Source organism: Perognathus longimembris, chromosome 17, assembly GCF_023159225.1.
Source record: "Perognathus longimembris pacificus isolate PPM17 chromosome 17, ASM2315922v1, whole genome shotgun sequence".
Classification (NCBI taxonomy): Eukaryota; Metazoa; Chordata; class Mammalia; order Rodentia; family Heteromyidae; genus Perognathus; species Perognathus longimembris.
The window spans coordinates 8,607,339-8,679,427 of record NC_063177.1 but is presented as its reverse complement, the minus strand read 5'-3'; the positions used below and the strand labels follow the sequence as shown (position 1 = coordinate 8,679,427).

General features: G+C 44.3%; 1 protein-coding gene across 1 annotated transcript; it reads left to right on the top strand.

The window, feature by feature from the left end:
* The first annotated feature begins 21,285 nt into the window (after window positions 1-21,285).
* Window positions 21,286-58,939, top strand: Nlrp1 (NLR family pyrin domain containing 1). Its single transcript, XM_048365816.1, has 14 exons — window positions 21,286-21,428; window positions 22,014-22,178; window positions 26,289-27,897; window positions 30,880-31,050; window positions 39,914-40,084; window positions 41,200-41,289; window positions 43,520-43,611; window positions 44,152-44,305; window positions 45,069-45,292; window positions 52,707-52,969; window positions 53,603-53,728; window positions 56,108-56,249; window positions 58,019-58,063; window positions 58,387-58,939. The coding sequence occupies exons 2-14, from the start codon at window positions 22,022-22,024 to the stop codon at window positions 58,656-58,658; spliced, it is 3,516 nt and encodes a 1,171-aa protein (XP_048221773.1). The 5' UTR covers window positions 21,286-21,428; window positions 22,014-22,021; the 3' UTR covers window positions 58,659-58,939.
* The last annotated feature ends 13,150 nt before the right edge of the window (window positions 58,940-72,089 follow it).

The window sequence follows — 72,089 nt, the reverse complement described above, 5'->3', positions numbered from 1 at the left end:
TTCCTTTTTAGCGCTGCCCTCCCACTCAGTTCCCGTGACCCACAAATCGGTAAGGTTTCATTTTCAGTTTTCCAGGACAGAGACAAGAGATATAATCTGCGCATAATTGGAATAGAATAAGGAGCTGAATACCAGAGCAGAGGGCTACAACATATTTTCAATACAGTTATTGCAGAAAACTTCCCCAATCTCATAAGGGACCTCACCCAAGTAACCGAAGCCTATAGGACGCCTGGCAGACCAGACCCTAGAAAATCCTCACCCAGGCACATAATAATCAAGACTTCAGATCTCAAGAATAAAGACCAAATTTTGAATGCAGCCAAAGTGAAGAAAGAGCTATACTACAATGGGAAAAGGATCTGAATCACAGCAGACCTCTCCACACAAACCTACCATGCACGAAGAGCATGGAAGAACACAATCCAAGTCCTACAGGCCAATAATTGCAAACCCAGAATTAGATATCCAGCAAAACTAGAATTCAACTTTGAGGGAGAAACCAGATATTTCCATAGCAAAGAGGATCTAAAGGAGTATGTGAATAAAAAACCAGCGAATTCTAAGAGTGGAACCCCACCCAACAGAAATCGTACAGGACACACAGAAACAGAAAGAAACTACAATAGTCAGAGCCCAACAAAAAGAGCAGCTCATTAAAGACAAGAAAAACAAAAAAGGAGAGGAAAAACAGCCTAACAGGAAAATGGAAGGGGAAAAAACACTCTTATCCTTGATCTCTTTGAATATAAACGGTATAAACTCTGAGATAAAGAGGAGCAGACTGACAGAGTGGATCCGTAAACAAAAAGTTGCCATCTGTTGTCTTCAAGAGACCCATCTTACAGTAAGGGATAAAAACAGGTTCCGAATGAAAGGATGGAGCAAGATCTTCCGAGCAAATGCACCTACCAAAACATCAGGAGTAGCCATCCTGATCTCAGACAAGCTGGGCTGCTCATTAAAATCAACTCAAAAAGACAAAGAAGGACACTACATCTTAATACGAGGAAAAATCCAGAATCAAGTGATAAATTTATACTCACCGAACAAAAGAGGCCCTACATATGTCAAGCAAATTCTCACAGAACTACAGAACAAGATAGACCCAAACACAATCATAGTGGGAGACTTTAATACTCCACTCTCTCCAAAAGACAGATCCAACACCCAGAGGATTAGCAAGGGAGCTGAGGACCTAAGTAACATCATATCCCAAATGGATCTGATAGATGTGTACAGAGACTTTCACCCTACAGAGACACAATACACCTTCTTTTCAGCAGCCCATGGAACATACTCCAAAATAGACCATGTCATAGCCCACACAAAGAACCTCAGCAAATACAAAACTATTGACGTCATCCCATGTATTATATCTGACCACAGTGGAATAAAATTAACCCTCAATAACAAAGGATACCACAGAGGCTATACATATACTTGGAGACTAAACCCCTCACTGTTATCTAATACTTGGGCCACAGACCAAATTAAGGATGAAATTAACAAATTCATAAGCCACAAAGACAACGAAAATACATCACAAAGAAACCTATGGGATACAGCTAAGGCAGTACTGAGGGGAAAGATCATTGCCCTCAGCACTCACGTTAAAAGAATGGAAGCAGAGCAGGTGAAGAACCTCACGATGAAACTAAAACATCTGGAGAAACAAGAAGTGATCGAGGAGACCCCACGGACACAAGGCAGGGTGCGGACCAAGACACACACCGGCAGCGACGAGAAGTTCAGGTCCACACCGGGTTTGGACAAGGGAACCCAGCGCGGCAGAAATCGGGAACCAGGGAAGCCACCACGACACTTAGCCAACCCCTGGAGGGCCAACGGCTGCGAGGGACACACACACAAAGCAGCAAAAGTGAGTGCCCTCCCTCCCCCCTCCCCCACCCCTGAGGAAACAAAGAACCCACAAATCAGGCGGGGAAGCTCCCATCAGGCGCTGGGAAGTCAGTTTAGCAGGGGAAGGGCTCAGCAGCACCAACACCCCACAGGTTCCTGAACTGGCAGAACCGGCCCCGCCCCCTTCCCAACAGGGGCCGGGAGACAGCCGGTTGTGCAAACCCCACCTGAGGCGCCTGGACCTCGCAGACTCTTACAACTAAAACCACAGGCGCTGGTGGGCAATACCAGCCCAGCAGGGTCACTTGAGCCTGATCACGTCCCCCCTCCTCACAGCGGAGGTGAGGTCTGAAGGTGCCAAGCCACACCCGGACAGTCGATCCCACTGGGCCCCACACGTACCCCCCCCAACGGACTCGTGGGAGGGCGCAAGCACAACCCAACAACCCAGGACTTGCTCTGGGAGGCATATCCCGCCGAAGTGCCTGTTGCACTGAACGCACAGCGCACAGGAGGGCGGGGCCCCCGGCGACAGCGCCCGCTCTGGTAGGCGTACCCTGCATTGGTGGGCGGGGACACAGCGACAGCACCTGCTGCCGTAGACACGTCTACACAGGAGGGAGGGAGGAGCTACAAACCAAACCTGAGAAGCCATCCAGATCTCCAGATGCGCAAATCACAACGAAACATAACTCAGTTCATCAAAGGGCAAGCCAACTCGCCAGCTCCAAAAAGCAGCACGACTGAAGAGGAGATGGAGAATAAAAAAGCGAATGAGGCCATGTTAACAGGAATGATCGAAAGCGTCAGAAATGAAATCAGAAAACAATTCCAGGAATTTAGAGCGGAAATCTGGAAGGACACCCAGGAAGCCAAGAAAGAAATGGAAGCAAAACTGGATACAATGCAAACCTGCTTTAAAGAAATGGAAGCAAAAATGGATACAATGCAAGCTGCCTTTAAAGAAAATCTCCATATCCTAAGAATTGAAATGCATGAAAAAATAGATTTAAAATACAACTCTTTAAAGGAAGAAATATCCACGATCAGAGCTGATATGACAACCATAAATAGCTCTCTGACATCCATAAACTCCGCAATTGAAACCATGACACAAAGAGTAGACCATATAGAATCCAGAATCTCTCGCCTGGACGATGAAGCAGCTGACAACAACCAGAAAATGACCACACTCCAAGAAAAGGTGAAGCTTCAGGGAAGACTAATCCAGGAACTAATGGACAAAGACAAGAGATATAATCTGCGCATAATTGGAATAGAAGAAGGAGCCGAATACCAGACCAGAGGGCTTAATCATGTTCTCAATAAAGTTATTGCAGAAAACTTCCCCAATCTCACAGGGGACCCCATCCAGGTAACCGAAGCCTATAGGACACCTGGCAGGCCAGACCCCAGGAAAGCCACCCCAAGGCACATAATATTCAAGACTACAGACCTCAAGATTAAAGAGCAAATTCTGAATTCAGCCAAAGCGAGGAAGGAAACTTTTTTCAATGGGAAGAGGATTCGAATAACATCCGACTTATCCACACAAACTTACCAAGCTCGAAGCGAGTGGAAGAACACCATCCAAGTACTCCAGAATAACAATTTACAACCTCGGATCAAATATCCAGCAAAATTGGAGTTCACATTCGAAGGGAGAACCAGATCTTTCCACACCAAAGAGGAGCTAAAGGAGTATGTGAATAAAAAACCAGCCCTACAGCGAATATTAAGAGGGGAACCCCACCCAACAGAGATCGTAAAAGACACACAGACAGAATCAGAAAGAAACTTCAATAGCCAAAGTCCAGCAGAAACACAAGCTCACTAAAGACAAGAAGAAAAAAAAAAAAAAAAGAAGAAGAAAAAACAGCCCACCAAGAAAATGGAAGGAGGAAAAACACCCTTATCCTTGATCTCTTTAAATATAAATGGTTTAAACTCCCCGATAAAGAGGAGCAGACTGGCAGAATGGATTCGCAAACAAAAAGTTGACATCTGCTGTCTACAAGAGACCCACCTTACAGCAAGGGACAAAAACAGGCTTCGAGTGAAAGGATGGAGCAAGATCTACCAAGCAAATGCATCCACCAAAACGGCAGGTGTAGCCATCCTGATATCAGACAAGCTTGACTTCTCTTTAAAGTCCACTCAAAAAGATAAAGAAGGACACTACATATTAATACAAGGAAAAATACAGAATCAAGAAATCACGGTGATAAATGTATACTCACCAAACAAAAGAGGCCCGACATATGTCAAGCAAATTCTCAAAGAATTACAGAGCAAGATAGACGCAAACACAATCATAGTGGGTGACTTTAATACTCCTCTCTCTCCAAGAGACAGATCCAACACCCAGAGGATTACTAAGGGAGCTGAGGACCTAAATAACACCATTTCCCAAATGGATCTAACAGACCTATATAGAACCTTTCACCCCACAGAGACCCAATACACCTTCTTTTCAGCAGCCCATGGATCATATTCCAAAATAGACCACGTCATAGCCCACACAAAGAACCTCAGCAAATACAAAAGTATTGACGTCATCCCATGTATTATATCTGATCACAGTGGATTAAAGGTAACCCTCAACAACAAAGGATACCACAGAGCCTATACACACTCTTGGAGGCTAAACCCCACGCTGCTATCCAACACTTGGGCTACAGATCAAATTAAAGATGAAATCAACGAATTCATAAGCCACAATGACAAAGAAAACACATCACAAAGAAACCTATGGGACACAGCTAAGGCAGTACTGAGGGGCAAGATCATTGCACTCAGCACCCACATTAAAAGAATGGAAGCAGAGCAGGTGAATACCCTCACGATGAAACTAAAACAACTGGAGAAACAAGAAATGACAGAATCTAAAACGACTAGGAGGGGAGAGATCACAAAGATTAAAGAAGAGATAAATCTGATTGAAAATAGAAAGACCATTCAACAAATAAATAAGACTAAAAGCTGGTTCTTTGAGAAAATAAACAAAATTGACAGGCCCCTTGCAAGACTTACAAAAAAAAGAAGAGAAGAGACTCATATTCGTAAAATCAGGGACTCCACAGGAAAAATTACAACAAGTACACACGATATTCAAACAATCATAAGGAGCTATTTCCAAAACCTCTACTCAGCAAAAAACAATAATTCTACAGAAATGGATCAATTCTTACAGAAGTACAAACTGCCCAAACTGAACCAAGAAGAAATAAATCAGCTAAATAAACCAAAACTTACGGTGAGATACAGGAGGTAATCAAGAACCTCCCTGCTAAGAAAAGCCCAGGCCCAGATGGATTCACCAACGAATTCTACAAAACCTTTAGTGAGGAGCTAATTCCAATACTCCTCAAACTCTTCCGCGAAATAGAAATGGAGGGAGAAATCCCAAAATCTTTCTACGAAGCTAATATCATACTAATTCCCAAACCAGGCAAAGACCCAACAAAAAAAGAGAACTACAGACCAATATCACTAATGAACACAGATGCAAAGCTCCTCAATAAAATATTAGCTAATAGGATCCAGAAAGTGATCAAGAATATCATACATCATGACCAAGTAGGCTTCATCCCTCAGTCACAAGGATGGTTCAACATCCGTAAATCAATCAACGTAATTCACCACATAAACAGAACTAAAATCAAGAATCACATTGTTATCTCAGTCGATGCCCAAAAAGCCTTTGACAAAATATAACATCCATACCTATTAAAAGCTTTGGAGAGAACAGGAATAGATGGAACATTCCTCAAAACAATAAAAGCCATATACAACAGACCAACTGCTAATATCATATTAAATGGAGAGAAACTTAAGTCATTCCCCCTAAAATCAGGAACAAGACAAGGATGCCCACTCTCCCCACTTCTGTTCAACATAGTGCTGGAATCCCTAGCCATAGCAATAAGGCAAGAGGAGGACATCAAAGGGATCCACATCGGCAAGGAAGAAATCAAGTTATCCCTATTCGCAGACGACATGATCTTGTATCTGAAGGACCCAAAAACCTCAGTACCCAAACTCCTACACCTAATAAACCAATTTGGCAAAGTAGCAGGATACAAAATCAACCCACAAAAGTCAGCAGCTTTTCTGTACACCAGCAATAGACAAACAGAAAAGGAAATTATGGAAACAATTCCATTTACAGTAGCCAAAAAAAGAATAAAGTACCTAGGGATCAACTTAACCAAGGACGTGACGGACCTATTCAATGAAAACTACAAAAATCTAATAAGGGAAATCAAAGAAGACACAAGGAGATGGAAAGACCTCCCATGCTCATGGGTAGGCAGAATCAATATAGTGAAAATGGCCATATTGCCCAAATTGTTATACAAATTCAATGCAATACCTATCAAAATCCCAGCCACATTCTTCACTGAAATAGAGAAACCAATCCATAAATTCATATGGAACAGCAAAAAACCTAGAATAGCCAAAGCAATTCTAGGCAAAAAAAGCAATGCAGGAGGTATCACAATACCTGACTTCAAGATCTACTACAAGGCCATCATAACAAAAACAGCATGGTATTGGTATATAAACAGATCGGAAGACCAATGGATTAGAACTGAAGACCCAGAAATAAAACCGCACTCTTACAGCCAACTGATATTCGACAAAGGAGCTAAAGATATACAATGGAATAAACATAGCCTCTTCAACTACTGGTGCTGGGAGAACTGGGCAGCCATATGCAGAAAACTCAAAGTAGACCCAAGCCTATCACCATGCACCAAGATCAACTCAAAATGGATCAAGGACCTCAACATCAGACCTGAATCCTTGAAACTACTGAAGGACAGAGTAGGAAAGACACTAGAACTTATAGGCACAGGAAGGAACTTCCTGAATAGAGTCCCAGGGGCACAACAAATAGGAGAAAGACTCGACAAATGGGACTACTACAAATTAAAAAGTTTCTGCACAGCTAAGGACATAGCCACCAAAATAGAAAGACAGCCAACGATATGGGAAAGGATATTTACCAGCACAGCAACAGACAAAGGCCTGATATCGGTCATCTACAGAGAACTCAAAAAACTAAGCCCCTCCAAGCCCAATAAACCTATTAGGAAATGGGCAAAAGAGCTAAAGAGAGACTTCACAAGAGAAGATATAAAAATGGCAAAGAAACATATGAGGAAATGCTCAACATCCCTGCTAGTAAAGGAAATGCAAATAAAAACAACCCTGAGATACCACCTCACCCCAGTTAGAATGGCCTATACTCTGAACTCAGGAAACAACAAATGCTGGAGGGGCTGTGGGGAAAGAGGAACCCTTCTCCATTGTTGGTGGGAGTGCAAATTAGTACAACCACTTTGGAGAACAGTATGGAGGTTCCTCAAAAAGCTCAATATAGACCTACCCTATGACCCAGCCATACCACTCCTAGGCATCTATCCTAAACAGCAAAATCCAAGATATCAAAAAGGCATTTGTACTACCATGTTTATCGCGGCACAATTCACAATAGCTAAAATATGGAAACAACCCAGATGCCCCTCCACAGACGAATGTATCCAAAAAATATGGTACTTATACACAATGGAATACTACATAGCGATTAGGAATGGTGAAATATTGTTATTTGCAGGGAAATGGTCGGAACTCGAACAAATAATGTTGAGTGAGACAAGCCTAGAACACAGAAAACAAAGGGGCATGATCTCCCTGATATATGACTGTTAACAAAGGGAGACGGAGAGACAGTAGAGACCAAGTCTGTGAATACTGTATATGTTCTTGATACATTGTATATTGCATATATGTCAACCTGACCTAGACAAGGGATAGAAAAACAGGTTGTAAGATATCATAAGAAATGTACACACTGCCCTACTATGTAACTGCACCCTCTTTGCACAACACCTTGTAAAAAAATTTATGTCCAATTAATAAAAAAAAAAAAGAAGAAGTGATCGAACCTAAAATGACTAAAAGGAGAGAGATCACGAAGATTAAAGAAGAGATAAATCTGATTGAAAATAGAAAGACCATTCAACAAATAAACAAGACTAAAAGCTGGTTCTTTGAGAAAATAAAATTGACAGACCCCTCACAAGACTTACAAAAAAAAAAAAAAAGAAGAGACTCATATCCGTAAAATCAGGGACTCCACTGGAAAAATTATAACAAATACACACAATATTCAAACAATCATAAGCAACTATTTCCAGAACCTCTACTCACTAAAAAACAATAATTTTACAGAAGTGGATCAATTCTTAGAGAAGTATAAACTCCCCAAACTGAATCAAGAATAAATAAATCAACTAAATAAACCAATAACCTACAGTGAGATACGGGCTAATCAAGAGCCTCCCAACAAAGAAAAGCCCAGGCCCAGATGTATTCACCAATGAATTCTATAAAACCTTTAGTGAGTAACTAATACCAATACTCCTCAAACTCTCCCACGAAATAGAAACAGAGGGAGAAAACCCAAACTCATTCTATGAAGCTAATATTATACTCATCCCCAAACCAGGCAAAGACCCAACAAAAAAAGAGAACTACAGACCAATATCACTAATGAACACAGATGCAAAGATCCTCAATAAAATATTAGCTAACAGGATCCAGAAACTGATCAAGAAAATTATACATCACGACCAAGTAGGCTTCATCCCACAGACACAAGGATGGTTCAACATCCATAAATCAATGTAATTCACCACATCAACAGAACTAAAATCAAGAATCACATTGTTATCTCAGTCGATGCCCAAAAAGCCTTTGACAAAATACAACATCCATATTTATTAAAAGCTCTGGAGAGAACAGGAATAGATGGAACATTCCTTAAAACAATAAAAGCCATATACAACAGACCAACTGCTAATATCATATTAAATGGGAAGAAACTAAAATCATTCCCCCTAAACTCAGGAAGAAGGCAAGGATGCCCACTCTCCCCACTTCTTTTCAACATAGTGCTGTAATCCCTAGCCATAGTAATAAGGCAAGAGGAGGACATCAAAGGGATCCTCACCGGCAAAGAAGAAATGAAGCTATCCCTATTTGCAGATGACATGATCTTATATCTGAAGGACCCAAAAAACTCAGTCCCCAAACTCCTACACCTAATAAACCATTTTGGCAAAGTAGCAAGATACAAAATCAATCCACAAAAGTCAGCAGCTTTTCTGTACACCAGCAATGTACAACAGAAAAGGAAATTATGGAAAAATACCATTTATAGTAGCTAAAAAAAAGAATAAATTGCCTAGGGATCAACCTAAATAAAGATGTGAAGGACCTATTTAATGAGAACTATAAAAACCTAAAAAGGGAAATCAAAGAAGACACAAGGAGATGGAAAGACCTCCCATGCTCATGGGTAGGCAGAATCAATATAGTGAAAATGGCCATATTGCCCAAATTGTTATACAAATTCAATGCAATCCCCATCAAGATCCCAGCTACATTCTTCACTGAAATAGAGAAAGCAACCCATAAATTCATATGGAACAGCAAAAGACCTCAAATAGCCAAAGCAATTCTAGGCAAAAAAAAAAGCAGTGCAGGAGGTATCACAATACCAGACTTCAAGCTCTACTATAGAGCCATCATAACAAAAACAGCCTGGTATTGGTATAAAAACAGACCTGAAGACCAGTGGAATAGAATTGAAGACCCAGAAATAAAACCGCACTCTTACAGTCAGCTGATATTCGACAAAGGAGCTAAAGACATACAATGGAAAAAACAGAGCCTCTTCAACTACTGGTGCTGGGAAAACTGGGCAGCCATATGCAGAAAACTCAAAGTAGACCCAAGCCTATCACCATGCACCAAGATCAACTCAAAATGGATCAAGGACCTCAACATCAGACCTGAATCCTTGAAACTACTGAAGGACAGAGTAGGAAAGATGCTAGAACTTATAGGCACAGGAAGGAACTTCCTTGAATAGGGTCTCAGGGGCACAACAGATAGGGGAGCGACTCGAAAAATGGGATTACTACAAAATAAAAAGTTTCTGCACAGCTAAGGACATAGCCACCAAACTAGAAAGACAGCCAACCATATGGGAAAGGATCTTCACTGGCACAGCAACAGACAAAGACCTAATATCTGTCATCTACAGAGAACTCAAAAAACTAAGCCCCTCCAAGCCCAGTAAACCAATTAGGAAATGGGCGAAGGAGCTAAAGAGAGACTTCACAGGAGAAGAGATAAAAATGGCAAAGAAATATATGAGGAAATGTTCAACATCCCTGGTAGTAAAGGAAATGCAAATAAAAACAACCCTGAGATACCACCTCACTCCAGTTAGAATGGCCTATACTCTGAACTAAGGCAACAACAAATGCTGGAGGGGGTGTGGGGAAAGAGCAACCCTTCTCCATTGTTGGTGGGAGTGCAAATTAGTATAACCACTTTGGAGAACAGTATGGAGGTTCCTCAAAAAGCTCAACATAGACCTACCCTATGACCCAGCCATACCACTCCTAGGCATCTTTCCTGAACAACAGGTCCCAAGATATCAAAAAGACATCTGCATTTCCATGTTTATCGCTGCACAATTCACAATAGCCAAAATATGGAAACAACCCAGATGCCCCTCCACAGATGAATGGATCAAAAAAAAATATGGTACCTATACACAATGGAATACTACATAGCGATTAGAAATGGTGAAATATTGGTATTCGCAGGGAAATGGTCAGAACTTGAACAAATAATGTTGAGGGAGACAAGCCTAGAACACAGAAAACAAAGGGACATGAGCTCTCTGATATATGACTGTTAAGGTGGGGGGAGGGGGAGACAATAGAGACCAGGTCTGCGAAACCAAAAACTTCTTGTCAAATGGTGTTTTCCACAGGTTTGGGTCAGCGACCCTACATAATGTAACTAAAACCAAACAACTACTCAACATATAAAAGCCAAAAATAGATCTCTCAGTGGATCACAAGAGCTCAAAAGCTACATATGTACATTCATATAAGACAAGGATAAGCAAACTCTATTGTCAACATTACATTTAAAGCCCTAGGTGAATTTCCTTTGGCGTAGGCCACGTGGCTACTGTATATGTTTTTGGTACACTGTGTATTGTATATATGTCTGCCTGACCTTGGGAAGGGAAAGAAAAACAGGGTGTAAGATATCGCAAAAAATGTATACACTGCCCTATTATGTAACTGTACCCCTTTTGCACAACACCTTGTCAAAAAAATAGTTTAATTAATAAATAAATTATTAAAAAAACATTTTCAGTTTTCCATTTCCTTTCTGTTCATAAGGTCTGATGGGTCTGCCTGGTAACATGCTTCCCCCTACCCCAGTTCACTCTCCTAGGAGGAGCTGGTGGAGGTATGGCCTCCTCTCCCACCCACCCTTCATCTGAAGGAGCCTGAGATTGTCTCTGGGGAAGTAATGGAAGGTAGAAGACATCAATAAAATCAGAAGAGAAAAAAAAAACTAAAGAAGGGGCATGGAAGCAGTGGGAGCAGCTGTGAGAGTTCAGTCCTCTCCATACCCCGTGACCCAAATAGTAGAGTACAGGACTAGTAAGCACCAGGCTCTGAGTTCAAAACCTCAGCACAAGTGGAAAACATGGAGAAGGCAGGATGATGGCACTTGCTTGGTGGCCACAGGAAGGGTGTAAACTATGGGATATCAGGGCCTTTCCATCTCAATCACCAGGGAACAGACTTGCACTGAAACACACTGGGTTTGTTCCTCATTGCAGCCAGGGCACACATGCTGTGAGAACCTTGGGGCTTTCCTGTGTAAGGGTGCTAGAAGCTCCCACAGCATTAGGTCATGATTGGGGAACTGGGGAAAGTATAAGTAAAGAGCTGTACTCTAGACTGAGTGCTGTCCGGAAGTAGGGACAATTCTAAGACTAGAAATCTCCATAAGCTTCACAGCTAGGGTGGGCACAGTAAATCAAATGTAGACCTGCAACTCAAAAGCAGAGGTTCATTTGATATGTGCTGGGCATTTCATAGGCTGCCTGCTAAGCATGTATGGAGTTGATGTCCTGTGTATATCCAGCAGCCTCAGGAGAGTTTTACTGACCCTGAGGCATAGCTGTGAGCCTCTTATTAGTTCCTTGACATAGAGAGTGTTTGGCTCTTTTTCAGTATGTCCCCCATGCTCCCTTTTCCCAAAGGCAGGTGAGATTGCACTCCTGGACTTTAAATATATGACATGCAAATTTTCCTTCTTGTCCAAGTTTGCTGCCTAGGATCAGAGAAACCTCACTGAATGCAGTCTGTAGAGGAAACAGGGGTAGATGGGTGTGGGGAGTCTGGGGCAGCGACATAACAGTGGTTGCACATCTGAGACTCAGCCCAGAACCAGCACACATCTACACCACGGGCAATGGCCAAAGCAAAAGGCCTCTTAGTCCATATCACATCTCAAAACCAAGGGCCATATTGTGAAACAAAGACAATAACTATATGTTCAGAATCCCTCTAAGCCTTGGAAGAAAGCTGGGTGATCTAATAATTCCTCTCCTTCCAAGTCACTAATATAACAAGTATAACTACACAGAATTGTGTGCTATAGTGAAAAATACTCCCATACCTATCCATTTGTTTTTTTGGTTTTTGTTTTATTTTTGGTCAGTCATGGGGCCTGAATTCAGGGCCTGGGCGCTATCCCTGACCACTTTTGCTCAAGCCTAGTGCTCTGCCATGTTGAGCCACAGCACCACTTCCAGGGTTTTCTTTTGTTGTTATTGTTGTTGTTGTTGTTTTAACGGTTAATTGAAGATAAGTCTCCTAGGGACTTTTCTGCCAAAGCTAGCTTCGAACTACAGTCCTCAGATTTCGGCCTCCTGAGTAACTAATATTGCAGGTGTGAGCCACTCATGCCTGGCCCATTTAGTTTTTATCTAAAAATGGTGTGGAAGATGTGAGATTCAACAATTGATTAACATCAGAGAAGTATCTGCACTCTGGTGGAAATGTACAAGAGGTTTTTGTGTGTTGTTGTTGTTAACTGGTAAAAGAAATACTATACACAGGTAATCTGAGATAACAGGATGAACATAAGAGAGATGAGACTGGTGTTTTAGAGGATTAAAAAGTGGAATAATATACAATAGATAGTAGTAGAGATTTGATAAATGAGCCTGTTTTATGACTTTCAGGAAATAATCACTCTTGAGAAGAAAGAGCTGCAGTAGAATAGAAAGAGAGTTGAATGATCAGGGAGTCTTGATCTAGCATCTCACACTGAAGTTCTTTGATAGCGAAGGCTGGGGCCTCTGAGGGGCTCTTGATGGTCCTGTTCTAATATCTCCAGGTAGACAGTAGGAGCCTTGGTTAGCAGCAGGTGGTGCTTGTACTTTCAGGTGGGTAACCAGAGGTGCATATCTGTGAGTTGTTCTGTAGTGTCGGTTTTTGAAATTGGATGAGAGAATATCTGCTTCCATTACTCGACAGACACAAACACAGGGCCAGGCATGAGCTTTGGTGTGGAGAGAGTGGCATTCCTCAAGAAGCTGGCCTCACCAAGGGGACCTGCAAATAATCCAGCAAACACTAAACAAGTATGCCATGCACTGGGAAGCAAATATAGTATCATGGTCACTTGGGCTGACTGGTCCAAGAAAGTGTCTCTGAGAAGGGAATGCTTGAGACCTTGGTTGCAGGAAGAGCTGGAACATATGGGGACTTTTGTACAGTGTTACAGAGAAATGCAGCAGTAGACACAAATGATGAGGTGCGTTCAAAGGCACAGACAGGGAGCAAGCTTGGGAACTCCTTCAAAAGGAGGCCAGTGTGGCAGACTCCGTGCATGTAGAAAAGACGGGGTGGGATCTAAGACAGAGTCCTCCAGGGCTCATTGTTACCATTCCAGATGGCCCTCATTTTGTTCTAAATGCCTGGAGTGCCCGTGGTGTTTATAATAGGAATATAGAACCCAATATGCTTTTATAACATTGTCCTTGTCTGTTGGAAATGGATGACAACCAAGCAGAAGTAGCAAACTCTCAGGCCTTATTCCCATGAGCGGCTGTGACCACCTCCTTCCTTCCCAAAGCAATTATGTACGTTCTTTCACTTGGAACTCTTTATTGTTATTGTTATTATTGTATTCCTGATACAAAAATTTCCCTCTTTATTCTAACATGGTAAGATTATTTCATTTCAACTCTGATAATCAAATCTAGAATACACATGTTTAATATGTGAGTGTAAAAGACCAAACAAGAAAGTAGATTTCTGATCAGAAAAAATGTCTAATAGTGTAGAATATCTGGCAAGAGATATAGTTAGTTTATTACTGGGAAGTCAGCTCAGGCTTAGTCAGATAAAGCTGAAGCTGAGACGGCATGGGAAATTTTCCTTTTTTTTAATGCTTTTTTACTGTTATTGTAAAGGTGATGTACAGAGGGGTTACAGTTAGGTAATGAGTACTTTTTTTAGGGTTTATTTGTTGTTGTTGTTGTTGTTTGTCATTTGTGGGGCTTGAACTCAGGGCCTGTCCACTGTCCCTGAGCCTCTTTGTGCTCAAGGCTTGTGCTCTACCTCTTTGAGCCGCAGTGCTGCTTCTGTTTGTTGAGTGGTTAACTAAGAGTTGAGTCTCACAGGGACTTTTCTGCCCAGGCTGGCTTCAAACTGTGATCCTCCATTCTCAGCCTCTTAAGTAGCTAGGATTATAGCCACTGACACCAGCTCTTTTTTGAACAGTGTTACCCCCTTTTTTTTGTTCTCTCACAGTTTTTCCCTACCATCCCCAAGTTGTATAGTTCATTTTCAACATAGTGTCTAGTGAATATCACTGCTGCCATTTGTTCAGCTTTGTTCCTCTCTTTCTGTGTTTCCCTTTACCCTCCCCCAAACAGATAAACTTACATACAAGACAAAGAGTACAGAAAACAAACACAACAACAAAGGAGAAAAAACAAAATAACAAAAAAAACGTTCTTTTCCATTTCTTGGAATTCATTTAGATAAATATCATTTTATATGGTTGTATGCACATAGCTATTGAATCTTCGTGGTCCTCTCCTAAGAATATCCTCATTTGGTCTCTGTGTGAATGTCTAGACATGTGTATATTTTATCATGTCCAAGTGTATTTTTTTTGTCTTTTACCAGCCAGTGTGTTTACTTGTAGATTTATAGGCACAGGCACATTTTAGTTACAACAAATGACAGAAACTATGCAATATATATTTCTATAGGTCTGACTTACCTTGCTTAATATAATTTTTTCCAAGTCTTTCCGGTACAGTATCATTCTTTCTGGTGGAACTGTAGAGTTCCATTGCATAAATATGCTATGTTTTCTTCATCCATTTGTCCACTGAGGGGCATCTGGGCTGATTCCATATTTTTGCTATGGTAAACAATGCTACAACGAACATGATTGTGCTAGTAGCTTTAGTGTAGTCTTGTTTTTGGTCTATTGGATACATGCCCAAGAGTGGAATTGCTGGACCATAGGGAAGTTCTGTGTTTAGTCTTATGAGGAAACTCCATACTGCTTTCCAGAGTGGTTGAACAAGTTTACATTTTTCTTTGCCCATTAGAGGTATCCTTTTTTTTCATTAGTCTACACACAGAGTTTGGATGCCTGAGCTTTCACATGCAGATAAAGAAGTAAGTCCCTTATGTCATGTCTCAGGTCTCTTGAAGTGATTACTACAGATTCTATCAGAATTTGTCTATAGCCTGTTCTCAAAATCTGAGAATAGGGGAAGAGTTTCAAACTGTGTGGTGTGTTCATAATTAGCATAGTTACAGATGCTTCCTCATCCATTTTTCCCTCCAAGAGACCTCGATACTGCAACTACTTCCAGTGTTTCAGCCCCCAATGGTCATAAGAGCAATCACAGCCACAGGAACTGGTGAAGGTCTTCAAGTGATCTGGGTGGTCCTGGATGGGAGAGAAGAGAGAAGAGAGAGAGAGTATCCTCTCATGAAAACCTCACCAGAAATGTGTGAGGCAGAAGAGGAGTGAGCCTGAGGACAGAGTCCCTCATCATTCTACTTGTTTCTCATGAAGGTCCTAGTACTCCCCAGAAGCAACATCAGTGGCTCATCCTGAACTCTACTTCCTACTCAGTCAAAACACCAGGCTAGATTCCATCTTAAACCAGGATACTAGTGTTGTTCAGTGGTCAAATGCTTCCAGAGGGAGAAGGAAGCCAGGGGTGCAGATTAAGTGAATGCCAAGTGCTGGAAGTGAGGATTACAGGCAGAGGATGCAGTGCCAGCCTTTACTGCTCAGTGCCAGCCCCACCTTTACCCCCACATCTGCCATCATCACTGCACTTTGTTGACAGGCATTGGGAACAGCTGTGACCCAAGTGACATCATTGGACCCTGTCTTGGACCAGCTGTATGAACAAATGCTAAGGGAAGAGCAGTATGAGAGGTGGGGGCTCAGGACATAGGCCAGGCCAGATGCCAAAGTTGTTCAGCTTCTACCAGTCCTGAGACAGGACCTGCTAAGATAAACTCTATCAAGCCATGAAGGAGACCCATCCTCACCTGATAATGGAACTCTTGGATAAGTGGTGTGGAGACTCAGTGAGGTCCTAAAAGCACAGCAGCCAAAGTCTGAGCATTCACCTTTGAGTGCTGGCTCCACCTGACCTTGGGAGCCTCCTCTACAAATAAAGTGTACTTTGAGTTGTGTTATACCTCTAGAATTAGGTTTGAAGCCTCTGCTTGGCATTGCACACCCGTGGCCAGCTGTGCCACTTGGACACTTGCATCTCAGGGAGGTCAGCATGGAGCTGGCAATTAGCATGCAAACCATGTAAATCCAGGGCTATGGCCATGGCAGCCAAGGTGGAACCCTCCCTGTTTCATCCAGATAAAAACAGGAGTGGGAATAGGGTGCAAATCCACACCATGGAAGTAGGCACGTGTCCTTGTGGGATGTGAATTGTTTATGGGCAGGAAACAATAGTCGTATTCTTCAGCTTTTCTTCCATCAGACCTACAGCTGGAGTTGCCCCAGAAATGAAGACTGGGGAATTCACAACAACTAGATGGGGCTGGTTTGGATGCCAAAGGAAGGATCACTAAACCTTAGTCCAATCCACCCAGAGCATCCAATAGGAGAATGTCCTTGTAGAGAGGACCAGTGTGAACCACACAACAATTAGAAAGGAGATATTCTACCCAGGTTTGTCCACACAGAGGGTTGTCTGAGTTAATGTGTAGGTTGTTGGGTTTTGCTCAGGTGCCAGGACAGTTTCTACATGTTTAGTACCTAGTGTTTCACCTAAATAAGTTTGTCAGTGCCTAGGGATGAAAAAGCCACCACTAGGGTTCCACTGATGGAAGAAGTATGCAACTGCCAGTCACAGAGCAATCAAGGCTGTCCATGTTTCCTAGTGAGATTAAGAAAAAAAGTGGAATTGTGGATTCCTGAAGTTGCACAGTTGGTTCAGTTGTGTGCTTTTCTATTTTTTTAGTCTGAAAAGATTCCAGGAGGCAGGAAAAAGGAGGAGAAGGAAGCTGTGGAGGAATGGATTCTAGGTCTCCTCTGATAGAAACAGGTTCCACATCCTTCCAACAGGCTGAGGATCCAGGGTTCTATGCTATGTGTCACCCTGTGTCCCTCTTGATCCATCACAGTATTCAATATATCAGCCTCCTCCTTACTGCTTCACCACTCATTTGCCCACACTAAATGATGGCTTTGTAAGGGAAGGAGCCATGGTTGATCTTCTATCACTTTCCTCCCTCTTCCTCCCACAGTACATGTCACTTGGTGGGTATTAACTGAAGTTCCATTGACAGGTGAATGGGAAGGTCCTGTCTTCATGCCTTTGCCTTAATTCTTTCCCTGAACACAACATTGTCTATGTGACACTAAAGTCTGTCCTACTAATAACCCCCAAGTTTTCAGGCCACAATGAAGGCAGGGTATGTTAGGGATACAGGCCCTGGGAGTCAAGAGCCAGAACCCAAGAATTAAAAGGGTACTAATGTGTGTTTGAAAATGAAACATAGTACATTGTATGTGGGGAGGGAATATCACTACAAACCCTTTTGTACAATTCATGTACACTTATAATTATTTTCAAACACACAATAGTGACTGGGAGCAGTAAGGTATTTCTTTTGGTCTCAAAGCTATGTGAGTATAGCAAACCCTCAGCACTTGCCTTCCTATTTACAGTGCCCTAAGAGAAAATCTTACAGAAAATCACTTTATTGTGAGAAAAATGTTTGATAAAGTGACTCCAATCACAGAAATGCTTGTAAAGGAATAATCAGACGTGTATGCCCATGGAACCATATTTAATAAGACTGACCAAGATTTAACATCTCAGAGCCAGATTGGTAACATCAAGTCATTGTAACACCAACAATTATCAAGTGTAGCAGATTCTCAGAACAAGAGAGCATTTGTCTAAGGGAATCTAAGGTTAACCCTCTACCCAATTTTAATATTTATCTCTCTGATATTGTATGTCATTTTCTTCTTGTCAGTGCCAGCACCACACCTATGAAATGTGTCCTGCTTTCTCCTGTGTTTGCTGAATACAACTTTTCTTTGGCTTTCCTGAAATTCTTTTCTATGACAAGGACATGCAATGAAGAACTCTCATTCTTAGGAATCTCCTCATAGTCCCTGACACAGCTCTGAGCCCAGTGAGTCATTATCTTAGAATTGAGGTTGGAATTGAATCGTATGAAACTCAATCAGATGTTGGTTTGAACTTGTGAGACCAAAGCCTAACAGGCACTAACCTCACCCAGGCCTCAAAAGCCCAAGTTGACCTTCTCTCTCTTCCCACTCAGCCTCTGTAGGGAATCCCTATCTCTTTCTCTTCCCTCCACTGCACAACAGGGTGGGGTTCTTTTGGTCTCCTGACTCTCAGGGTTGTTTCAAGCCTACCACAAAGTACATGGGTTTCTGGTGAATCAACAAATCATATGGAGATCAGAAGGAGGGATCTTCCAGCTTGAGTATGAAAGACTCGTGTGCTGTGGCTTAGTTCCCAGATTGTGGCACTGCTTTGGGGGTGCGAGGCAATTTCTGAGGTGGTGCTAGGTGAAAGACATAGTCACGGGCTGGGTGTGTTCTCGACTGTTATACTTTGGCTCCTTCCTATCTTTGTCTCCACTTTCTGGACACAGCGAGCCAGCAACCCCAGTTTCATATTCCCAGAAGTGATGTTTCACTTCAACACACACCCAGAAACATGGAGCCAGCCGATTTTGTACTCACACTTCTGCAAACATGAGCCAAAATAAATCCATCATCCCTTAAGGGGCACATGTCAGATGTTTTTGTCACAGTAAGGCAAAATTTGAGTAAGACAGAAAAATAGTAGGACAGAAAAGTGAAGTCACTGTGGTGACTAAACCTGACCGGGCAGCTTTTAAGACTTGAGGACTGACGTATGGGAATGATTTATAAACATTTAGATAACCGGACCAAGAAATCCTATAATGAATTAAGCAGAGCTTCATGAGTTATTCTTACTAGAGCTCAAACCAGAATACTGATAAGTGGTGGGTGGAGAAGATCATGTACAAGAAGCTTGAGCACAAAAACTCAGGGACAGGCCCAGGCCCTGAGTGCAAGCTCTTGGATGGATAAAGAAGAAAAAAGAGGAAGAGGAGGAGGAGGAAGAGGGGGAGGGAGGTGGGGGAGGTGGAGGGGAGGGAGAGGGAGGGGGAAGGGAGGGGCAGGAAGAGGGGGAGGAGGAAAGACAACTCTTCTTGAGACCACTCAGGAATGGGCCACACTCCACCCACAGTAGTCTCAAGGGCATAAAAGTACAAACACATGTGAAAACTTGAGAACAGAGCATTGCTGGGGCTCCTTCTCCATATCTGGCTTTCTGTATTCATTTGTCCAAGCTCTCAGTAGCCACAGCAGCTGTGATCCGAGTGGGCATGACTCTTGCTAACAGCAGGCATAGCCAGTGTTGGTCATGGGATGCTGGTTTTGAAGGCATGCCGAATTCAAGTTACAGCATCATAAAGGCTCCATCCAGATATCAAGGGAAACCTAGGCAATAATATGTACCAGGGTCACAGTCCCTGTAAGGAACCTAGAGAGGGTAGTGCACAAGTGCAAGATGCAGTTAGAGGGACAGGAAGTTGGAGATGTCAGTCATGTGGAATTCTTGGCCAGAAAGCCATAAGCAACAAGGAGAGAGGACCCTAGGAATGCTGCTGTGTGAGGCTGGATGGGGCCATGGAGACAGGACTGCCCAAGGCCACTGTGCCTCCCCTCATGGACCCATGCTTGGTGTGGAGACACAGGATTGAGTGTTCACCTTGCTGGATTTCAGTCCTGCTTTAGTCATTCCTTTCTAAACCTCAACTCCTCCCTTTAGGAATGAGAATGTGTACTCTGTATCCTTCCGTCTTTGAAGTATGTTACTTTTTATTTCCTGTGGTTTCTAAGCTGCAAGTATGCCACAGTGCTTGAAGTATCCTTGGGCTTTGACATTTGGTCAACATTGGGGCTGTGAAGACTTTGGAGATTCTTATAAATAGATTAAATGCATTTTTTGCCAGTCCTGGGGCTTGAACTCAGGGCCTGAGCACTGTCCCTGGCTTCTTTTTGCTCAAGGCTAGCACTCTGCCACTTGAGCCACAGCACCACTTCTGGCCGTTTTCTATATATGTGGTGCTGAGGAATCGAACCTAGGGTCTTCATGTATACAAGGCAAGCACTCTTACCACTAGGCCATATTCCCAGCCCCATTAAATGCATTTTTGATTATTATATGTACATGACCCTTTGGGGCCCTGAATAAAATGTGATACATTCAAAACAAACTGTCAACTCTAGACTCACATAAGCTGAGTTCTCAGCACATGTTACTATCTGTGGAGATGATGTGGGCTCATCGAAGCAAAGCCAGGCAGAACTCAGAAAGGAAGCCACACTGCAAAGAAGTGAAATGTGGTTAGTTTTGCTCCTATGTGACGCTTGAGCCATTCAGTGTAGCTTGGGCATTTTCCTGCAATATTACCAGGGGATGTTTCACTTTCTGTGCACATGTCCAACAACCACTCCTGCTCTTCCCCACAGCACTCATGGCTCATTTCAGTGGTTCTGTTAACGTGGCAACATAAACAAGGGGACTGTGAATGTTTCCTACCCATGGGAGCTGGGAAAGATGTTTTCTGTTCCTGCTCCATTATGTTCCACTAAGGAGCTACCTTGGCAGACACAGGGGCCCCCATCCTGAAAGCCAGGGCCCACTGCCCTCCTTGCTGTAGGGTCTGTGCCCTGACTCTCTGCAGGCTCAGTGTGCTGGTGAGGCAGAGCAGGAAGTGGTATGAAGGCTGTGCGCCACTGCTGCTCTACAGGCCTGTCTTGACCCTGCCCTTCCCCTGGCCAATAATTGCCTGTTTCCTCTGGAGGCTTTTGCTTCCTGTTTTCAGATATCTGGGCCACAGAGCCAGAGAGTGCTGAGGAAACCAGCACTCAGCAGTTCTGAGCTCTCTCCTGGGCTCTGAGACCACGCTTGACGTTGTTTCTCCCACACCTCTCCTCCTGTCAGCTCTGCGGCTCCAGATATCCCCCGAGTCCTACTGAAAGAGAAGAAAGGATCTGAGCCCTATAGAGGAGTGAGTGCCCCTCATTGTCCATTCCTGAATTCTCCTTGCCTTACCTTTCCATCCCTCCACCCTCCTGATGGCAGACCCCTGTACCTTCACCCGTCATCCTCCAATCCATGCTTTCCTCTTCCCATGTTGCCATCCTCATATCTTCCATGGTCCCCACGCCTCATCCTTTCATCCCCATTCTCTTGTCCCACCATCTTCTGAAGTCCCTTTTATCCCACCATTTTCCCATCTTCTGTTATACCATCCCTCTTTTTATATTATCCTTCCTAAGCACAGAAATTCTCTCTGCTCACTCCTTTTCCATATTTTTACCCATTTCCACACCTCAAAATCTCTCTGCTTGGCTTTTACTACCACCTACTTCCTTTTCCTTCCCTTCTTCCAACACTAACAATTGGCTGGTGCTCTGGAGTTGACAAGGCTAGGTTTTGAATGATGCATAGGAGTTTACCAGGCCAAGAGAAATGATGTCAGTGAAAGCCGTGCAGTGAGTGACTGTACAAAGACAGTAACCCTCAGAGCCTCTGATTTCCTCTTCTCTTCACTATGGCATCCCCACTCATATCCTCAAATCCACCCTTCCAGGAGCAGCCATGGCTGGTAGATCCTATCGTTTCTCTGCTCTATCATCTGATCCTTCAGAAGATGAAGAGGAAACAGAAGGAAATTATGGAGCACTTCCAGTTACACCTGGTCAATTCAGCATTGTTGAAGAGAACATCTGCCCCCAGCCCAGCTCAGCAAGGAAAGGTGAGTGGCACAAAAGTGTCCTCATGCCTGGTGGCTCAGGATGGTCATCAGTAGACATAGAACCAGACCCCTCACACACTGGATGGATGTTGTGTGTGAAGCCCAGGCAGAGGCACAATTCATGCACAGTTAATATTAAACAAGAAAACAAAGGCACCCATTCCAATGTGTCCTACCAAGGAGCTTCCCTGGAAGACACAGCAGTTTCCCTCCTGAGAAACAGGACCCCCTGCCCTCCCTTGCTGTAGAGTCTACCCTACAGCAGGTTCTGGGTGATGTCGATGCAGAACAGGAAGTGCAGTGTTCAGGCTGTGCCTCACTGCTGTTCTACAGGCCTGTCCTGACCCAGCCTGTCCCATGGCCACTAATCTCCTGTTTCCTCTACAGCTAGACCTTCCTGTTTTCAAATATCTGGGATTCAGAGCCAGAGAGTGCTGAGGAAACCAGCCCTGGGCAGCCCTGGGCTCTCTCCTGGGCTCTGAGACCACACTCAGCATTGCTTCTCCTGCACCTCTCTCCTGTCAGCTCTGTAGCTTCAGATATCCCAGGAGTCCTACTGAAAAAGAATAAAGAATCTGAGCTGTACAGAGGAGTGAGCACCCCTCATCCCTCACTCCTCCGTTCTCCTCGCTCTACATTTCTATCAGTCCATCCTCCTGATGGCAACCCCCTAACCTCAACCCTGACCCTCCAATCCATGCTTTCCACCTCCCATGTCTCAAATTCTCATCCTCTCATTCATATTCTCCTGTCCCTCTAGCTTCATATTCTCTCCTCCTCTCTTCCATTCTTTCTTCCACATTCTGATCCCTCTGTTATCCCACCCCTCTTTCCCCATAATCCATCCTAAGCACTAGAATTCTGTCTATTCACCCCTTTCCCATATTTTTACCCATTTTTCACATCTCAAAATCTCCTTCCTTGGCTTTACCTACCAACCTAATTCCTTTCCCTTCCCTTCTTCTGACACCATCAATTCCCTGATTCCCTGGTGTTGACAGTGCTGGGTTTTGAGTGATGAATAGAAGTCTGCTAGGCTTTGCTAGGCTAAGAGAAAGGATCTCAGTGACAGCCTTGCAGTGAGTGATTCTAGAGAGTAGAAAACAGAGACACTTGAAACCTCTGGTTTCCTTTTCTCTTCACCATCTACTCCCCATTAATATTCTCAAATCTTCCCTGACAGGAACAGACAAGGCTGGCAGAGCCTATCACTGTTCTCTATCCCCTGGTATGGAGGAGGAAAAGGAGGAAGAGGAGGAGGAAGAGGAGGAGGAGAAGGAGGAGGAGGGAGGAGGCGCAGGAGGAGTTGGAGGGGAAGGAGGACCTAGAAGAGGAAGAAGAGAACTTTCAGTCCTTCCAGCTTCAGATGACCTGCCAAGCTTTCTTCAAGTGGACATGTTGCTCCTTCTTGGCACAGTTAGTGAAGGTGAGAGTGGCATGAATGTGTCCTCATGTCTGGTGGCTCAGGTTGGTCATCAGCAGACTTGGAACCAGACCCCTTACACACTGGGTAAATGCTGTTGTGTGTCAAAGCCCAGACACCTGTGTAATGCATGTAATGTTGATATCAAACAAGAAAACAGAGGCACCTATCCCACTCTGATCCACCACAGAGATTCCCTGGAAGACACAGGGCCTTCCATCCTGACAGCCAGGGCCCACCGCCCTCCCTTGCTGTAGGGTCTGTGTCCCAGATCTGCAGGTGCTGTGATGGTGATGCAGGGCAGGCAGTGGTGTGCGTGCAGCCTGTGTGCCACTGCTACTGTACAGGCAGAGCCCATAATTGTTCTCCTCTATCTCCTGGTATCACTAAAGAAAAAAAAGAAGAGCAAGGAGGAGGAGCAGGAGAAGTAGGAGGAGGAGCTGGAAGAGCTAGAGCAGCTGAAGGAGCAGGAGGAAGTGGAGGAGGAAGAGGAGGAGGAGCTGGGGCCTTTTCAGCATTCTTAAAGGGTGCATATGACCTCTGCCTGGCTTTGTGAGTGAAGGTGAATGGAAGAGTCAAGCCTGGTGACCCAGGAAGGCGATCAGCAGACCAGCACCTGTCCCATCACTTCTCCAGCAAATGAGCAGATATTGTAGTGAACCCAAGCCCAGATGGAGCCATTACCAATTTGCTCTCTGTGTAAAATAAAAAACAAAGCCCCCATTCACTCCCACTTGTACCCCCCAGTGGTGACACTGACCTTTCCTGCCAGGGACTTCTCAGGCGATGGTGAAGACTGCTCTTTTACAGAAGCAGTCAAACACCACCCTGTGCAGGATTCTGCAGGCTGACTGCAGGACCTTAATGGCTCCCAAGCTCACTCTCTTTTAGGCCCCCATGTGGTACTCAAAACTCAGAGGGGATAGGCTGCCATTCTGAAGGGCACTCATCGGGAATGCCAGAGGTTCAGTTGCAGCTCCCGAGAGGGGCACCTTCTTTCTCTACTCTTCCTTAAGCAAAGAGTGCTTGTTTTGCCATACATTGCTGCCATGGTGGGCTATTGCAGGAGAGTCCCCAGAAGCAATGAGTTCCAAAACACTGAGCAAAAAGAAACCTTTTCTCCTTTAAAGCTCATTACCTGAAGTATTTGTTATGGGGATGTGTTTGGTATGTGTGCATATATGTGTGCGCTGTGATTGTTCCTACTGATTTTTTAAAAACTAATTTAAAAGATCTTGCTGCCTGTAGTCCTAGCTTATTACTTCTTGCATGACTGGAAGGTAGAAGCCCATATTCCCATATCAAAGAGCTGAGGCTCAGAGGGGGATAGAAATAACACCAAGGAGCCATGCAGAACCTGTATGGGGGCATGTTATCTCCCAGCAGCACCTGTGAGACCATCACTCTGTATAAGGCTATCAGGGAGGAAGTAGAGGCTGCAGCTCAGCTAAGGCCTAAGTAATATGAAAAAAGCCCATCACCAGTCCTTTCCCTCTCCTTCCATCTCACAACCTCCATGTCTCCTTGCCAGAGCCCACTCTTCACCCCCCACTTGGCTCAGCACTACTGAGCACCTGCACCCAGAGTCCCTCCAACATCCCCAGAAATGAGACAGAGAAGTTTTACAAGGCTGCCTGACACATATGAGCTTAAATAGAAAAGTGAGACCTTCCAGACTGGGCTGAGACCACTGGGTGGAGAGGTGTGCCAGCATTTGTGTCCCCACAGGTGTACATGAAGACTTAGGGTGGGAAAATGAAGAAGAAGGATGCAGGGCCCAGGAATAAATCTTTTTTCCCCCATGTCTCCAGATCCACATCCAGACCTTCTTTCTTAGGAGCTATCACCTTACACACCACCTCCACTCCATAGTACGAAATTGGCACCTTTCAGGTTCCATACAAAAATCCCCTTGCACAGAGAATTTTGATTCCTGAAGATTCTATTGAAGGTATTGTCAGAGAGCTTAAGCTGCTCATCTCACTTTACACCTCCGTCTGCACTCTTCTCTCCCTTGCCCTCTGTAATACCCAACCTCATAAGCTTTTCTTTAAAACACAGAGAAATTCTGCTCTGCCCAAAATTTGCACAGGCCAAGTTTCAGTGCCTTGAAACACTGTGCCTGGCACTAAAGATACCATCCTCCCTGCCACATAGATGATTGTGTCATCAGGACGCCTACCTCACCAGTAGATTCAACCACTGATGGGTTTGTAATCTGATGGCATTATTGGCAGGTGGGGGTGGGGCTTGGATGGAGGCAGCAGAACATAAGGCCATGCCTTTGAAGGTTAAAGTCATGTGCCTTTCTGTTCTTCTCTGCCACCTGGCTGAGATCAGTTGAGCATCCTCCTATACTGTACATTCCTGATGTCAGGTTTGGCCTCACTCAGGCCCAATCCAACAAAGACATCTAATGTGAAATGTCAGAGACCATGACTCAAAAGAAGGCTTTCATTCTTTCAGAGTATTTCTTTCAAGTGTTTCTCATAGCAACAAAGAATAACAGAGTTCAAAATGTATGTGTGAGAAATAATTGCTTACTCTCTAGTCACTTGTTTCCATCATTTCCTACATTTTCTGCAGCCAGCAAACAATGTGGTTGAAATAATGACTAAATTCACTCAAAAGTTTAATGAAGAAAAATCAATTAAAATATAAACCTTTATGTTTCCTCTTTTACTTAGAAACCAAGGAGAAACTCCAAAATCAGAAGACAGAAGAAGAGCCCAGCCCAGCACATTCCTGGAAAAATGAGGATTTGAAACAAAAATTCACCCAACTATTACTTCTAGAAAAACCTTACCTCAGAAGCCAGGAACTCCTCTGCAAGGAAAGCTGGTTTCAGGATGAAGTGAAGGAACCAGGACATTTGATTGACATTGGAGATTTATTTGGCCCAGGACCAGGTCCCCAGGAAGAACCTCAAACAGTCGTACTGCACGGGCCTGCTGGAATTGGGAAGTCCACTCTGGCCAGGCAGGTGAAGGGAGCCTGGGAGGAAGGGCGTTTGTACAAGGATCACTTCCAGCACATCGTCTTCATCAGCTGCAGGGAGCTGGACCAACACAAGGTGCTGAGTCTGGAAGAGGTCATCATGAAAGACTTGTCTATCCACCACAAGGAGACTATCGCTAGGCCAAAGCAGCTGCTCTTCATCTTAGATGATGTGGATGAACTACAATTGGTTGTAGAGGAGATGGAATCATATCTTTGTGTGCATTGGAGCCAGCCTCAGTTGGTATACACACTGGTGTGCAGTCTGCTGGGGAGAAGCATACTTCCAGAGGCTTCATTGCTCATCACAGCTCAGACCACAGCTCTACAGGACCTCATCCCTTTCTTAAAGCGACCACGTCTGGTGGAAGTCCTGGGATTCTCTGAGTCCAGCAGGAAGGAATATTTCAACAAGTACTTCTCCGAGGAGAGCCAGGCACTCAAGGCCTTGAGCTTGGTTGAATGGAACCCAATGCTGTGGACTCTGTGTCTGGTGCCCTGGGTGTCCTGGATGGTCTGCGCATGCCTGAAGCAGCAGATGGAGCAGGGGGAGCAGCGCCCACTCACCCCCCAGACCACTACGGCCCTCTGTCTGCACTTCCTTGCCCAGGCTCTCCCAGCGCAGACCCTGGGGACCCAGCTCAGGAGGATCTGCTCACTGGCTGCTGAGGGCATCCGAGAAAGCAAGACTCTGTTCAGTATGGATGACCTCAGCAGGTGTGGCTTAGATAGCACCATAATTATCACTTTCTCAGAGATCAATGTTGTTCAGAAACATGACCAGCCTCAGCGCTACAGCTTCGTTCATTCTTGCTTCCAGGCATTCTTTGCAGCAATGTCCTTTGTCTTGGTGTACGAAGAGAAGAGCAGGGACTCTCCCGGACATGTCGCAGAGATGATAAGGTCAATACAAGATTACAGAAGTCATCTGTTGATGCCACCAACCATAAGCTTCCTATTTGGTCTTTTGAGTGAACCAGCGGTAGACATGCTGGAGATGATCTTCACCTGCAAGCTGCGTCGATTGAGTTCATGGGACGTGTGGGATTGGATCCAGTTTGAGGCCCCTCTACAGCAGCCATATTCTGTGGAGATGTTCCACTTTCTCTACGAGTCTCAGAATGAGCGTCTCCTATCGTCTGCACTGGGACGTATTAAAGGAACAAGGATGAATATCCAGACGGATGTGGAGCTCCTGGTGGTCACTTTCTGCCTTAAGTTCTGCAGACAAGTGAAGAGGCTTCAGCTGAGTGAGGGTGGCCAGCAGGGAGGAGCACAGAGGTCCTCTGGGGTAGTTCTGTGAGTATCCTGTTCCTCTGTGGGTCCCACATATTTCCTAAGCACTGGGAATGCTCAGCCTGATCCCAGTGGCTAAGGATGGAGGTCACCAGTAGTTTCTAACTGTCCAAGGTCTTTCCCGAGTTCCTCTGAATGTAGGGACATGGGACTAGCCCTGCCTTATACTGCTGTCCCTCCTCCCTGAGACTTCCCTGCCCAGCCTGGCCTCAAACTGATTCTCAAATCCCAGCCTCTACAGGAACGAAAATTATAGGGATGAGCTTCCAGCACCTGGCTTTGTTCTTAGATTTTTTTTAAGCTATTTTATATGACAAAGTGTTCTTTTTTAGACAAGAATATATAAGTAAACACAAGGTATGTATTAATATATTCCTTATATAAATAAGCACAAAGTAAAAGTTAATATTGCTCAAAATTCTATTGTGAAGGATTGAGGCATATCTTTCTAATGTTTTTCCTATATGTTTCTATAGGGAAATTGAGCTCTATTTTTCTTTTTTTTTTTTTTTTTTTTGCCAATCCTGGGCCTTGGACTCAGGGCCTGAGCACTGTCCCTGGCTTCTTTTTGCTCGAGGCTAGCACTCTGCCACTTGAACCACAGCGCTACTTCTGGCCGTTTTCTATATATGTGGTGCTGGGGAATTGAACCCAGGGCTTCATGTATATGAAGTGAGCACTTTACCACTAGGCCATATTCCCAGCCCTTGAGCTCTATTTTTATATGATAACATATAATTTTATATTTTATATGATAATCAGATTTTTTTCTTAACATATCACACTGGTACTGAGAAGTCTGACACATGCCATTCTCACAGCTCTGTGACATTTCCTGGAAGAGCTCCATGACTGATTTCACCAATGCCCTGTTCTCTACCATGTTAAGTTGTTCATGGTAACACACAGGACTTGACCTTGAGGGACCTGGATGCAGATGCTGCAAGTGGCACCTGATGTGAGGCCTTCAAAAGAGTGCTGAGCACACACAGGGCAGAGACACAATGGGGTAAGAGGAGACAAGAGACTCCAGGCCAGATCCAGAGGAGATTGGAGAGCATCCTGAGTAAGATGAAGCCTCTGCTGCTGGGAGAGGCCTTTGTGAGAGGCCCGAGTCAGCCAGGCAGGGCAGGAACAGGAAGCAGCTTGCTGAACACAGGTTAGGGAGTCTAGGGGGAAACATGAGAATTGGCCCCAGGCTGTGGGGACAGGGTATTGGTAATTTTTCACCAGAGATGCTAAGTGATGGAGATGGCAGGAAGAAAGTCTTCTAAGTGTTGGACTCATAATTAAGCCTCATGCATTTTGGTTATTTTTTTTTCAGTTGTGTGAATACTGCACATTCTTCAAAATAGGCTATAAAGCTTGTTTGGGTTTTTTTGCAGTCTAGTTTTCTAAAATTAGAATGGTATGCCTTTCACTTTGATTTCATTCAGCACTGGCCACCTTTCCTCTTTTTTTTAGGGATTAAACTCAGGCCCACGTACTTACTAGGTGAGTCTCTACATTGGAGCCACAATCCCAGTCCTTTTTGTTCTTTGTTTGTTTTCCTACTTACTTGATTTAGGATGGCCTTGCTCTGTGGTCTCCCTACTTGCACCTGCACAGTAAGTCAAATTACAAGCAGATGCCACCATGTTCAACTCTTCAATCATTTTTAATGCATGTATAGTGCATATACTTCTGAAATTTATACCTTTGTAACAGTACTGAGGTATGCAGAACCCTAAAACTTTTTATTTTTCAATGCAATTTTGCAACTTGAACTGTAATACTCCTACCTCCACCACCTGCATAGTTAGTATTATGATAAGTCGGGCTACAAGTATGTTCACCACACTCAGCTACTCTTCTGGGAGTAGGGTCTTGCTGAATTTCTACCCAAACTGGCCTTGAACCATTATCTTCCTGTTCCTGACACCTGATTATTTGAGATTATAGGAGTATAATACAATACCAAGCACACAAGTTTATTCTTATGACAGCTTCAAACTACATTAGGAATTTTGAAGATTCTGAAATATTCCTTTTACAAAAGCTCCACAGTGATGGAAGCACCTCAAAGTGTTTGCTCCAGAGCTTCACCCCCTAATCTCTGCTTTTCTTTGCATAATTGGGGATGAGACCAGGGACATATTGGGATGTATTGAGTCAAAGAGACAGCTATTGAGTTGTCAAAGTAGAGATACCTGGCCAAAAAAAAAATAGAAATGCCATTCTTCAACTTGGAATAGAACTTCAGTAGTTGAAGTCTGAAGCACATAAGATTGCTAATCTGTTGTATACAAAATAAAGAAATGGATGGCAGTCACAATGGCAGAGTCTATTTGGCTCTCTCAGATGTAGCCTTCATCCTCTCCACTTGAGGCTGCAAACATTCTCTCCTACACCTTCCCCTTTGCCAGCTGTCTCCTGAGGTCCTCTCTGTCACTATCCTTGGGGCGGCGGGGGTGGGGGTGGGATGGGATCCAGGCCCACCAGCAAGGACAGCAGTATACAAGATCATGTCCAAGATACCATCCCACAGTGATCCTCAAAGTAACTCTCCTGGGCTCCTTTCCCATATCCCATCTTCTTTTCTTTCTAACTACTGAGGCTCTAGTATTCTGTGCCAAATAAAGACAGGTGTACTTACACAGAAGGCAGGAAGGTGGTCCCAATTACTATGCTCCCCCTCTGTGTCAGATCCTGGGTTGGCCACTACAGATAAAAACAGAAGACAACATCCACCTGACTGAGGCTGAAGCAGACACAAAATGAGCACATGAGGATGCCATGCTAAGAGCTATAGACTGAGCAGCTGTGCACAAGAGGGGCTGAGGGTTGGGGGTAGAAGGGAAAGGAGTGTCCTGGTCAATCCTGGTGATAGCACTGCCCACAGAGGTCTGTTGCTCAGGGGACAGAGCCCCCTCTTCTGTGCAGGGCTGTGCACCTCACACCCTGTGCATGCAGCTTATGTCTCTCCTGTTCCTCTCTTTCCCTCAGGTCCACACGAGCCCCCCTCACTGACACATCGTGGAAGGTTTTCTTCTCCACTCTCAAGGGCAGTGAGAATTTGAGGGAGCTAAACCTAAGTGGGAACCTACTGAGTTACTCTGCAGTGCAGAGTCTTTGTGAGATGCTGAGACATCCACGATGCCACCTGGAGACCTTGAGGTGAGTCAGGGATGGGCTAGGTTCTCCCTGAAACAGGCATGAGCAGGAATATGAAGGCAAAGCCTGAGTTTAAGACCTGGTCTCAGTACTGCTGGGAGGAAAAACAGACACACACAAGATCCAGGCTATTTACTTCTGCACAGAAGGATGCACTGTCAGTCTTCTCACAGCACGGCAGGCACACTGGGTGGGCCGGTCTGCTCAGGTTTTTATTCCAACCCAAACTGTGACATTGGTCATGTGCCTCATTGGTAAGGAATCAGCTTCATATCCTATTGACAATTGGTTACCAGGGTGACAAATTAATATAAGGTAGTTAGAAAGCATTCTAACCATCCATAAGATATTTCCTCTCAAAAAGGGTCTATGTCATCAGGGCTGGCTGTGAACAGAGCTGAAAACAGTGGCAATGACAGTTTGGAGGAGATTGGTAAAGTGAGTGGAAACTTCCCACTCAACAGAGTCTATTCTTTAACTCCATTGACAAAGATTTGTACTCTTGACATAGCTGGCTGGCTACAAGCAACACATCTGGATGTTACAGTTTAAAGTCAAAAGCAAATAATTTTGGGAAATATTAGTGTATAATGATGATTGGTTACAAGATGGGAACATTTTGGTTTGATAGGAAATATTGCTTTTTTTTTCACAGTATTGAGCAAACCTTCATTGATCCCCATTCTGTACATGCACTGTGACAGATGCAGGCCTATTATGCTTAACAAACAGGCAGGGGCTTTTTCTCAAGGAGTTTGGGAGATAGTGGCAGTAGTCAAGGAGCTATGCCACCTGAGGAGCAAGAAATCCATATCACATTCATTAAGGAAGGATTTGATCAAGTGAAGCAGGCAGGAGAATGGCCTCTCCCTCCTGCCTCCCCTGCCTGCTCTCATCCCTACCATTCTACTCTCCATCTCTATGTTCTTTGCTTTCTTTTATTTTTAAGATTTCACATACAAGTGAGATCAGTTGATATACTTCTACGTCTTTAATTTACTTTTGGATTGCTCTTGAAACACATTGCATAGACTGAAATCAAGAATTCTAGAGGTTTCATTTAATGAGTATGTAAAACTGAGTGAATTAGATAGACAACAGAGATGTTGCCAGAGGAAGGGAGGAGATTTGTGGGGCGGGGCGGTAGGGCTTGAACTCAGGGCTTGGGTGCTGTCCCTGAACACTTCTGCTCAAGGCTAGCACTCTACTACTTTGAGCCACCGCGCCACTTCTGATTTTCTGGTGGATAATTGAAGATAAGAGTCTCACAGACTTCCCTGCCCAAGCTGTCTTTGAACCATGATCCTCATATCTCAGCCTCCTGAGTAGCTAGGATTACAGGCATGAGCCACTAGTGCCCAGCAAGGGAGAGATCTGAAAGAGGCAGTATGAGCAAGGATGGGGACAGCCAAGAGGACATGGAATCACAGACACCTGAGGGCAACGCCCTGCCCTTCTCCGGGACAGAGGAGCAAAGCAGGAGTGTATGAGGACTTGGACACTTGGGTCCTGCCGCTGCACAATTAGCCTCCTGATGGGCACTGCCCTGTGTACATGACACACATTGTCTGTTCTGACCTTTGGACCACACAGTGCTGAATCTATAGTGAATAAATGACAATGGAAGATAAAGAAATCCATCCCTAGACTTTGCCTAATAACCAAAAGAGGCCCTATCTGAACCCAAGTCTGTCTGCCTTCAGAGCTGTTAACCAGCCCCCGCCACCACTCTGCTCAACTCTCCTCTGTCTCCTTACTGAAGTCTCCAGTGGGGCTGCAAAGAGGAGGGGCATGCTCACAGCATATCTTGTCATGATGTGTCTTTTGAGATGAATAAACCCACAAAAAATAAAGGGTTGTTCATGCAGAGGTGTGAGCTATGGGCAGAAACACACTGAGTGAAAATGGGAGTGTCAGCAGTGAGGCTTCAGAGGAGCCTGTTGGTCAACCCGATGACCCAGGAAGGCAGTGGACTGCAGCAGGTGGCCATAGGGGAAGGAACCCTCCATGTCAGCTCTTTTCCTTAGGACCAGCTGCATCATTATTAGGCAAGACTCTGGACAAGAGTAGGTTGTAGCGTCTTTGCTCAACAATCATAATCTAAGTGCATTTAGTTGCTAAGGTAGAACTATTTTTCTCTCACCCAACTGATGGCCCAAATTCCTCTCAACTGATTAAGGTATTTTTTTTTAATTTGGGTTTGGGTTGGGTTTTTTTTTTTTTTTGCCAGTCCTGGGGCTTGAACTCAGGACCTGAGTACTGTCCCTGAGCTTCTTTTGCTCAAGGCTAGTGCTCTATCCCATGAGCCACAGTGCCACTTCCTGCTTTTTCTGTGGAACTGAGGACTCAAACCCAGGGCTGCATGCATGCAATGCAAGCACTCTACCACTAAGCCGCATTCCCAGCCCCAAATCCTCTGTTTAATTTCCTCAAGGTATCAGAGGGTAGGTACAAAACCTCGCATGTTTGGTGCCCTGCTGCAGCTCATAGCACTTGAAATATTGAATCTTTAAACCTGTATATACCCGGTGCCCCACACTGGGTTGAGAAATCATGCCAATGGGTCCCATTCCCAGGGTTTGGCCACAGCATGTGGGGATCCATCACTGAGTATTTCCAGGGTGCATGCATTGACCTGTCTGCATCATCAGTAGAGAGACCCACCTTCACCAGCCAGCAAGGTGTCACAGCTATGCCCACCCCACCTGATACAAAACAGCCACCCGATCCTGACCCAGCACTCTAGTAGGCACAATGGCAACAGCATTCTCTTTGCAGAAGGCTGGCTGGGATGTGGGGACACCAGGATCGAGAGAAGTGATAGCTAGAAACTCTTTCCACATAGGGAAGGAAAGAAGGAGCTACACAGAGAAAGGATCACACAGGACCTTTCAAACTTTGATGCCAAAACAAAAATTTAAACATAGCTTTCAAAGATGGCAGCCCCCCAAACATTGAGCCACAATCACAAGCCCTTCTTAGCACTGACCCCTGTACAATGATTGTACAGGCCATCGATCCATAAAGATGACCCTCCTCTTCTATTGCACACTCTCTCAGTAAGTGCCAGAAGCTTTAACTCTTCCAGTCTAGAAGATTCCTTCACTTCCACATTTACAGACTCACTAAGTGCAGAGTCTCCAGGGACATCTGCATGCAGCTGTGATTCCAACTTTGTGTTCATTCTCTCACCAGAATCACCTGCTTCCTCCCTTGCCCATCCAGGATCCTTTACTCACAGTCAGGAATCTTTCCAATTAAAGCCGAGATCCCCTCACACAGTGCTCATGATCCTCCTGGCGTTCATCACGGCCACTTCAACAAGCTCCAAATGTCTTCTAAGGACATCTAAATCTACCACTGCCCTAATCTTTTCTAGGTTTATGCCAACATGAATTAACTAAAAAGCTACTGTGATTTCACATTTTTTCCTGCCAGCCAGGGACTTTATCACAAATGAATAGTGTTTTCAAACAATGAACAATGACTGGCACCGCAATCCTTTCAACCAGAAGAATGCTCACATTAGTTACCAGAAATAGACACCCGTGTCACCATGTCACCAAGACCTTTTGATTAATAATGTTACTCCAAACCCATTGCCTCAATTTGTGAGTGATAACACCAAAATATTGCAAAAAGACAGAAAGTTACCAGCAGCCTAACACAATGAAATCATTTATCTGCCTTTGCTAATATGGACACACACTGGTCAGGCCACACACTGCATCTCTGCACCTGCACTGTGAGCTCCAGGTGTTCATCTTCCTCTCCTTCATCCTGTGCTTGCAGCTCTATATCCATCTGCCTAATACAGTCTTTTATAAATATGATTAGCAGAAACTGACTATACAGAGGAATTTCTTTGTGACAGTAGCATAGATACATGTAATGTACTTTGACCAAATTCACCCCCTCTATTAATATTTCTGAACCCTTATGACCATTATACCCAATTTCTCACTGGTTGGCTTTATTGTGTCATTTTCATCTACACAGACACACACCCATAATATAACACTTCCACATTCATCCTCATCATCTGCTCCTTTCCCACTTCCTCCTTCCAAGGTTCTTAATCCAGTCCCGTGTATTCAATATTTTTGTTTTGTGCCCGTACTGGCACTGAACTCAGGGCCTAGGTGCTGTCCCTTAGCTTTTTTCACTCAAGGTTGGTGCTTTACCACTTCAGCCACAGCTCCAGTTTTTGCTGGTTAATTGAAGATAATAATCTCTCGACTTTCCTGCTTGGAGTGGTTTCAAACTGTGATCCTCAAACTTCAGCCTCCTGAGTAGCTAGGATTACAGGCATTAGTCACCAGGACTTAGCTAACTTTTTATTACGATGATAATTAGTGTTATTATAGCTATTATTATTATATGTGCACATTCCACATATAGGAATTTTTTTAATTTTTTTCCTGAGTTGGCTTGTCTTGCTCTTTATTGTCATCATCAGTTCCATAGATTTTCTTGGAAGCAAACTTCATTTCTTTTTATAGCTGAATAATGTATTTGAGAACCACATTTTCTTTATCTATTTGTAAGTTGTTGGACACAAATGTTGATTTTTATATCTTAGCTATTGTGAATAGTGCTATAGTAAACGTGTGTTGTATTTGACTTTCATTCTTTGGATAGATGGCCATGAGTGGTATAGTTGGATTATATGATAGTATTCAGTTTTAGAGGAACATCTGTGCTGATTTTGATAAGGTCCACACTGATTTAAATTCTCACTAACAGTGTATGAGGGTTTCTATTCTCTGCTTCCACATCAGCATCTGCTGTTGTTTTCTCGATGGTTGATATTCTGACTACGTTCAGATGGAATCCCCCATGTTGATTTTTACTTCCCTTATGTGTAAGTTGTTGAACATTTCTTCATGTGCACATTAGTCATTTGTACTTCTTTTGAGACCTGTGTGTTTAATACACTAACCCACTTATTAATTAAATGACTTGATTTTTGTGTTCAGTATTTTTGAGATCTTTATATATTCTGGGTCTGCCTTTACAAGTGAAGAAGGAGATTAAAAAAAAAACTAAAGACATGGGGACAGAAATGACAAGAATCCAGGTCACTTAAGTCCTGCTGTCCAAGATGGACTTTACTTAGTGATGTGAGGAAACACTGGAGTGGTGGTTTTCTTGATTTCTTGCTTTATTGCTTTATTTATTTTTATGCTGGTACTGGGACTTGAACTCAAGACCTGGGCAATGTCACTTAGCTTTTATGCTGAAGACTGGCACCCTACCCTCTTGAGCCATACCTGCACTCCCAGCTTTTGGTGGTTAATTGGATATAAGAGAATCTGTGATTTTCAGATCTCAGCTTTCTGAAAAGCTAGGATGATAAGAGAGAAATATTTGTTTCTATGTTTATTCACACAGTAAACAATATGTTCCAGGGAGCTTACATAAAGTCTTAATAATCCCTACCTAACCACAGGTAGAGCCCACAGTAGGTCCTCCATAGCTACTTCTAGGTATCTGTTTAAAAAGCTCGAGGTAGTAAGTGTGTCTCCCACATGCTGGCCAATTAGATTTTCAGAACCAAGATATCTCCTTGTTCAGTGCCCTTTCTTAGCCAAAAGCCTCTGATTGCTAAACCTTAAGTTCACCAGTAGCTTTCTAAGAGTTCTAGCCATAGGAAGCATTGCTTAGTAAGAATATCAAGCCAGTGGCTTTTGGGATAACTCAGTGAAGTATCATATATTTACTGCATTGAGAATAAAGCATTTGATACAATGAACAATGAAATTAAAATTATTTTTCTTTTCTTAAAAACACCCTCTCATTGCTTCTGCCTTGGTCTTGAGTTCTCTGTTGGGCGCTGAGCAGATCCAGCTGTAGAGCAAGAGCTGAGCTAAGACAGCCACACAGGTAGCCCAGGCAGCACATACCACCGAGAATTCATAGCCATGCTTCACACCCTGCATGCTCAGCCCAGACTCAGCCACACAGGGAGCCCAGACAGCACTTCCCACTGAGAATTCATAGCCATGCTTCACACCCTGCACGCTCAGTCCAGACTCAGCCACACAGGGAGCCTGGGCAGCACATCCCACCGAGAATTAATAGCCATGCTTCAAACCGCACATGCTCAGTACTTGTCTTGTATAAGCCATGTTCTACAGTCAACAAACACTGTACCACAACTTTCTTTATCGTTTAAAATAGATCTTGGAGGTGGTCCCACACCAGAACATACTATGAAGTTACCTCATTCTCTCTAGAGGCAGATAGATGTTTACTGCATGAATTCACCATTAGATTTTTAATCACTCTACTATTATGGTATCTGGGTTAGCATATTTTGCATTTCATTGCTGTTGTGTTTTGGGTTTGTTTGTTTTTTCAGTTCTGAGTCTGGGACTCGAACTTGGCACCTGAAATTTTTGCTCGTTGGCTAGGACTCTACCATCTGAGCTATGCCTCGAACCCCTACATTTTGCACTCTAAAGAGAACTTCCAATAACTTCTTCCTCCAGGCACCCTGAGTCTCAGAGTAAGATCTGTCGCCTACATTCTGAGAATTTCTGAATAAAGACTATGTGCATTGCTAAACGTGTTCTCTAGCGAAGTTATCAGGTGCTTGTTGCCCTTGCCTATAATCCTAGCTACTCAGGAGGCTGAGAGCTGAGAATCATAGTTCAAAGCCAGCCTGGACTAGCTTATCTCTAATTAACTACCAAAAGGCTGGAAGTGGAGTGGTGGGTCAAATGGTAGAGCTCAGAAACAGTGCTCAGAGCCTGAGTTCAAGTCCTAGGACCTTCACACACACAACGAAGTTATACTATTGAAGGGTACACTGCTTACTAAGATTAAATAGGCTGGGGGAAATATTGTCCTCAAGCACAGTGTCAGCCTTGGCCCTGTGAACTGCTGAAGCCACTCACACTGCAGCATGGGCCAAAGGACAAGCAATACTCAAGGGAAAGAAGCTTTATCAGGAAGGATATACTAGATTGGCTTTCCCTTCCATCCTTGATTCTTCTCCCAAATGAGCCATCCACAACCTCTTTATCATTCCTTGGCCCATGAACAATTCTCATTCTGCTTTGGGTATCATGTAATTAAGGCAGGCCTCTAGGTCTAGCAGAAGCAAGCTAGGACACCTATACCTCAACTACAGTGGTCCTGCATCTCAGCTATGGGATTCGCTCTGCAGATCCCTGACCTGGGACAGCTCATAATTTACATTTCCTTGTACTAGAGAGCCCAGGAGAGGCTGTAGTTCCACTGAATCTGTCATACTCTCTCAACTGTGGTCCTTTAATAAGGAGCTTTCTGATTTTCTCATACACTAAAGAGTCCCTTAACTGGGCTGGGGATATAGCCTAGTGGCAAGAGTGCCTGCCTCGGATACACGAGGCCCTAGGTTCGATTCCCCAGCACCACATATACAGAAAACGGCCAGAAGCGGCGCTGTGGCTCAAGTGGCAGAGTGCTAGCCTTGAGCGGGAAGAAGCCAGGGACAGTGCTCAGGCCCTGAGTCCAAGGCCCAGGACTGGCCAAAAAAAAAAAAAAAAGAGTCCCTTAACATTGACAACCACCTGGACATTCTGTGTCCGTGGAGTCTGGGTGCTTGGCAGGTAGGTGTACAAATGAGACACTGAGTAAATCATTCCTACAGTATGGTGGGGGACAGGCTTTCCATGAGTTTCACCAGGAATGAAAGAAGTTGCCTCATACTAAGGGGCTCCTTGGCTGCAAGAAAAAATTAAAACCAATAAGTTACTGCCAACTTGGAAAATTTTCTAACATTGTTTTTGAAGTTTCAAAAAATGTTTGTTTCTTTATTACCCAAGTACCTTTGAAAAATAATTGTACACATCATTGCATGAAAAATGGCCTCAAGGAAGCCCCTGTTGGTCCTGGCCTGAGAAGTGTCCATTATTTACCTGGCCCCTTAAAAAGGAAGGACAGGACTGACTGACCGAGCTCATGGTAGACAGACAGAGGAGGGCCCATGGCACTCCATTGCCAGATTCACACAGTGGCAGACAAGGAACAGCTATGTTGATGGCATCCAGTGTCATGGATGATTTACAGAGACCTCCATCCCCACAGGGCCCCCTGCCACCATTAGGGGAGTCTCCAAGGGAAAGGTGGATTCAGCAAGAGGCAACTATGGGTCATCATTGCCTTCAATAGCACAGGGCTGCTGCTCCCTAGCCACTGGTGGTGGCTTCTGGTAGGCTACCCTGTTGATATCCGGCCCCTAGGCCTGCCGCCCATCCCCAAGCCCTGGGGGAATGCAGAAGCAAGCTGCCCTCTCTGGGTCCGCCCTTGCACCCAGCCCCCAACCCTTTAGCCAGCCTGGCGCCTACCAACCCCGCCCTGGCTCGGCGTGCTTGAGTGACGATAGCTCTTGGGTCAGGTGATACCTTTCAGCCTATCGACATCCTGGCCAAACCCCTCCCCTCGGAATCATCTCCCCTTGTCCTTGTCTCAATATAGTTCGCTCTAAGAAGCTAACCCCGTGGCATGTGTACATCAGACTTCTAGCGGTAAGGAGGCGGGCACACATCCGCGGCCAGGCCACGTGCACGGCAGGTCGGCGCTGACTCCCCCGCCTCACTCTAGCTTATCTGCAGGTTGGACGGCTAGGGGAGAGGGCGAGAAAGGGAGGGTGGAAAGAAAGAAGTAAGTACCCGAGCCGGGAGAGGCTAAGGAGCCCAACACTACCCTGCTGGAAGGAAAGTTCCTAGTATTGCTATGGGTGGCGGGCCACCCTGGAAAGTATTTTCCAATTCACTCAAGATCTCAAAGAGCCACAGTTACTACAAAGAGAGAGCAGACTCCTTGCTCCTAGACGAGCAGGCCTCTGGGACAATGAGCATGTGCATCTCTCCTGCAGGCTGGCCCACTGTGGCCTCACCCCCAGCTGCTGCCAAGACCTGGCCTCTGTGCTCAGCACTTGCTCCAGCCTGAAGAATCTCGACCTGCGGCAGAACAACCTGGGTGACCATGGCATGATGCTGCTCTGCGAGGGGCTCAAGCAGCCTTTCTCTCACCTCTTGTTCCTGTGGTAGGACACTGTGGGTCCCTTTGGGACAGGAAGCAGGGGAGGGGGCTGAGGTAGGGTGCCAGAGAGCCATACAAGGTAGGGGGAGATAGAGCTTCCTATACTTTATTAGTTGGGCCATTAATCTAATACCATGTGACCTGGCCAAATTAATGAGAGCTAAAATCTTCTGCCTGGGCTGGCTTTGCAACCAGTCCAACAATCATGTTTTCCTGAGATAGCCTCTGCCAGCAGATAGATTCAAGCCCTAGTTCAACAGAAACTTGTCAAACTTTAGATTCCTCAGAAGGATCCTGGCTTCCTCAAGTCTTGTGATGCTATCTGCCTCCATCCTTCCCAGAGATAAGAATTCTTGTCCCAGGGATGGGGCTGAGCTCTGAATTCTGAGCCTTCATCCCTCTCATGGGAGAGAAGAGCTCTGACAGAGAACCATGATAATGAATGGCCTTTTACAGACAAAAGCTCCTTTCATGTCCTGTCTTGTCCTGCCTCATAGCAGCAGAGCAGGAGTCATCTGGGCCAGGTCAGAGACTGACAGCCTATAGGCCCAGATTAAGCAGTAACTATTGCAGAGCCAAGAGAAACAACTGAATGTGCATCCTGTGAGAAGAGAACCAGGGCTCCTGCATTAGCAAACATTCCTTCTCCTGGAGAGAAACTCTCAGGACTCTTTCCTTACTCTTTGAATAGCTGTTCTATGATAGACACTATCAACAGACACTCACATTCCCTTCAGGAATGAAGAGCAAACTTCAGCCACAGGAGCCCTGTATCAATGGGAGCACAAACACTGCCTGCTGCCAGTGACTGACCCCTGTTGGACTATGACGTCCCAGCACCTCTTCTGAACTCAAAGGGTCATTCTGGAACCTGGAAAAGTGTTCCACTGGGACAGCCTCACAGCGAGAGTCTTCCCCTGACCAGTCCAATGTTTTCCCTTCCTTCAACCCAGCCTTAGCCCAAAAGCCCTCCCTCCCTGTCAGCCTCCTCACTCCAGGTCTGCCTCAGAGTGACTGGAACAGGTGCCTTCAGTAGATGGCAGTATCCAGGGTTCTGGGCCCCGATGGCCAAAATCCTGTGGTGGATCCTAGGAGAACCAGGCTTCCCTGTGCTTGTAGCTTGGACCTGGACCTTCTGAGTGACCTGGTGAAGGAGGAGCTGAACTCCCTGGAGCAAGAAAAATGTGAGCTAATCATCTCCAGCAGATGGTAAGAAGGGGAAGTGAAATTCCATCTGTCCCACTCAGTTCTGCAGGGGAGAGCCACTGTGGCTGACCCAGAGTTGAGGAAAGGGTTTTGGGGTGGGGAGGGACGAATAGTAAGGAAGAAAGCAAGAGACCACAGCGCCTACAGTGAAGTAGCAACTTTGGTTATTTAGTGAAAATAGAATCATAGGTTCTGCCACAAAAAAAAAAAGTGGGCGGTGAGTGTGTGAGGCCTCTGGACCCAGCAGAGTAGCAACTGGAACAGAATCCTTCAGATGAACAGAAGGGGAAGTGGTGCTGTGGCTCATGTGGTAGAGTGCTAGCCTTGAGCTGAAAAGCTCAGGGACAGTGCCCAGCCCCAGAATTCAAGCCCCGTGAAAACAAAAACAAACCGATGAACAGAAGGCAGGACAATGGAAGTACTCACCATAAGAGAAAGACAAAGACACAGAGAGATGTTTGGAATACAGACCATTGTGATCATCACGCGTATATGTCACCATTATGCACACACACACACACACACACACACACACACACACACACCCCTAGACTCAAGGAGCACCTGAGGAAATCTTCTCCCACACTGAGGAAATGCTCTGCAGCCCCCATGCCCTCCCAGTCTGGCATATTTCTGCTCATGACCATGGAACTCATTGGTCTTCAAGCTCCAGGCTGCTGTGCCTCACCTGAAATGGAAGCCAATGGGCTTCTAGGCTTGGGAGAGGGAGTCCACCATTCACTGAATATACTCTACAGACTCATACATGACACAGCAGGACACAGCACTGAACAAGATCCACACAGCTCGCCCACCAGGAGCTCAGCCCAGCAGAGGGCAGGGCCCGCTCTCACAGGGTCTGTGGTTACACGTGGGGTCAGAGGGCGTCCACTGATGTGTCTGGCTTCATTCAAAGGAGCCACCCTGAGCTAAGCAGAGTTCTAAGAGAAGGGAAAGGTTATTTGGGCAGAGAAAGATTTGGCTCCAGGTGGAGTTCGAGGCTGTAAAGGAGCAGAGATTAGAAAGCCCAGTATGTACGGCAGTCCTGCTGGAAGAGTGGTCCACACCCACCAGCAGCAGCTTCACCATCGTTGGACCTGACACAAAAATGCAGCTCCTCAGACCCCTCGCTGACCTACCAAAGCAGGGCTTCGGGGGTGAGGCCAGGTGACTTTTCAGCACATTGAGCATCAGGTGCCGGTGGGCATGGCGGGGGACAGGGGTTGCAGCAAGAGGCTCTGGACTATGTGAAGCACTTTCTGTCTCCTTGGGCAATGGAGAGGCATCACAGGCCTCAATAGGGATGGGGTGCATTATGTTCATATTATGAGGGCAGCTTATTTTTCAGAAAGTAGAAGGAACAGACGAAAAGTAGAGACCCTTTTTAGAGGATCCTGCGGTGTATCTGATCACAGAGTCCAGGCCTGGCATTAAGGTGGAAATTGAGAAGGAGATGGATGCAGAACAGAAAAGAAACATCTGCTGTCAGGGATAGTGAATGTCTTAGTTCATAACAGAATTCTAAATCATAAATACAAATTATGTCTTATAGCTCTAGAATCTGAGGCATACAAAGAGAGAGAGAAAAAAAAGCTCAATTCTTTGAGGACCAGGGGGTGCAGTCTGTGATCCTCTAGCTGTTGAAGCTTCTTGTTTTTTCCTGGCTCTGTTTGTCTCTGTCACCTATGAGCAAAGGCAAAATGCCAAAGAGCACATGTGAGAGAGCAAGAGGCTACAAACCCAATTGTGTAGCAGCCATTCTGTCCATAGTAAATATTAATATGCTCAACAGGGCAGAACCCTCACATCCTCTTCACCTCTTAAAGGTCCCATTTGGATCTAAATGTTCTTTTTGTATTGATGATGTACAGTGATGTACAAAGGGGGTTACAGTTATCTACGTCAGGTATTGAGTACATTTCTTTTGAACAGTGTCACCTCTTCCCTTATTTTCTCCCAGGTTTTTCCTTCCCAAACTCCTCCTCCTGAGTTGTGGAGGGACTCAATTTTCAATGCATGAACAACAGGGACACAGTCAAATCCCAGCAGTGAGGGAGGAATCAAGATGATTCCCTGTTCTGGCATTGATGCATGAATGGGTAGGAGACATTCAAAGACACAGGGCCAACATGAGTGGCTCTGACTCCAGTGTGTTGAATTTTAAGTGGGGCTGTCCTATGGACAGTCCAGCTTTCCCCAACATTTGCAAGAGGATAAATATCTCTGTGTTTAGGAAGCCAAGTGTGATGAGCTCTACTGAAGGCCAAGATGGAGGAGAGATGAGTAAGAGCATCACCTCACTCAAGTGGCAGAGACAATCTCCAGGTATTTAAAGAAGCATGGAAGGGGTGGCTGTGGTAGGAGGACAGCCCTCTGTCTCCTTTCCTCTGATGTAAAACAGGGCAGGTTCCTAACCCAGAAGAGCCCTATCCCAAGAAGTTCCTCTCTTAGACTATGGGAGGATTTCTGCTTTCCTCTCTCACTTCAGTATCTGTGGCACCCATCGGAGCCTACATCAGGCCCTCGAGTTGCATTATGGGTTGTTGAGGCCTGGGGATATTTTCCTTATCAAGGCTCTTCCAGTTTACAGCAAGGCTTCTCTCTTAACCTGTCCACGGAGGACATGCTGGGAAGAGCTACACTTGTAGAGCAGTGACTGGGGAAGGAGTCCAAGACTAGGTTAGGGGCAGTGGGGTACATGTCCTCAGTAATCAGACAGGTAGCCCAGAGCAGACAGAGGCGGAAGATACACTCAACATACTGAAGTAGGCTTTAGTCTGCAGGGTCCCAGCCATGGTCCAGCTGTGGACCACTGGAGAGACCCAACTGCACAGCATAGAGCTGACCACTAGCCTCTTCTTCCAGAAGAAAAAGCTGTGCAGACAGAACTTTTCCATCAGCCTTCTCCTGTCTCTCTAGATGACCTGAAAACAGAGCATATGGGGAAGAAATTTGACTTCTGGGGCCCTGCAGGGCCTGTGGCCATTGAAGAGGTTGGAAAGCACAGAAGCCTGTACCGGTGAGTGAGGGGCTCTGCAGACTCAAGCTGCCTCCCACCCAAGCATGACACCATGCCCCACAGTCAGCACCCACCCACGACCCATAAGTGTGGCACTGGGGTTCAAGTGGCTGAGCATCAGACTTGAGTGGAAAAGCTAAGGGATAGTGCCTTGGTCATGAATTCAAGCTGTAGTACTAGCAAAAACATGAATACATACAAACAAAACCCTCCCTCCCACTATGCACCCAGTGGGGGTTCTTGAGAAAATATACTGTCCCCATCCCAAGCTTTACCATTTACCTATGTGTCTATTCTTATTAATTAGTGGTACATATGCTGTCCCTCTTCTTAACTTAATATTGTTTTTCCCACTTTGTAAAGGGTATCTATCCTGTCCATTTTTAGGAATTTACAAGCACATTCTTCAACCACATGCTGTTTAAAATGAGGACACTACCTCTTTCCTGGTCTCCCTCATCATAATAGAAACAGCCCCCAGCCCCCAGGCATATGTCTATTTTACTGTAGGCTTGCACTCACCACTCACAATGCCATGCAATGGATATGGCATTTCCCCTAGTTAGATAGGAAGCTGAGATTTAAGAGTTTAATGACTTGCTCAGGGGACCACAGTCAGAGATCAGAGGAGCAGCACTCAAGCCCTAAGCCTCTGACTGGAGTCAGGTGTGACCACACACTGCACCCACAGCCCTGCACTGGCTCTGGCATCGGCAGGTGTCAATGATTTTGTGTGACTTGGTGTCTCTCTCCCTCTTTACAGCATTTACTTCCCCGTGGCCGGCTTTTACCACTGTCCCAACATGGGTCTGGGCTTTGTTGTGAGCAGGGCAGTGGCCATCAACATTGAATTCTGTTCTTGGGACACGTTCCTGGATGGGACTTCCCTGCAGCACACCTGGATGGTAGCGGGGCCTCTGTTTGACATCAGGGCTAAAAAGGGAGCTGTGGCTGCTGTGTATCTCCCTCACTTTGTGGCCCTCCAAGGTAAAGGAGAAAAGGACAGGGAGGGAATGTCAAGGGGCCTGAATTGGTGTAGAGGGTGACAGGTGATGTGGAAAGGCCTCATGCCTTCCTGAGTAACGTGCAGACAGTTATGGAAGTGAGAATCAAGACTTCTATTCTTCTCTTTTGCAGCATATGTCTCCCAGCCTTATCATTACTTTTGCCTAGCTTACCTTAATGTGTCCCTAAATAGAAAGTAATCACTTCAATAACAGGTTAGCTGGGATTTGCTAGTGCTGTTTACATACAGCATCACTTAGAAGCCCACTGGAAACCAGGTAAAATGCTTACTGAGCTGTGGTATTAGTAGAAATGTTTGAATATAGGACTATGTATAAATTAAGGCTGAGTGAACTAACAATATTTAGTGTCCAAGGTCTTTGAGCAGTGGGATGTTATGGACTCAATTCCAGTACACACACACACACACACACACACACACACACACACACACACACACACACACACGCCCATATGCCACATGGGCATCTATCAAAGTTTCTTTCTGTCCTGCATAAAGGAGTAGCCTAGCTGGAGAGAAGGGCCCTACATAAGAAGCAGCACAATGCATCCTCTGTCTCCAACATGGGTGAGCAGGTGCTGTCCCTTAGCATTTTTCCTCAAGGCTAGCACTCTACCACTTGAGCCACAGCTCCACTTCTGCCTTTTTTCTTTTTGCTTTTTGCTAATTGGAGATAAGAGTTTCATAGACTTTATCCTCAGATCTCAGCTTACTGAGAAATGTGAGCTACCCAGAGGCATCCAGATGACTTTTAATTTAACTTGTAAATTTCCCTTAGGCTTTTCAAAGCCTTTGGAAACCATTGTAAAATAAAAAAGAGTATCTGAATGTGTTCCAAAATCACACATTTGCTGATCATTTCCATCTAAACAGTCCCAGCATTCACCAACTATTTACACATTATGTCACTTTTCAGAATACAGATATTACTAATAAATAATGCTCTCCTTCTTGCTAGGTATAAACCAATTAAGCTCCAAAATGTTAGCTTGAATACACATTATAGATTATACTAAATTGGAGAAGTGGGCTTTGAGAACAAAGATCTCCCCTAAAACTCCCTTGTCTAGAATTAGATCTGATCCACATTCACTAGCAGCCATGAGGACATTCCTTTACATGACTAAGAACGCAGTGAATCTCCCCAGGGAGAGAAGGACTTCTCAAAAAAGAAGTGGGAACCATACGCCAATCATGCTCTGTTCCTGTCCAAGCCTCACCAGGGAGAGTTACTTCAGTCCCTTCTCATAAGGAAAACAAGAAGAGCCAGCATGTTCTTCTCATGGCAAAAATAATTATCAGGACCTGTGTTCTTCAAAATCACAATTTTTTTCATCTTTACATTTTTTTGTGTGTGCCAGTACTGGGGCTTGAACTCGGGACCTGGGCACTGTCTCTTAACTTTTTCACTCAAAGTTGGTTCTCTATCACTTGAGCTATATTGTCACTTCTAGCTTCTTGCTGGTTAATTGGAGACAAGAGTCTCTTGGGTTTTGCTGCCTACAATGGCTTTGAACTGTAATCCTCAAATCTTAGGCCCCAGATTAGTCTTGAGCCACTGGTACCTGGCTTCACCTTTACATTTTAGGCTAAACCAGTGTTCTCATGCAAAACCCAGGGTCAGGATGCCTCCCTCTGGGGAAGCAATCAGCAGTCTATTAAAGCAATTGCAGTTAACTTTTGAACAGCAATGTGGAAGCCAGAGTTAACAGAATGATGTCTTCACTGTTCTAGAAAATTAACTTTCCACCGAGAATCATAAACCCGGATAAGCATTTTTAAGAGGAGAGTAAAATAGACATCTTAGAACCAACAGAAAAAAGAAAGCCTGGAAAATGGAAAAGGATCCTTGAGGTTCAAGGATTCTATCTCATGGAAATGTAACCAAGCATTCACTAGATAGAGTAATAATATCAGAATTTGATAGGGGGGATTTATGTATGTATGTGCCACTACTGGGGCTTGAACTGAGGGCCTGGACACTGACCCTGAGCTCTTTGGCTCAAAGCTAGCATTTACTACTTGAGCTACAGCTTCACTTCTGACTTTTAAATAATTAATTGGAGATAGGAATCTCACAGACATTTTCTGCCTGGGCTGGTTTTGAATTGCAATCCTCAGATCTCAGCCTCCTGAGTAGCTAGGATTATGGCATGAGCCACCAGTCACCTACTGAGGGAGATAATAAAAAGAGAAAGATTCTCCAAGAATGTTAGACAGTCTCTCCTCAAAGTACTAACTAATTCTATGCTTAGAAATGCATACAAGTAAGTATGTAGCTACTGCTTAAAATGAAGAGAAAAAAAACAACTATATCGCTTCAAAATGATTTGTCCATTACGTTCTAGATATGCAACATAATTCTTGGGACCAAGGTATTTAAATGCATAGGTTGCTTGCAAATCTTAGAAATATAATAGATGCAGAAAATGTATCCAGAACATCACCTTTGCAATAATGAAAGAAAATGTATTTAGAAAAACAGTCTGTGAGGGGACTAACAGACACAACCAAAGAACCTGTGCTTTTAATAGTTGCTACTACTTGACTACACATGTGTATTAAAAGGATTGCACAGGAAATAATGTTGGAAATTAAAATGACTGCTGTTACTGATACATTGCTGCTTTTTTGGTTATTTTTCATGATTGTGTACCTCTGAAGGAACCTAGTACATTTCATTTAATCACTTATGTTTTTATTGACTTTTTTTTTTATTGGAGAAGGATTGGGGAAGTTTCCAAAACTACAAGGAAAAACCTAGACTCATTTACCCAGAGCCGCCATCCCAGGCTTCTTTGACTCTATCTGCAAAAAAGAATTTCATGACAATTCATGAAGTAGAGGCAGGAAAAGAATTTATTGAGCCAGTGAATACAGAGAGCAAGACCAAGGCTGAAGGAGTGGAAGATGCATGCCCAGAGTTCCAGGCACAGGCACAGAGGTCGAATCTGTGGCCCGTCCATCAGATGTACATATTAGCTAAAGCTCTTCTTCCAGATGAGTGGTTTCTTGGTGTTAGGCAGCTGGTAACATTCAATCATTTTGCTGCTGTAATATTTGATGTTATCACCCAATCGTGGAGCCTTTGGAAGAGCTTACTAATGGAAGAGTCTTGTGACATGATTGCTTATTTCTCATAACACACAGATTTTCTTTTAACTGGATGAATTGCTGCACCAGGAATCCATAGTTACTAGGGCACATTACTCACTCCAGATGAGGCCAGAGAAATTGTAGAGGAATTATTTCTCTACTATGCAATACAATGAATGGGAAGGGATAGACTAGAAGACGTATAACTATATACTTTCTTAATATTCAATCGTCTTTAAATTTTACATCCTTTCCATCTTTGAAGTCCTAACTCCTGATTTTGGATAGTTTTGGATCCCATGTTACCTATTAATATATTAGTCTGACTTGCACTGTTTATTTCCTTTTGTAAATATTTATTTAATTATTGATGATGGAAGGGATTGAACCCAGGACCTTGCACACACCAGGCTCAGCTCTACCACTGAGATATAGCCAAAGCCCCTAATAAAACATTATGGCAAAAGAGAGGCATAGTTAAAGAAATGCCAGTATTAATAACAAATATGATTACCAGAAGATCCCCCAAACCTTTGTTTCCTACAAAAAGAAACTGAAGTCAGGAATGATGTTCAGAGAGAGGCAAAGACCCACTGTCAAGGTAAATGTGCTGATGTGTGTCTGTCCTGGTTAGGACAGCCCCAGAGGCAGAGGCTGTGGCTGTATGGAGTGGGCAATGAACGGGATGACTAAGACAGAATTGTTCTGTGCTAGCTAAGGAACTAAGCCTTAGACATCAAACCATACTGTCCAGGCCATGTGGGCCCAGCTGGGGTCAGATGAAACAGATACACAGCTGTGAGAGGAACCTCCTCTTCAACAGCCTAGTGAGACTGATAAAACCATGTGATTTGCTTTCCCTGTGAAATCATGAGTAAGGCAGGAGCTTAATTTAATTGATGATAGTATGATTTGACAAAATATTCATAGTATATCTTATAGGGTTATAAGTACTTACACTTAACTAAGTACATTTATTTAGATAATAAAAAATAAGATACTTTTAATTTTTCCTTACATATTCACTGATATTCAGTGCTCAGGCTCTGAGTCCAAGCCCCAGGACTGGCACCAAAAAAAAAAAAAAAAAAAAAGAAAGAAAGAAAGGTTGGATGAATGGGATTGCATTAAACTGCAGAGCTTCGACATGGTAAAGGACATAGCTTGCAAGATATATAGAAAGCCCACACAGTGGGAGAAGATCTCCACTAGCCATACAACAGACAAGGGCCTCCTATCTAAAATATGCATGCAGCTCAAGAAATTAAATCCCTGAAAAACAAACCTCAGAGAAACAACCACCCCATTAACAAGTGGGCTAAAGACTTAAAGTGAGACTTCTCTGAAAAGGAAATGTAAATAGCCAAAAGATACCTGAAAAGTACTCAACGTCTATGGCCATAGAAGAAATGCAAATCAAAACAACATTGATATTACACCAGTTAGAATGGCCATTATCAAGAAATCTAATAACAACAGATGTTGGAGGGGATGTGGACAATGGGGAACCCTACTACACTGTTGGTGGGAGTGCAAACTTGTCCAGCCACTCTTGAAAGCAGTGTGGAGGTTCCTCAAAAGACTAAACACAGAGCAATCCCACTTCTGGGCATTTACCCAAATGACCACAAACAAGTCCACACAAAAGCTACCAGCACAACCATGTTCATCACAGCATTATTTCCTGTAGCTAACATAAGGAACCAACCCAGATGCCCCTCAGTAGATGAATGGATCAAGAAGTGTGGTATATATACAAGATGAAGTTCTATGCCTCCATCAGAAAGAATAACATTGTTCCATTCATAAGGAAATGGAAAGAACTGAAAAAAAAATTGTATTAAGTGAAGTAAGCCAAACCCAAAGGAAAGTAAGTTGGATGGTTTCCCTTATTTTTAAGAACTAGAATATATCTACAATATTCTTAACAGGTGATCTCAACAACCCAATCGCTTAGTGCATAGGACCATATATAATGAAGTGTATGAACGTAAACTCCAAGACATGGAAACAAAAGGCTCTCATTATGTCCTGTATGTAGCTTTTGTCTTTCATTTCTCTTAGTTTTCTGTACCTTATGTCTTGTATATAAGATTATTGAACCAGGGAAGGGAAAGAGAATCACAGAAACAGCAAGTCAAAGGGTGAACTAATGTAACAATTATACTCACTTGACACTAGGTTGTATATGAACCTGACAACTTGGGGCAAGGAGAAAAGTAGGGAGGGGTAAGTGAAAGCAAATGAAGGATGGGATAACAGTGTTTACAAACAAATGTAATCATTACCTTACTTATGTAACTGTAACCCCTCCTGCTCATCACCTTTCAATAAGGTTTAAAAAAAATTAAACCAAAAAAATTGGTGGTGCAAAACCAGCCCAGAGCAAAAACACAAGACCTTATCTGCAAAAGGATTTGGGGAGTGGCTCAAGTGATAGCATAGCATTCACAAAGCCTTGATTTCAACCTCGGTCCCATAACTAGGGGCCCAGAAATCATGTATATAGGCGCTGCCAGGTAGCACAGAGACGGAGCCACTCCTGATCTCCAGGCCAGTGTGTCTACCACAACAAGCCCTTCCCTCAGACTTTCTCTTGTAGCATCGGTGTTCCCACCAGGTACCCTGGTCAGATGCTGCCATGAAAATAAAGCTTGTTTTGCCTGAATGAGGCAGAAAAGGAATGGATTGGAAGCATTCTCAGTATTTGTAGAGTTAACAACAGGTTATGCAACAAGTTTGAAGAGGGGAAGCCATGAACTAATGATGCTGATGCTGACACCCAAGGAGACAGCCAAGTTGACATCAGTAAAAAAGAGAGAAAGGGCTGGGCACCACTGGCTCATGCCTGTAATTCTAACTACTCAGGAAGTTGAGATCTGAGGTTGAAGATCTGAAGGTTGAAAGCCAGCCTGGGCAGGAAAGTCCACAAGACTCTTACCTCCAATTAACCACCAGAACACTGCACGTGACACTGTGGCTCAAAGTAGTAGAGTGCTAGCCTTGAGCAAAAAAGAGCACAGGCACAGCACCCAGGCCCTGAGATCAAGCCCCATGATTGACAGAGAGAGAGAGAGAGAGAGAGAGAGAGAGAGAGAGAGAGAGAGAGAGATTTGTGGAAGACACAGACACTGATCCTCTCATCATGCGAGGTCAAATGATTCCTGAGTCACTTGACACTACCACTGACAAAATTTTCTCCAGTTGTCTCTTACCCTGAGCTCCTCTTCTAGACTCAAGGTCCTGTTTGGGATTGCCCACTTAGTCAAGCCTGAGCTGCACATCTGTCACCACAGCAGAGAGCAGAAGCTTCCTGGGCAGGGTACAGACCTGACCTCTCCAGACCACACAATGGGGGAGACCTGGGTTCTTCCTAATATGAAGGTTTCAATGGTGACCAAACCCTTGGCCAATGCAATCTGCCATTGGTTATTCCATTTCCCCATAGCCCCTTCCTCCTTCTTGCACTCTACCTACCTGAAAGCAAACCTGCCAGCAAGTTCTAAGGTCCACAGCAGCATGCTAGCCATAGTTCTGTGTATTTCCCAGCTCCAGGGCCAGGCTCTGGTCTTGTGTCCGAGTTTGCCTCAAGGCTTAAGATTCCTGTGGGCCTCCCACTCTGGAGACTGGATTGTCCACACCCATGAAACCCCACCCCCACATGCTTCTATCCTTATGCTGATGCCTCATCTATTTGAGCTACTAAAACACAATATGCTGACTGGGTAATATATGAAGAACATAAATTCCTCACACTTCAGGAAGGTGGGGGGCCCTTTATGAAGGTGCCATAGATTTTTTTAGCAAAATTTTCCTTTCTCACATTCAGTGCTCTTCCTCCTGTCCTTCTAACTTTCTTCCAGATTTTTCTGTTTATGTGGTACTGAGGAATCAAACCCAGGGCTTCATACAGGCTAGGCAAGCACTCTACCACTAAGCCACATTCCCAGCCCCCTTCTGCCTTTCTTTATGCCTTTCTTTATTTTTTATTTTTCTTCACTCCCTCCCCAGCCATTGTTTCTGTATTCTTTCCCTGTCTTTCTTTCATAAGAGCACTCATCCCTTTCATGAGGGTTCTACCTCACCTCCTAACAACAGCACTCAGTGTTTACCATTTCAACATGGGAATTTAGTAAGAACATGACCATTCAGAACCAGGCACTGCTTATCTCCAGAAAGGTCTCTGAGCCTAACTACCCCTGGGGTTCTACTGCTCAAAACAAACTTGAGTCAGAGTAGGCACAGAACCCATGCTTCTCAAATGTGTTCTTTTGACAGGTGAGCATGTGGACATCTCCCAGTTCCAGGTGGCCCACTTTACAGAAGAGGGGATGGTCCTGCAGAAGCCAGCCAGGGTGGAGCCGCACTGCGCAGTCCTTGAAAACCCCAGCTTCTCCCCAGTGGGAGTTCTGCTGAGGATGATCCCCAAGGCCCGGCGCTTCATCCCCATCACCTCCACCACGTTGCTCTACCACCATCGCCATCATGAAGACGTCACCTTCCATCTCTACCTGGTCCCCTATGACTGCACCATTCATAAGGTGACACTGACAACCTGAAAGCTTGGGCAGGGTGGATTCACAAGAAACAGGGAAGTGGGCTGGAAATATGGCCTAGTGGCAACAGTGCTTGCCTCATATACATGAAGCTCTAGGTTCGATTCCCCAGCACCACATATATAGAAAATGGACAGAAGTGGCACTGTAGCTGAGAATATGGCCTAGTAGTAAAGTGCTCGCCTCATATACATGAAGCTCTGGCTTTGATTCCTCAGCACAACGATATCAAAAAAAGCCAGAAGTGGTGCTGTGGCTCAAGTGGTAAAGTGCTAGCTTTGAGCAAAAAAAAAAAAGAAACCAGGGACAGTGCTCAGGCCCTGAGTTCATGCCCCAGGACTGGCAACAAAAACAAAAACAAATAAACTCAGAAGTGGCACTGTGGCTCAAGTGGCAGAGTGCTACTCTTGAGCAAAAAGAAGCCAGGGACAGTACTCAGGTGCTGATTTCAAGGCCCAGGACTGGCCAAAAAAAAGGAACAGGGAAGCTTGGAGGGATATCTTGAATGTGAATAAAGATGGACTTCTTGTAACTAGGTGCTCTGATGTGAGTGAGTAATCCACAGGAGATTCTTTGGGGCAGAAATCTCCCTAAATTGTAGTACCTTGTGCTCTGTAGGCCATAGATGATAAAGAAGAAAAGTTCCAGTTCATGCAAATACACAAGGCCCCGATGCAGAATTCCCTTTACCTGGGCTCTCGCTATACAGTGTCTGGTTCTGAGTCGCTGGAAATCATCCCCCAGGTGAGCAATGAGAGATCTGCCCTTCACCAGGATTGTAGGCAGGCCTGGGCAAACCTGGGGGAGAAGACCCGGGGCCTCCTAGGGACTGGGATGAAGTGAGCAGGATTTGGGATAAGCATGAATACTTCAAAGACTGCATAAAAGGGGGCTGGAAGGGATATCATAGCAATGTCATAGAAGACTTTGAAATGAAATCCTAGACCAAGATGAAAAGTAGAATAAAAGGGTAAGAAATGGTGTTGAGCAACCAAAAAAATCAATCTTGCTCTAACATCTCAAGCAGAAGTGGTCCACTCTTGAGGGCTGACACCTCTGAGAGACTTCTGGGGGTTCAATTTATTTTCCCCAAGTGGAACATACATCTAATAGTTAGGAGCAAGTCATTTACCTTTCCAGTTGGGACACATCAATCCACAGGTGAATATCTGAGATTTGTCCTGCAGTGTCATTTGATGACAGGAATGAAAGAAACCTGGTTCAGTCACTCTACATTCATCCAGTGCTAACGGTGGCTTCGGTGAACAGAGAGTGGTGGATCTCGAACCTGATGATCCCTTGTCTTGGGAAATTAGCATCCTACCGGGTGGGATCTGCAGACAAATAAATAACCACTAACAAAACAGAGTAATGCCAAGTGCCATGAGGCAACTATGGTACTGTGAGTGCCTTTGTCTGATTGGGCAGGGCTGTCTCTGATAAAATGCCACTTGAATTGATGCGTAAATCATAAGAAGGAGTTTGAGCACAGAAATATTTGTAGTGGAATGTTCCAGAAAGAAGGAATGTGTTCTGAGACAGAGATGAGAGTTTAGATGACTCTAGGTGTCAGAGGATGCCAGTGTGACAACTCAGCACAAGCAGCGAAAGATGGAGTTAGACCAGAAGCCGAGTTTCTCCAGACTCATTGTTCCAACTGGCTTAGATGCAGAATTTGTATTTTGCTCCAATGCCAATGATATGCCTTTGGAGAGACTTGCACACGCATGCACATGCGCGTGTGTGTGTGTATTGGGACTTGAACTCAAGGCCTCATGCTCTCACTTGGCTTTTTCACTCAGAGCTATTCTACCAATAGGCCCATACCTCCACATCTGGCTTTTTGGTGGTTAATTGGAAATGAGAGGCTCATGGATTTTTCTGCCCAGGCTGGCTTCAAACAGTGATCCTTGGATCTCAACCTCCTGAGTAACTAGAATTACAGGCATGAGCCAGCTCCTTGAAGGATCTTAAACATGGTAATACAACAGCTGATTTGTTCCCATAATGATGCCTCTGGCTGCAACAAAACTATATCTCATCCGAATACCCTAGATACTGTTTATATGGGTATTAAAACTGGGAAAGGGAAAGGGAATATCAAAATTGAGATAGAAAGGAAAAAAAGATAAAAAATTCCAAAAGCAATACTTACAAACCCATTTGGTATAAATCAACTGCACAACTCTTGGGGGGAGGGGAGGAGGAGGGGTAGGGGAGGACTGAGGGGGGAGGTAACAAGTTGAACCAGAAATATACTCATTGCCTTACATATGAATCTGTAACCCCTCTGTACCATACTTTGACAATCAAGAAAAAAGTTGAATAAAAAGAAAAGACAAATGGATGTTCCAAGATCATGGGTGAGAGCTCATGGTGGCTTGACCAGTGAAGGTGGAGTGGAGATGGAGGACCGTTGATGGACTCAGAGCAACAACCAATTACCAAACAACACAAGTAATTGCCAAAAGCAAAGGACTATCATTCTCTGTAACAGATCTACAAAGCTATCACAGACACATAAGCAATAGGACTTGGTGGACTGGCCATTGTCAGGATAGAAAAGAAGGAAAGAGTTAAGGATGATGCCAGGACTTGGAACCCAAGTGCTCATGAGCTGGTGCTGGGATTTACTGCATTTGAAGGAAGTGAAGAATTGGGATCCTGAAAAATCCCAGCTCTTCTCTGAGATCTTTGCCACTTTGGTTCAGGAATCAGACAGAGAGGAGAATGTTTGGGAATTAAGATTTCTGACTTGGATTTGATTTAGGAAAAGTGATGGACAAAAATTTTCTCTTGACTGGCAATGTATAGAGATTAGAAATCTAGGAATGAGGGTTCTGGGTGAAGAACCAAGGGTTTGGCTTCAAGAAGTGGGAATTGAAGAAGAATCAGTTGAAGATGAAGGGGAAAAGTTCGGTCTAGAATGTATGAGTACCACTAATAGGATGAACCCCAACTCTTCAGTGGGGGACCCAGCTATGTCCCCATCTGTCTCAGTTAGGACATGTAGTCTGAAGGTGGGGCCTGATTTCATCACAGGAGATATCCAGGGCCCCTATGGGATTGAGTAGGGCCAAGAACTGGCTTGGATGAAGATATGGCAACCCTTTCTCTGCTCAGGAGCTGAAATTCTGCTACCGGAGCCCTGGAGAATCTCAACTTTTCTCTGAGATCTATGTTGCCAACTTGGGTTCAGGAATCATGCTACAAATGAGCGATAAGAAAGATGGGGCTCTCCTGTGGAAGGCCAAGGTGAGACCAGGTAAGACAAGACAAGATCAGAAAGTTCCAAAGTGAGAGAAATAAGGTCAGTGAATGGGAAGCACCAGGATGCTGTGTGCATGATTACAATTCATTGATGAGAAGAAATACCACAGAGAAGTTGCATGACTTTCTTGAGTTAAATAACAACTGATAGAATTTAAACTCAACTCAATCTGACTCTAAGCTTCCTTTTCCCTCCCTTTTAGCATCATGTCTCCACACTGGCTTTGAGTGAACAGATTCAATATCTATAAGATCTTTGGCACAATTTTTCACATAGGCTAGGGTATACAATGAAAAAGAAGGTACTGGATGGTTCTGTGGTTTACAGACTAATTTACTTTACCAATATCAGATTCTTACTCCTGAATCAGACAAGAATTTCAAGGTGGATAAGAGGAAATCCCATAAGGAACTTTCAGTAGTGAAGAAACCTTACAATCTGTTAGTCTATCCTGAAACCCACAACACTAAATCCCCTACTCAGTGCTTCTTCAAGCAACCAGCCCCTTCCATCTGTCAAAGCGTGGAGGCCCCTCTGGAGCTGCTACAGCAAGCTTGTCCTTCACCAAGCGGTGAGAGGAGGACAGGTAGGCACAGTCCTGGCTTGGTGCCGCCACACATGAGTAAATAACCAGCCAGCATCATCCAGCCTGGTCTGAACCCACCAACATTCCCTCACTATGTGATGTTGGGGAAATTACCAAACTCCCATGCACATAAGGTTCCTCATCTGTAAAATGTTGAAAATATGAAAGGAAATGTTGTCGATACATACCATAGACAGTGACCCTTCATAAACACTAGCACCTTAACAATTGCTAGCAACATTGTTCTTGTCCCTTATGTAAGGCCAACTTCTTCCTTCTCTCTGCATTCATTCTGTCCCCCAGGTCTCACTCAAGTCTATTTACTTCACCTTTGGAAAGACTATAGATGCACAAAGACTGGAATCATGGCTCTTTAGATACAATCCCACAAGCATCTCAAGCATCTCCAGTTCATCTTATTTTTACTTTGAATTTGTTGGCTACACAGTCACTAGATGCTCTAGTTTGTGCATGAGTTGAGATTGGCTAGGATTGCCTAGTGAACAAGAACTTGAAGAACACACCGTCCCTCCATTCTAATGAAACCAAGGCTCCCAGCACCATGATGTAAGGCCTCTGGCCTGCTTCCCTGCACTGTTAGACCACAGTAAACTGAGGGTCAGAGCCCATTTTCAGGCCTTTGTTCACGGGAGGAGTGGCAACCATTCTATATTCCCTATGCAACCGCTTAGTCACCTTCCCTTTTTCTTATGCTTATTGTTATAGTTGCATTTTGTGATCAAATTGATTGATGATACTCATTGTGGTAGATACATTTGAGCTTAACTCTGACATCAAAGCCAGTATATTCACATGTGGTATGAGTATAGAAGACCAAACAAGGACAAGGAAATAGATTCGATTCAGAATAAGATTTCAAGTAGTTTAGGATATATGCCAAGAGACTTGATTAATTTTCCACCAGAGATTCAGCTCAGGATTAGACAATATAAAGCCCAAAATGAAATATGGGAAAGTTTCTCATTTGCTTGTTAGATTTATCCTTTCTCTTTATTAGCCTTGATCACAGCCTCAATCCCTGGGTTTTGACAAATGTATAAAGATGTTGTCTGTAGTTTGTTTTCCACATCCAAGGATCTCAGCAGGGTGGAAGCTTTGTGCTGTGTTGTGTGTAACTAGCAGTTAGTGAATTTTTCTTTATCTCTCTTTCCCCCAGGAGACCTCAGCAGTGCAACCAATGTGATACCACAAGCTCCAGCAGGTCAGTAACAGTTCTCAAAGGCAACAAAAGCCTTGGCTATACTGGCAGATCATTGTTGGGAGCCTAGAAAGAAGAGAACCCTCCCACTGAACCTCATCAGCATGCCCCCACTCATAACCTCAGTGCCCCATCCTGAGCCCCACCTCCTGCTGGTTGCTGCTATAAGTCAGGAAAGTAGTGGTATTCTGGTGTGTAAATACTTTCAGAAGAGTGTTGCCAGAGATATAAATGACATGAATAAAAATGCTAGAAGTAGAGACCACCAGTAGAGGTTATGGTACTAGCCTTTCTTTGCTCAATGCCAACCTCACTTTCACTCCCAGAGGCTCCGGCCTTGCTGCACTTTGTGGATAGGCATCGGGAGCAGCTGGTGGCCCGGGTGACATCTGTGGACCCTGTCTTGGATCATCTACATGGACAGGTGCTGAGTGAGGAGCAGTATGAGCAGGTGCGGGCTGAGGCCACCAGGCCTGAGCAGATGCGGAAGCTGTTCAGCTTCAGTCGGTCCTGGGACCAGACCTGCAAAGACCAACTCTACCAAGCCCTGAAGGAGATCCATCCTCACCTAATCATGGAACTCTGGGAGAGGAGTTGAGACTCAGAGAGAGCCTGAAAGCTCAGCATCTGAAATCTCAGCACTCATATGTGTTAGCATCCTCCCTCCAGGTCCTCAGCGACTCCCATTAGCTCCCAGATCCACCCATACCTAAACTCCCTGCCCTAGAGCTATAATGGGCCACTCCCACTCACCATTCAGACCTACCTACTTCCCCTTTAACGCCAGAGCTATATAAGTAAGCTACCACCTGGGTAAGGTGTGGAAACAAGCTAGCTGCCATGTTGCTCCCTCTTTGGTGGGAGATATGGCCCCACTAATAAACCTCCTTATGAACCTTCTCCTCCTGTTCATGAATATCTCTGCATAGTCCTCTGGGATGGCTGGGACATATCCTTTCAATATGTGAGTCCCAGTTCTTCCTGGCCTCACATAGGGCCTCAGTTTCTCCATCCATAGACAAGTTGCTATCCTAGTTGCCTTGCAGTTCTAGAGTTATGGATGAACCTCTGCTGGGCAATGTATGTCCAGGGCCAGGGCTGCTGCACAGATAGACTCCCTGGTCTCACAGGTCATGGAGACAATGGCAGGTGAAGGTGAGTCAACAGCATCTCAAGGATGTCCAGGAACTGGAATGATTCCTCCCTTGTAGAGCCAAAATTTCTATTCCTAGGTGCTAAGCTGGAGCTCTCCCTGTCCCATGCAAATGAAAGCAGACATTGGGCCTGCTTGGAAATAAAAACAATGATGATGAACTTGTGTTCTTGGGGAGTGTGATGGGCTTATGAAAAGGAGTTATCTTGGTTATTTTTCTAGCCAAACCAACATCAGAAGATGTTGGCCCAGATGTGGAGGCAGAGAATTAATTACCTCAAGGGACTGCTTCCAACCATCCAGTATGGGGCTGGTTAGGATTCTAGCAGTCACTCAGCTTGAAGTGACCCATGCAAAGCACCCACTAAGGAAAGTTCCTCACAGAGAGAAGACATCAGTGTCCTCAGGATGGACAGTGAGAAAGGAGAGTCTACCCAGGTTTGTTCCCAAGTGGGGACTGCTTCATGAGCTTCTGGTGAGGGTGGTGGAATTTGGCTGAAGGGTAAGAACATTTCCTGCAAGTTTTTCACCATGCTTGTTCTTTGAGTGTTTAAACCCAAAACATTCAGTTGGTGCCTAGAACTGGTGAAGGGCACCACCTGGACTCTGGTAAAAGCAACACATGCAGCTGCATTTTCCTGATGCACAGAGTATCTGGCTCTCTGAGTTTCTCAATCAGAACAAGCAAAGAAGTGGGGTCATATGGGCCCTTCCTACAGTCCAAGCTGGGCCTGGCTTCTCTATTGGTTCAGTCATGTCCTGATTTTCTTTTTGTTCTGTTTTTCATTTATATGTCTTTGGAAGTAAAAGAGGAGGCACAGGAACAAAGGGACAAAGGGTGAAGTGTAACTCACTGGAAACTATGTTGAAAATGAACTATACAACTTGTGGATGAGAATAGGAGAGAGAGCAAGGGAAGGAGTGACATTGTCCAAAAAGAAATGTACTCTTTATCTGACTTTTGTAACACCTCTGTACATCACCTTTATAATAACAATAAAAATTAAAACTAAAAAAGAATAAAAGCAAAGTGGAAAGGTTGGTAAAACATGTGATTGACCAGAAAATAAGCAAATGTAATGTTAAGCCAAAGAAAATGTAGCTGCTGAAGAGATTTATACCATTAAAGAGACAGCCCTAAAGCCATCAGGAAATGGCCAGGCCTCACCAATGGTAGCCTCGAGGGCATAAAGAATACAAACATTGGAGACTTTCCCCAGAGAACAAAGCATTGCCAGGCGTCTGTAAGCCAAGGTTCCTCCACCTTCAGCTGCCCAGATTTTCAGAAGCCACAGCAGCTGTCACCTTGGGACTCACAACAGCCTCAACTGGTGGCCAACCTGGGTGTTGCACATGTGAGGCTGATTTTTGCTGGCATGTTAAGTTGGAAGGTCATGGAGGCTTCTATCCAGATTTCACAAGAAACCCTGGGAGACTAGGCAATGTGTACCAGGTTCAAAAACCCTGTGGGGACACAGGTGCTGGTGACATGCCTGTAATTCTAGCTAGCTACACACTGGCCTGGGATCCGAAGAGTGTGGTTCCAAGTCAAGAAAATCCCTGAGACTCTTATCTCTAATTAACCACACAAATGCCAGAAGTGGAGCCATGGCTCAAATGTTGGAGCACTAGCCTTGTGGGAAAAATAATTCAGGGACACTGCCCAGGCCCTGAGTTCAAACCCCAAGACTGGTATACACACACACACACACACACACACACACACACACACACACACACCCCTGTAGGGAATCTCTGAGAAGTTAATGCATGGAGCTGTGAACATGCAGTAAAAGATGCAATAAGGGATACAAGGTAACTGATAAATTCAGGAAATGGGGAGCTTGTGATGAGAAAGCCATAGGCAGAAAGACGAGAGATTTTATCAGAGATGTTATGTGGGCTATAACCAGCAAGACCACATAGGTTCAGGGATTCCCAAGCCCATTGCATCACACTTCATACCCCAGTAGCAAGACAGGAAGCTAGAAGATTGGATGCTCATCCTACTAGGTCTCAGACTTGCTGTGGTCTGATCATTCCTTTCTACCCTTCAGTTCTTCCCTTTTAGGATTGAAATGCACAGTCCATGGCAGTGTATGTGTGTGTGTGTGTGTGTGTGTGTGTGTGTGTGTGTGTGTGTCTGTTCTGTCCAATCTGATTCCAGAGCAATGCTTCCTCAAAGAAGGAGGGATATAGGCCAACCTCTAAACATCGTGTTCCAGACAAAACAATGATACAGTAGATGGTACAGGGAAATCTTCTCAAATAGCCACATATTTGAATGCACAAAAAACTATTCTACCAGAGAAAACTTCTCCTTAATCTGGTCATGGAAGTCATCAGGCATCCATTCTTCTTTGCTCCTAGGAGAGCAAACAATAAAGAACAGACAGGGTGAAAGACCAGTATCAAGACACAGACTAGAGAGGAAGGAAGATGGTGCCACCACAGTAGGGAGGCACCCCAACTCTTTCCAACTGATTAGTGAGCTTGGAACTCCAGCACCCAACACCCCATCAAGAATCCAGCAAACCCAACAACCAGAAGCAACAGAGGAACTCAGGAAATGAAAAAGAACAAAAAAAGAAGATCCTATAACCTGCACGGAGCTGGAAAATCTCCGGGGTACCCCTCCCCCGCCCGCCGACCCTGGCCCGAACAGGGCCAGGCTGGGAAAGGGGACCCAGCGCCAGCAAACCAACTGCCAAAAAGTCACTCCAGGAGCGCAGAGTCCAGACAGCAGGAGCTCCACGGATCCCAGAACTGAGTGCAGACCAACAGAGACACTGGAGCTGTGGGACCGAACGGCCGGGATCAGACATAAGCAGCAGGGGAACTGGGCAGTGCAGACAGGGAGAGCCGGGGCCACCATCACCAAACAACGGATCACCACACCCCAGCACCACAGCCCCAAAAAGCCCACAGTGGTGCAGGACATTCACACAACCCAGGACCAGTAAGTTCCCCATTACCCCCCACCATGGGAGACCAGATCTAGCAGAGACCCAAAACCTACAAAGAAGCTAGAGCTCACTCCCCCTCCCTACCCCAAGGGAACAAAGGAGCCAGCCACAAATCAGGCAGCAAAAGGTCCCTACAGACTCTGGGAGGACACAGGAGCTAGTAGAGGCGGAGCAGCGCCAAGGCAGCAAAGGACACTGAGCCGGGCTGCACTGCCCCCCCCAATAGGGGCCCAGGGACCAGTGGGCATTGGAAGCCCCACCTGAGGCGCCTAGTCCTCGCAGAATTTTTGAACAGCAGTCACAGGCTCACTGGGTCCGAACACACGCCCCCCTCGCAGCTGAGACACAGAGTCTGTGGGCACCAACCCGCGCCTGGACACTTGGCCCAGCTGGGGCTCACACATACCGCCCCCCACAGCAAACTCATGAGAGGGCACAAGCACCCTCCAACAGCTCGGGGCAGCACACCCCAAGAGGAAGCATTAGAGTGCACACGCATGCGCCCCCCCCCCCGAAAGGCCAGCATGGGACAGCATGCTAACCCTCCAGCAAGAGGTCCTCCTGCCCAAACCTCCGCAGGAGCTTTGCACAGGTGGGCAGGGCCTCGAGTGGCAGCACCCGCTCTGGTAGGCGCACTTCACACAGGTGGGCAGGGCCCCCCTGTGGCAGTGCCTGCTCTGCTAGGCACATCTCGCACAGGTGGGTGGGCCGTCCCTCAACAACACCAGCGCCAGAGCTACCCACACAGGTGGGCGAATCGCCTCTCAGCGACAAATATTAATCTGAGAGATGAGCTCCTCTGACCAAGGTACCGAGTAGAAAAAAGAACCAAAGAAGAGAAAAGCCCCCACGCCACGCTGAATCAGCGACCCGCAAACCCCCACCAGGGGCACACTAGGGTCAGCACAACACAGTGGCAAGTCACTATCCCACAGAGAAAGACACAGAATCTACCCACCCCCAAGTGCAGTGTGGGTGACCACCCCAGCAACAACCGAGATGATCACGCTCACCCATTGGGCAGTAAGGTTCAACAGTCAAACTCAAACCCAGAGCCAGGACACAAACAAGTCTCCCACTGGCGGACCAGCAGGAACCGGCACAAAGCCAACCCAAGGAAACCACCTACAGATCCCCAGATGCGCAAATCCCAAAGAAATATTGCAAACTACATGAAAGGGCAAGCCAACTCGCCAGATCCAAACAGCAGTATGACCAAAGAGGAGATGGAGAATAAAAAAGCAACCGAGGCTACGATAGCAGAAATGATGGAAAGCCTCAGGAACAAAATCACAAAACAATTCCAGGAGTTTAGAATGGAAGTCTTGAAGGACCTTCAGGAAACCAAGAAAGAAATGGAAACAAAAATGAATACAGTGCAAACCTCCGTTAAAGAAGACCTCAACATCCTGAGAAGTGAAATGCATGAAAAAGTAGATTTAAAATACAACTCTTTAAAGGAAGAAATTTCCACAATCAGAGCTGATCTGGCAACCATAAATAGCTCCCTGACATCCATAAACTCCACACTTGAATCCACAGCACAAAGAATTGACCATATTGAAGCCAGAATTTCTCTCTTGGATGATGATGCAGCCAAAAAGGTCCAGAAAACTACCACACTCCAAGAAATGGTAAAGCTACAGGGCAGACTAATCCAGGACCTAGTGGGCAAAGACAAGAGATATAATCTGCGCATAACTGGAATAGAAGAAGGAGCCAAATACCAGAGCAGAGGGCTTTAACATATTTTCAATAAAGTGATTGCAGTAAACTTACCCAATCACACAAGGGACCTCACCCAAGTAACCGAAACCTACATGACGCCTGGCAGAGCAGACCCTAGAAAATCCTCACCCAGGCACATAATAATCAAGACTACAGATATCAAGAATAAAGAGCAAATTTTGAATGCAGCCAAAGAGAGAAAGAAATTTATTACAATGGGAAAAGGATTTGAATAACAGCAGACCTCTCCACACAAACCTACAATGACCAAAGAGCATGGAAGAACACAATCCAAGTCCTCCAGGACAAAAATTGCCAACCCAGAATTAGATATCCAGCAAAACTAGAATTCACCTTCAAGGAAAAATCCAGATCTTTCCATAGCAAAGAGGATCTAAAGGAGTATGTGAATAAAAAGCCAGCCCTACAGCGAATTCTAAGAGGGGAAACCCCACCCAACAGAAATCGTACAGGACACACAGAAAGAAACAGAAAGAAACTACAATAGCCAGAACCCAACAGAAAGAACAGCTCACTAAAGACAAGAAACAAAAACAGGAAAAACAGCCTAACAGGAAAATGGAAGGGGAAAAAACACTCTTATCCTTGATCTCTTTGAATATAAATGGTATAAACTCTCCGATAAAGAGGAGCAGGCTGGCAGAGTGGATCTGCAAACAAAAAGTGGCCATCTGTTGTCTACAAGAGACCCATCTTACATCAAGGGATAAAAACGGGCCCCAAATGAAAGGATAGAGCAAGATCTTCCAAGCAAATGCACCTACCAAAACAGCAGGTGTAGCCATCCTGATCTCAGACAAGTTGGACTGCTCATTAAAATCAACTCAAAAAGACAAGAAAGAACACTGCATTTTAATACAAGGAAAAATCCAGAATCAAGACATCACGGTGATAAATGTATACTCACTGAACAAAAGAGGCCCTACATATGTCAAGCAAATTCTCACAGAACTACAGAACAAGATAGACTCAAACACAATCATAGTGGTGACTTTAATACCCCACTGTCTCCAAGAGACAGATCCAACAACCAGAGGATTAGCAAGGGAGCTGAGGACCTAAGTAACACCATATCCCAAATGGATCTGACAGACCTATACAGAATCTTCCACCCTACAGAGACCCAATACACCTTCTTCTCAGGAGCCCATGGATCATACTCCAAAAGAGACCATGTCATAGCCCACACAAAGAACCTCAGAAAATACAAAAGTATCGACATAATCCCATGTATTATATCTGACCACAGTGGAATAAAGGTAACCCTCAATAACAATGGTTACCACAGAGGCTATACACATACTTGGAGGCTAAACCCCTCACTGTTACCTAACACTTGGGCTACAGACCAAATTAAAGATGAAATTAATGAATTCGTAAGCCACAATGACAATGAAAATACATCACAAAGGAACCTATGGGATATAGCTAAAGCAGTACTGAGGGGCAAGATCATTGTCCTCAGCACTCACATTAAAAGAATGGAAGCAGAGCAGGTAAATAACCTCACGATGAAACTAAAACAACTGGAGAAACAAGAAATGGTCGAATCCAAAATGACTAGGAGGAGAGAGATCACAAAGATTAAAGAAGAGATAAATCTGATTGAAAATAGAAAGACCATTCAACAAATAAATAAGACTAAAAGCTGGTTCTTTGAGAAAATAAATAAAATCGACAGACCCTTCGGAAAACTTACAAATAAAAAAAAAAAGACAAGAGACTCATAAACGTAAAATCAGGGACTCCACCAGAAAAATTACAAAAAATACACAGGATATTCAAACAATCATAAGGAACTATTTCCAGAACCTCTACTCACTAAAAAACAATAATTTTAGAGAAATATAAACTCCACAAACTGAATCAAGAAGAAATAAATCAACTAAATAAACCAATAATTTACAGCGAAATACAGGGGGTAATCAAGAGCTCCCAACAAAGAAAAGCCCAGGCCCATATGGATTCACCAACGAATTCTATAAAACCTTTAGTGAGACCAGCACAACAATGTTCATCGCAGCACAATTTGTCATAGCTAGAATCTGGAACCAACCCAGATGCCCCTCAGTAGACGAATGGATCAGGAAAATGTGGTACATATACACAATGGAATTTTATGCCTCTATCAGAAAGAATGACATTGTCCCATTTGTAAGGAAATGGAAGGACTTGGAAAAAGTTATACTAAGTGAAGTGAGCCAGACCCAAAGAAACATGGACTCTATGGTCTCCCTTATTGGGATTAATTAGTACAGGTTTATGCAAGTCATAGCAGAGCATCACAAGGCCCAATAGCTATACCCTTATGAAAACATAAGATGATGCTAAGTGAAATGAACTCCATGTTATGGAAACAATTGTTATATCACAGTTGTAACTACTTTCAACATCCCATGTGTATCTGTAGCTTCTATTATTGATGATGTTCTTGTATCACCTTCCTGTGGTTGTACCTACACTATCTCTGTAATCTTATCTGAGTATATTGGAAACCATGTATACTGGTATTGGAAGCAGGAAATTGAAAGGGAATACCAAATTTGAGAGACACAGGGTAAAAAAAGACAAACAACTACAAAAGCAATACTTGCAAAACTGTTTGGTGTAAGTGAACTGAACACCTCCGGGGGGGGGGGAGAGGGAAAGGGGGAGGAGGAAGGGGGGTCTGAGGGACAAGGTAACAACCAGTACAAGAAATTTATCCAATGCCTAACGTATGAAACTGTAACCTCTCTGTACATCAGTTTGATAATAAAAATTTGAAGGAAAAAAAAAAAACCTTTAGTGAGGAGCTAATACCAATACTCCTCAAACTCTTCCGTGAAATAGAAACAGAGGGAGAAATCCCAAACTCATTCTATGAAGCTAATATTATACTCATCCCCAAACCAGGCAAAGACCCAACAAAAAAAGAGAACTACAGACCAATATCACTAATGAACACAGACGCAAAGCTCCTCAATAAAATAATAGCTAACAGGATTCAGAAACTGATCAAGAAAATTATACATCATGACCAAGTAGGCTTCATCCCACAGTCACAAGGATGGTTCAACATCCGTAAATCAATGTAATTCACCACATCAACAGAACTAAAATCAAGAATCACATTGTTATCTCAATCGATGCCCAAAAAGCCTTTGACAAAATACAACATCCATACTTATTAAAAGCTCTGGAGAGAACAGGAATAAATGGAACATTCCTTAAAACAATAAAAGCTATATACAACAGACCAACTGCTAACATCGTATTAAATGGGGAGAAACTAAAATCATTCCCCCTAAACTCAGGAACAAGACAAGGATGCCCACTCTCCCCACTTCTTTGCAACATAGTGCTAGAATCCCTAGCCATAGCAATAAGGCAAGATGAGGACATCAAAGGGATCCACATCAGCAAGGAAGAAATCAAGTTATCCGTATTCACAGATGACATGATCTTATATCTGAAGGACCCAAAAAAATCAGTCCCCAAACTCCTACACCTAATAAACCACTTTGGCAAAGTAGCAGGATACAAAATCAATCCACAAAATCAGCAGCTTTTCTGTACACCAGCAATATACAAGCAGAAAAGGAAATTATGGAAATAATACCATTTACAGTAGCCAAAAAAAAGAATAAAGTACCTAGGGATCAACCTAAACAAAGACGTGACGGACCTATTTAATGAGAGCTATAAAAATCTAATAAAGGAAATCAAGGAAGTCACAAGGAGATGGAAAGACCTCCCATGCTCATGGGTAGGCAGAATCAATATAGTGAAAATGGCCATATTGCCCAAATTGTTATATAAATTCAATGCAATCCCCATCAAGATCCCAGCTACATTCTTCACTGAAATAGAGAAAGCAACCCATAAATTCATATGGAACAGCAAAAGACCTCAAATATCCAGAGCAATTCTAAGCAAAAAAAAAAAAAAGTAGTGCAGGAGGCATCACAATACCAGACTTCAAGCTCTACTATAGAGCCATCATAACAAAAACAGCCTGGTATTGGTATAAAAACAGACCTGAAGACCAGTGGAATAGAATTGAAGACCCAGAAATAAAACCGCACTCTTACAGTCAGCTGATATTCGACAAAGGAGCTAAAGACATACAATGGAAAAAACAGAGCCTCTTCAAATACTGGTGCTGGGAAAACTGGGCAGCCATATGCAGAAAACTCAAAGTAGACCCAAGCCTATCACCATGCACCAAGATCAACTCAAAATGGATCAAGGACCTCAACATCAGACCTGAATCCTTGAAACTACTGAAGGACAGAGTAGGAAAGATGCTAGAACTTATAGGTATGGGAAGGAACTTCCTGAATAGAGTACCAGGGGCACAAAAAATAGGGGAGAGACTCGACAAATGAGACTACGACAAATTAAAAACTTTCTGCACAGCTAAGGACATAGCCACCAAACTAGAAAGACAGCCAACCATATGGAAAAGGATCTTTACCAGCACAGCATCAAAGGCCTAATATCTGTCATCTACAGAGAACTCAAAAAACTAAGCCCCTCCAAGCCCAGTAAACCAATTAGGAAATGGGAAAAGGAGCTAAAGAGAGACTTCACAAGAGAAGAGATAAAAATGGCAAAGAAATATATGAGGAAATGTTCAACATCCCTGGCAGTAAAGGAAATGCAAATAAAAACAACCCTGAGATACCACCTCACTCCAGTTAGAATGGCCTGTACTCTGAACTCAGGAAACAACAAATGCTGGAGGGGGTGTGGCGAAAGAGGAACCCTCCTCCATTGTTGGTGGGAGTGCAAATTAGTACAACCACTTTGGAGAACAGTATGGAGGTTCCTCAAAAAGCTCAACATAGACCTACCCTATGACCCAGCCATACCACTCCTAGGCATCTGTCCTGAACAACAGGTCCCAAGATATCAAAAAGACATCTGCACTTCCATGTTTATTGCTGCACAATTCACAATAGCCAAAATATGGAAACAACCCAGATGCCCCTCCACAGATGAATGGATCCAAAAAATATGGTACCTATACACAATGGAATACTACATAGCAATTAGAAATGGTGAAATTTTGGCATTCCCAGGGAAATGGTCAGAACTTGAGCAAATAATGTTGAGCAAGACAAGCCTAGAACACAGAAAACAAAGGGGCATGATCTCCCTGATATATGACTGTTAAGGTGGGGGGAGGCGGAGACAATAGAGACCAGGTCTGTGAAACCAAAAACTTCTTGTCAAATGGTATTTCCCACAGGATCGTGTCAGCGACCCTACACTATGTAACTAAAACCAAACAACTACTCAACATATAAAGATAAAAAATTGACCTCTCAGTGGATCACAATTGCTCAAAAGCTAGGTATGTACGTTCATATAAGACTATTGTCGACATATTGTCTATTGTCGACAATATATTTAAAGCCCTAGGTGAATTTTTTTGGCGTAGGTCACGTGGCTATTGTATATGTTCTTGGTATATTGTATATTTTATATATGTCTACCAACCTAGGGAAGGGAAAGAAGATATCACAAGTAATGTACACACTGCCATACTATGTAACTGTACCCTTTTTGCACAACACCTTGTCAAAAAACAACTTTTCTTTAATTGATAAATAAATTACAAAAAAAAGACAGACTAGAGACTGATCCCTGAAATAATGAGGTCAAAGAAAAATGAATGTCCCCAAACATCAGTCATGGTGCTTCATTCCCTAAGCTATTTTTACCCTCTTTCTTCCCTCCCTCCTTCCCCTGCCCTTCACTGGCAGGCCTGTTGAAGGTGAACATTTGGGAGTCCAGACACTTCAGCAGAAGTGGAGGGGGTCAGGGTTCTAGTCTTACAGAGGTTAGGAGATTGGCTTTGTTCCCAGTGGATTGGGCTGTCCAGATGTTCCTGCATTCTCTGTGCACTACATCTAAGATGGAGAGCTGCACTACATACAACCGAAGGATCACAAAGAACAGATAAACAGCAGGGAAGTATTAGCAAAGAAGCACACCCTGAGGTGTGAGGTGTGAGGTGTGAGCAGATTGGATAAGGGCTGACTGCATCCAAGTCATCAGAGCTTGTGGTTTGAGAATCTACTAGGCAGAGTTCTGTATGGTGTGAAAGTGACGCCCTCCCTATTCTATCCTTCTCCAGATGTTTGGACAACTGTAGAGTGGCTGCCCATATGTGGGGGACATCAAACATCTATGCTTTTGAGGAGGTGAGGACAGGCTCTGGACATTGGTCCTCTTTTTCCTCCACAGTTCAATGTCACCAGATTGTACAGCAGTTAGAAGTGGGTCTATAAGTAACATGAATCACTAGCCCAGAGTATGAACAGTCTGGGGTTTCATTATCTACTTCAGGGAAAAATGGATGGAATCCTGTATCTCAAGTCATTTCTTTATTTCTCCTCATGTCTACATTGCAACTATGCTGATAGCTTCAGGGGTTTTTTAACAAATAAAGGCTAGCCAGTCATCCTCAAAAGACAGTAATGGTGAAAGGCAGGAAAGGAATGGAATCAATAAAACTGTATCAGAAAGACAATAGAGGGTTCTCTCAGCTGTCTCTTTAGGAATAACACTAACCTGAAGTTCATGATTTAGGTTTAAATAGAGAAATAATAAGACAGGGAGTGAGATTTGCTCATAGTTTAGTAGGTTTGATCTGTGATTGTAATGACCATTGATTGAGGTCTGGCCCTGTCTTTACAAGGTAGCTCTGAAAAAAGTCATTCTCATTTTAGAGGATGATCTAGTTCCATGACATGAATGTCGTGGCTTAGGAGGGTCAGCCTCAGGCCCCATCCTGGGGTATTTCTCCCTTTACAGGGTCAATATCCTGGTGGGATGATCTGATTAGATGGCCCCTGTTCTGGGAATCCAAGATGACTGCAGGTATAGGGAAATGATGGAGCCTTTCAGAGGTCTTGAGTGCTTGGCTAATACAGGGTGTTGTGATAGCTGGCAGTAAAATACCTTAGACTCTCATCTCTTGGTGTTTTCAATAAAGCTAGAATTTCCTAAGCACACACTGAAGGCAAAGAAGTCTTGAGCCTGTAACCATTTTTCACAAGTAGTCTCCACACTTGCACCCTTGTTAGTATTGTTTCCCATGACTCTTCCTTTAATTTATTCTGTCTCATTTTTCCAGAAATGACTCTGGTCCCTTGATCTTAAAAGAGGGCTGATAGATGATGATCTATCTTCTGTAACTTCTTCAAGCTGACTCAGGGTGCTGACCCTATCTAACAACTGCACAGACCTTTTGGGGCTACAGCAGTGTAGCCTGTTTAGCACTCTGGTTTGCAAAAGCATTTTCCTGACTGCCTGGGAAACTTGATCTCTGGTGACCCTAACAATGCCTAAGTTACCTGTGCAGGCCTATATAAAGATCAGTAGGAACATGATCTCAGGCCCACAAACTTCCTTTTCTGAACAGATGAATTATGTGGCTGGTACCAGCCCAAAATTCCCTGACAATGAGGGCTTTGAACAAATACAAGGGGTTGGGATTTTTAAAGCATTGCCCACATTTGACAACCTTAGCTTTTTACTACACACTATCACAGATGCCTGGCAAGTTCCTGCCTTGCAAGTGTAAATTCCTGCCCAGTTACGAAGTAGACAGACAAGGGCATTAGAAAGGCATGCTTACAAGCTATTTCCTATGACCTCCAGGCTCTGATTAATGTTTGAAAGGGCCACACAAGGGCACAAGTGACTCCAGGAACTGACTCCATCTCTGTCATCTGAACAGTGCCTTGTAACTGCTTCTCAGTGCTCCATCATTGCCAGGGTCCCAGGAGTGTCTTCTCCATGCTGGGGCAAATGCACTTTTGGCATTTTTCTTGGTGAGTTTCTGGACTTGAACTCAGGGCCTGATTGCTGTCCTTCAGCTCTCCAGGTCAAGGCTAGCACTCTTCCACGTTGATCTCCAGCATCTCCTCCTTCCAGCACTCTGCTGGCCAACTAGAGATGAAATTCTCACAGAGAACTTTCTCTGCCAGGGTTGGCTTTGAATCACAGTTCTCAGATCAATGAGTCTTTATAAAAGGCCACTTTACTCCAATTAAAAGCAATAAAGTGGTCAACACAGAAGTCATTTTTTTAAAGCATGGCTTTACCTGGGACTTATCAAGGGCCAAAGTTATATCTGACAACTTCTAAGAATCCTCTTTGTCTG

Coding starts and splice junctions, on each gene's coding strand:
- Nlrp1 (XM_048365816.1), top strand. CDS start 22,022: ATGGCTGGTAGATCCTATCGTTTCTCTGCTCTATCATCTGATCCTTCA. Junction 41,290..43,519: donor CTAATCATCTCCAGCAGATG/GTAAGAAGGGGA, acceptor CTCTGTGTTTAG/GAAGCCAAGTGTGATGAGCT. Junction 58,064..58,386: donor GATACCACAAGCTCCAGCAG/GTCAGTAACAGT, acceptor TTTCACTCCCAG/AGGCTCCGGCCTTGCTGCAC.